Source organism: Apus apus, chromosome 3 (assembly GCF_020740795.1).
Source record: "Apus apus isolate bApuApu2 chromosome 3, bApuApu2.pri.cur, whole genome shotgun sequence".
Lineage (NCBI taxonomy): Eukaryota > Metazoa > Chordata > Aves > Apodiformes > Apodidae > Apus > Apus apus.
Window position 1 is genome coordinate 57005656 of NC_067284.1, and position 71327 is coordinate 57076982.

General features: G+C 46.9%; 2 protein-coding genes across 2 annotated transcripts; one reads left to right on the forward strand and one right to left on the reverse strand.

Moving 5' to 3' along the window:
- Positions 1–3243: 3243 nt before the first annotated feature.
- Positions 3244–4165, forward strand: LOC127382814 (placenta-specific gene 8 protein-like). The gene is made up of 3 exons (XM_051614912.1): positions 3244–3349; positions 3590–3714; positions 4058–4165. The coding sequence occupies exons 1-3, from the start codon at positions 3244–3246 to the stop codon at positions 4163–4165; spliced, it is 339 nt and encodes a 112-aa protein (XP_051470872.1).
- Positions 4166–45771: 41606 nt separating this feature from the next.
- On the reverse strand, positions 45772–48188 carry CST3 (cystatin C). The gene is made up of 3 exons (XM_051615301.1): positions 47932–48188; positions 47282–47395; positions 45772–46186 (listed from the first exon to the last, which is right to left on the reverse strand). The coding sequence occupies exons 1-3, from the start codon at positions 48163–48165 to the stop codon at positions 46109–46111; spliced, it is 426 nt and encodes a 141-aa protein (XP_051471261.1). The 5' UTR covers positions 48166–48188; the 3' UTR covers positions 45772–46108.
- Positions 48189–71327: the final 23139 nt, after the last annotated feature.

Consider the following 71327-nt stretch of genomic DNA (forward strand, 5'->3'; position numbering starts at 1 on the left):
AACAGCTCCTAAGCTGGCACCTGGTCTGTTAGTCAGAGGGAGCAGAGGTCGTTCACCAGGGAGCACCCAGAGCTTATAAAGGAGGAGAAGCAGGAAAAAGACATGTGTCTCCTGGGACAAGGGCAGCTCAGCAGGTATGTATGACTTGGCTTTGCTTTGGCAAGAGATGCAGTACAAAACTATGAGAACTGCTAGAGGTTGAAGGGGTACTGATGGGGAAGGGGAAGCAGTGGAAACAGAGGTGGGATTTTCTACCCGGAAAACTGCTTCAGAGCTAAACCAGAGCTTGCCAGGTGCTGCTGAGGGGCATCTCGACAGAAGTGGGCAGCGGAGATAAAGGATGGCAGCTTTTGTACTGTATTGTTCATTTGTGCACGTATACATGTGCCTATATATAACAAAATGCTGCTTTATGACCTTGATTATGACCTTGGTGAAATATGGCTGCATGCACCTCAGGATTCATTTTGTTCCCATCAGCCATTCCAATACCTCTGGCAGTGCCATGCAGCTGTAGGTTTGTGGGCACCCAGGGTGATGTGCTGGGCGTGCTGCATCCAGGCCATCTCTCTGGAAAGAAGCACACAAGGGAGGATTCTCCAGACTGCTGCCTGCTCCATACTACAACCTCCATACATGCAGGGACAGTGTGTGTGTGGCAATGAGCACTGCTCAGCTCGTTTTCACTGGGTGCTGCTATTAATACTGTTTGGCAGTGCGGGAGCACTTCTTTGACACGGGAGGCTGGTGGGCTCCTGCCCCTAAACCTCCTGCTGTTGCTCATGCTCCCATACTGTCCCTATCTGGAACCCCGTACTGTCCCTCCCTGCACGGCGTCCCTGCCACATGGCCCATCTCTAGTCTCCCCCCTCTTGCAGCTCCTGCTTCTTTTGAAACTATCCCATGCCTAGGCTCCCCACAGCGGCTGTCTCTTTGGTGTGCCATGAGATGGCAGGAATTCCCTGGAGCCTAGGGCATGAACAAGCAGGGACAGCCGGCCAGGGCAGGGGCGGGAGGTGTCCGGGAAGGGCTGATGGCTGCCATGGCCTCTGCTGCACCCTAGGGTGCTACAAAGGTCCCTGTCAACAGCCATGTGACTTGCCCAAGAGAGGGCACAGCAGCTTTTTTATGCTCAACAGCCCTGTTCAGTAGGAGCAGGAAAACACCTTTGTCTTTTAATCCCAGTGGAGGCCAGTGACTGATGCAATCCCAACAGCTGTCACTTTGCACTTCAAGGCTGCTTGTGTCCTAATAGGAACAGATGCCAGTGTCTCAGATAGGGTCAGCCACACTGCTGCTGCCTGCAGACAGCTGCAAAAAGTCATTAGCAAATCCCATGGGGACTTTTACAAGTTTTCTTCCCTCTTGCAGCATAATTCAATATCCCTTTTCCTCTCCATGTACTACCCCGGGAATGGACAAGGTCTGCCATATGACAACAGGCTGTGTCTGACAGCAGAGATGTGCTCATGCCAGTCTGTAAATGACAGGGTGCTGCAGGAGCTGCTGGCAGAGGCACTGACCCCCTCTGCTGCCTGTTGTTTCTCTCTGGTGTCAGCCATGGGTAATGCACTCAATGGCATCCTCTGAGTATTTGACATAGTAATATTTTTATTCCACTGTATTTCTGGAGACTTGTGTTTAATATTTAAATTCCTTGTAGATGTGTAATTCTAATGTGAAAAAGATCCCATTCCCTTTATAGTGTCTTAACAGAATGTACAGAGATTGGTGCCGTCATCCCCTGCTGCAAAGTGTGAATGTTTCCCCTGATTTTCTTTTTGGTCCTCACAGTGTCTTGAAACTCTGCTGCTCCCTTGTCCCTCAAGGGCAGGGAGGCGAGGGCAGGGAGGGGAGGGCTGCTTGGGGCATCCCCAGCTGCCACTCAGGCAGGCAGGACAAAGGCATCAAAGCTGGGCAGGGGCAGGTAGGACACAAAGTGTCCAAAGATACTCTGTTAAACATGATAACGGTATAATGCCCACCGCAGAAACACCTCAGGGCTGTGCAGGGAGGCAGAGTCTAGAGAGGAACTCCCTGGGGACCTGCCCCAGGACTCCTCCCGGGGCAAAGGAGCAGCAGCCCACACTTACGGGGTCCAAAGCTCAGGCTGCTTTCCTAGTGATTATTTCTTTGCTGAGGATGTGTGGCTGTGCATTGGGAGCAGGAGAGAGCCCTTGTAGTTGTAGCTCTAAGAGCTCAGGAGCCTTTGCATCTCATCCATTCCCACGCTGCTTAGCAGAGTAGTGCAGAGTAGGGCAGAGATTATGTCTACGGGATTTCCTATGGGAACATCCTCTTTTTTTCTTTTTTCTTTTTCTTTTTCTTTTTTTTTTTTAATTAAAGTCCCAAAGCTGAAGTGAGAATGGCAGAGGGTGGTGCCATGGGATGGCAGGGAGGGAAGGGATGGCATGTGGAGGTGAAGATGGAGGTGCAGGTGGAATCCTTATATAAGTCAGATGGGTTTGGGTATGGTGGTATCGAGCAGGAGCTTTGCTGCTCTCAGAGGCTGCAGCCCCTCCCTGGAGAAGGATGGGCAAGAGTGGGGCTCCAGGGGCCATGGTGGCCGCAGGGAGCTGAGGAAGAGGAGATAAGGATGAGGCACTGGAACAGACAGGCAAGTGGAGGAGGATTGGAAACTGGTGACTGGGCTTAGGGTGAAGGAAAGGGACAAGGTAAACCAACTGCTTTGAAACCTGCCAAGAAAGCAGGTGAAGAAGGAAAGGAAAGGGAGAGGCAAATAGGCTGAGGTGCTCAGGGAACAAAGCAAAGATTAAGGAGACTCTGAGAGCTTGGGAAAGCTATGGCCAAGCTGTAGTAGCTTTGGGACACTGGAAACATTAAAAAAAAAACCACTTTAAGCAGATAATTATGAAAGATGAAGTGGGGATGAGAAGACAGAATTGAAGTTTTGAAGCACTGAGGCTCTGAAACAGAAGGACCTCTGTTCTTACAGAGGCTTTTTATTTGTATAGGCAGGGGGATGAGGTGCTGCTGTTTTATGGGAGGGCTCTGATGCAAAGGACAGCAGCAGCTCCTGGCAGAGCTGTGCCTCCACTTTGCGATGGGGGTGGTAGTGCGCTGGCAGCGAGGACCCCTCAGAGACCTGTGCTGCCCTCTCCATCTTCAAATGCGGCACTCTGAGCAAGACACCCCCTTCAGAAGCTCCTGAGGCATCTTTCTCTGATGGCTTTTCCCTCCAGACCACAAACTGCCTGTTAGGGACTCGACCCCACACCAGCAATGGCCTCTCACCATGTGATCACGGTCCAGCCCCAGTTTTCGACTGCCCCGCCGGTAGGCCAGTGGCAGACAGGGCTGATGGACTGCTGCTCCGACTGCGGCATCTGTGAGTATACACGCACCCCTTGTTCCTGCTGTTGGCTCACAATGCATTTTCTGGTGTTTTTCCTGTTCCTTCTGTGGCATTGTCCCTGCTGCAAGCCCCACTTCTGTGGGTACCAGCAGTCGAGCAGCTCTTGCCTGAGGTCAAGAGCCATGGCTCCCGCAGCTGCTTCCCCAGGCAGCTTTTCCCCCTTTCCTCCTACTTTGAACCCCTCAGCCAAGTTTGTCTCTCGCTGTGCTGCAGGTCTTTGTGGAACCTTCTGCTTCTACTGCCTCTCCTGCCAAGTGGCTGGGGACATGGATGAGTGCTGCCTGTGTGGATCCAGCGTGGCCATGAGGACACTGTACCGCACCAAATACAACATCCCGGTCAGTGACCAACCAGAGGGCCTGCCCTGCTGGTAGCAACACCCACAAATTGGGTGCTGGGATGCAGGATGGGGAAGGAGAAAGGGGTGCCCAAGGGGAACAGCAGCAGCAGGAGTTGCATGGGCAGCCCTCCAAGCACGGAGCCAGGGACACATCTGCATCCTTGCCATGAGCTGGGGTAGTAATCCCATTGCCTGCTGCCTCATCCCAGTCCTCACTGGGCACGAGCAGCCATGTGTTGTGGGGCTGGGGGTGAGCTGCCCAGGGCTGTCGGCAATGAAAACCAGGAAGACAGAATCTGACGTGGGGTCGAGTTGTTCATACAATGTCCCTTGCTCCACAGGGCTCCATTATGGATGACTACATGGCTGCTGCGTGCTTGCCCCACTGCTCACTCTGCCAGCTGAAGAGAGACATCAATCGGAGGAAGGAGCTGGGCATATTCTGGTAAGCTGGGCATGTGCGCACACACACACAGACATGGTGTGTTGAGGCATGGCCCTGCTACCTGACACACTTCTCCTATCCCATTGCAGATACTGCTGTCCTCACAGTACCTTGTGAAGCTGCTGTGGGCAGGAGTCACTGTGGTCCTGGCCCTTGGGAAACGCACCACACTGGGTTTGCCTTGATGGTGGTTGATTCGCCCTTCCCTGGGTCAGCAATAAAAAGCAGAGTTTGCCTCCTGTCTGTGTGTTATCTATTTCTCTGTGTCCTGCAGCACCAGAAGACTGTATTGTATTTTCTGACTGCTGTGCAGTGAGAGCAATACTGAGGTTATGAGATAAAAGTTTTCTCTTGCAAACCCACCCTGGGATAAGACCAAACTACAAAAATCAGTGAGAAGATAAGATAAAATAAAACAAAACGAAAGCCAAGCCTGCTGCGGCCAGCTCACCTTCTCCTCTCTGGGCTCAAGAGCATGGAACCCATCCCTGCTTCTGCCTGGACTGTCCACAACACCAAGACACTCAGGGAGACAGCAGAGGAGTGATGGTGACAGTGTGGGGATCACAGTCCCATTTAGCTTTCTCCACACAAACCTTCTAGAAGCCCAAAGCATGGGAGTTGCTTCTCCATGGGGTGAGACCTCCGCAGCTGCAGGTGTGAGTGTTGGCTGTAATACACTGTGGTGGAAGAGTCAGAACAATCCTCGCTGGGACTGGGGGGGGCAGTGGTTTATCCATTACCTGGCAAAGAACATAGAAGAGGCAACTTGGGGGCTGGGGTTGCTCTGCAGCCACTAAGAGCTGGCTCAGATTGTTTTAAGCTTTGCTGCTTTTAAAATAAAAAAAAAGCTTTTTGCCCAGAGTGGGCAGTGGGCTGCTTGGCTCTTGCATGTCTGTTTCTGTCCTAGCACCTTCAAAACAGGAGTGGCTTTTATTAAGAAGTACTTTCTCCCCCAACCCTGTTTTCCCTGCTGCAACTGCTGTTGCTTTTTCCACAAGTAGCCACAGCACCATCACAACCTTGACATGAAGATGAGAGTGTCCTGCTGACAGTGCATACACAAGTGTTCGCACACACAACACTCGTGCACAGAGAAGCAGAAGGCAGATCTGGGAGCTGACGAGTGTGTGTGTGTCTCTGCTGCAGGGACAGAGGACATTGTGCTGGTCTATGCGTGGCCCACAGGCGTGCTGGGTCACCACTGCTTGCTCCTGGCCTCTGGTCTCAAATCTTCATTACCCTGCAGCCCACCTGGGACAGAGAAGGATCAGGGGGCCAGGTCTGAGTCTCCCTCCACAGCACAGGAACCTTCATGTTTTGGGGTGGCTGGTTCAGCGACAGCTACCTGCTGCTTCAGGGTCTCATAGATGAACCCTCTCCTATGACAGGTGGGCCCTGTGACCCCAGTATGGGGCTCCTGGCCCCATTTACCCTCCAGCCATGATGGCTGTTATGTGGTCCCAACAGATGTTCCTGCTTGGGGCCCTTCTCCCTCATGGCCCATCCTGGCAGGGTGGTGGCTTTGCCCATCCCTGCTCATGGGTTGTCCACTCCAGGGCTGTTTCTCCCTCAACACATGCAGGGATGGGGGACCACAGTTCTGACTCTTGCAGGGACCTGGGTATTCATAGGGATCTTGGCCATGCCATCAATGGTGGTGCAGCAAGGAGCCAGGAGCAGTCAGCTTTGAGCCTGGATGAGGGGCACCAGTGTTCACATTGTCTGAGAAGCATCAGGGGATGCAGCAGCTGCAGATGTTGTCCACTGAGTGTCCAAAACAGCATCTGCACAGGCCCACACCTAACTGCACCATCAAGGCTGCGCTGGGGACTGACAGGCTCTGGCTGCTGGCTGAGCAAGGGGTCTCAGGGTCACACCATGGGAGAGGTGCTCTGCCACAGGGATGGGAGGCTGCTGGAGCTGCATGCATGGCAATGCCCAGCAGGGAAAGACACACTGAAGCTGCATTTGGCTGTTGCTCCAAAAAACCCCACTGCGGGTGGTGGTGTTGGTTGTCAGGCTCACTCAGCCAGGGAGTGGTACAAGTGTTGTTGGAGCTGTGGTGGTTCTCTCTGGCTGGGATGGGGGCTATGTGGGGTGGAGGAAGGTTTGTTGGAGGTCTGTCTGTAGTGAGGGTTCATCTGTCTGGGAGATAACCTGCAGGGCAGCTCACCTTGGGTAGGTACCAGGTTACTTTTAAACCTTTTGGTGTAAACATGCTAAGTGGGTGTACGACAGTGCTTTCCAGAGCAGCTGTTGCTGGAAGCTTGCTGTTGTCATGGTTTCTGTGCTCACTGCCATTGCTGTCTGTGTGTCCTGGATCACAAGGAAGTCTGGGCTCCCTGCTCAGGTCAACAGGGGTGCCTGTGGTTCCCAGCTCAGCATTTACTCCTCTTGGCTAGTCCATTACAGGGTCACTTCTCTGGCTGCTCCTGCAGCTGGGCTGAGGGACTGCTGGAGGAGAGCTGGCTGGGCCAGGGGCTGCCCTCCTCTCACTGCACTGTACAAACACAGGCATGGGGCAGGCAGTGCCCAAGAGGAGGTCAGTGCTGTGTGGAGAGCTCCCACAGCCCCCTAGACCAAAGTCCCTCCCAGAAGGTTTGTGCCTTGCCATAGGGGGGCTGGGAGCTGCAAAGGGAGTTCAGAGAAGGTAGAGAAAGACCCAGTTGCACCCCACTGGTAGCCCCAGGGTTGCTTCCTGTGGTTTTGTGCTGCAATGACACGCAGCCTGCTTAGGAGAGGAGTTTGTGCAAGATGCTCTTTCTCACCTGCCCTTCTGGGAAGAAATGTGACTCCTCTGGCTGGCAAGGGGACAGGCATGTCCTGTGGAGTCTCTTGACCTGTGTGGGGCTGGGCCGTGCACCTGAGAGCTCTGTTTTTTCTGTCTTTCACAGGGAAGGAGGAGACTGGTCCTTCGTGCTGCCTCCTCACCTGTACCCTGTGCCTACTCGCAGCAAGCCTGCCCCAAGAGAGCTGGGGGTTCCCCACCTCACTTCTGCCCTCAGGAACTGGATTGGGAGAGACTCTCCACGAAGAGAGGGACACATGGCATGGATTCAATCCATGAGGGACCTAAAACCAACCTCCAGATATTGCTTTCAAGGCCCAAAACACAGCATTATGTCTGTTTTCAAGCAATAAAAATACAGGATTTACTCTTCATTTTTAGTCCCTGAAACAAAGCACTTAAGCTCAGGTTTTTTTGTTGGTTAGTTGTTTTTTTCCTGAGCTCAAAAACCACCCTGTGTCCCTGTGGAGTGTACCACCAGCAGGGGCAAGGCCATTTTATTTCAGACTTACTTCCCTAGCACCACCAGGCACCATCTGCCATGCTCCCCACACCCTCCAAGAGGCACAGCAGCCACAACCCGTGACAAGGAGCTGTGCTGGAGAAGCCCAGGAACTATGTCCCCATCCCCCTCCCCAATTTCTCCAGCAGTGCCCAGAACCCTTCAGCAGCAGGAGGGGCCTCCACCCACCTGAGTGGGTCCTGCCACCCGTTCTGCCCACCAGAGCCATCACTGCCCCAGCAGCCCAGCGAGCAGCTCAGGGTGGGGACAGGACACTGCTGCTGCTCCACCAGACATGGCCACAGCCCCACTGTGAGAGGGCTCACCACAGCACACACACACACACCCTTCCCTGCTGTTAGAAAACAACTCAGATATGCAGAATGACGTGGTTATTTTGTGTAAGATGCACCCTGTTTATATATACACAAGTTCAATTTGCAGTCAGAGAGGCACACAATTAGTACCACAGCACTGAGCAAGGACGTCCTGCAATAACCAGGCCTTGAAGAAGGCAATTAATCAAGAGGTTTACAGGGTGTGTCAATGTAAATCACCAGCTTGGCAGAGAAGACTTGAGGTCTGTACAGATAATTGGACCTAAGGAATGCAGGAGGTGATTAAGAACCAAAGTGGGGAAGACTTATGGCTAAACCAGTCTTGGACAGTTGGAGCTTTAGAACTTGCAATACTGTGTCCTCTAGGTGAACTGAGCTCATTATAATGTCACTATCATACTAAAAATCACACCTTCCAGTCAAAAAGACCTCTGCCCAGGTGAAGACCCTTCCCCTGAGCATGCATGATAGTAGACACAGTGATGTAACCATATTATAACTGTATGTAAATCACTAACCAATCACTGAAAGGATAGACTTGGAAGTTCACTCATGTTATAGTTTTGTGTATAAATATATCATGAAAACTCCCATTCGGTGTGCTTAATCTATGGGAGGGCACAAAGCACCCAGCCTTGTACAAACATGAAATAAATAACAATGTCTCCTTTCTTAATATGCCCTCTTTGACTGCTTTTCAGGAGCAATCTTAAAATGCGAACACTGGGACATGGCTCTGCTCTCGCCTCATTCTGTTCCTGCCCAGGAGTCCCAGCTGGTCAGCATGATCGCTGGAAGGGGATGTTTACTGAGCTCATCTCAGTGGGAAGAGGTGTTGAGTAGACCATACCAACCGCTGATGTCTTTAGCCTTGAGCACTAATTACAAGAAGTAGAAATGGTAATAGAAAGCACGACTACTTGAAGTTACTGTTAACTTACCTCATTAGCATGCTAAAATACACTTTCTTGGGCTCATTAAAGCCCCCCACCCTCTGAGCATGCACAGTAAGAAGCACTGCCACGTCAAGCGAGGGCAGAGGACTAGCTACCCAATCATGAAAGTAAACACTATTATCAGTATCCTTGGAGATAAGGCCATTTTGCATTCTTTGGTCTTATAAAAGAAACCCTGTGCTATGGGGAAGGTGTGCTAGCTTTGCGAACTATCGCCTGGCACCCATTTCCACGCAGAACTATAATAAAACAAGTATCTGGACACTGTTTGTATGGGGTTTTGCATTCTGGGTGAAGAATCCAGATTTGGGACAAGAGCAGGTCCCATTCGAGGGGCCTCCTACTGCCACATATTACAAACATTTACAGTTGCTATCCATCTATATTTTTATCTTGTATGCTGCTTTTATATTTCCGTATTTCAAAATCAGCTGCCCAGAACAAAAGGGCAGCACCTGATACCGTTAGGGGTGCGCTGGAAGGCGTGTCCAGCGCTCTCTGGCAACAGGAGAAGAGCACAGGGCAGGAACACCAGGCTGACTTCCGTAGCAAGTGGCTGCTGCAGCTGCTGGGAGGGGGAGGAATTTCCACCGGGAGCTGATGGGAGGGCTGCCTGCTTTTATTGCATGGCAGGGGTGCCTGAGGAGCAACATCCCGCTGTTGTTCCAAAATTGAGGTCCGTTACCTGGGGTGCAAGAAGCCAATCCACATACAGAAATATTTGCTTTAATACCAAGTTCTGCGCAGAAAAAGGAGCAGGATGGTACTCCACAAAGCAAGCTCATTGTCCCAAAACACAAGTGCTACTTTTATACCCAAAAACTTGAGAAAGAGCTTTATCTCTACCATTATGCTGTCACTCACACACATGACTGGTCAACTCATTCCTCACTTCCATTTAAAGTGGCAATGCTCAGGGCAGGGCTGCCAGAGCCAGGTTCCTGCCTGTGTCCAGGGCAGCCCTGCTCCCAGGCCTCCTGCTGACAGGGTGCCCGGCTTCCCTGGCAGGTGCTGGGGCTCAGGGACATTGGGGCTTGCCCAGTCTGGGAACTCAGCACCTGCAGCCTGGGTAAGTGGTGATGAAGCTGGCCAGCTGGACAATCTGTGCCATGGCCCTCTCCTGCACCTCTCCTGGATAGGAACTGGTGAAGTGCAGCAGGAGCTGGGAGGAGAAAAGCCGCTGATGTGGCATGAAGGTGGCAGGGCCAGGCTCAGTGCAGGGCAGTGCTTGGGATGGGGCATGTGTCCTTCTTGCCCCCTTGCAGCAGCCTGCTGCAGTCAGGCAGGTCACCACATCCTGCTCCTGCTGCTGCCTCTTCTGCCTTCCACTCATTTCCCCCCCCCAAAAAAACATCCCTCTGCCCCCACCCAAGGCTCCCAAGGCTTTGAGGTGACCACCTCCCTGGGGACCTGTGGTGGAGGCTCTGGGATACGGCTCGTGGTGAAGCCAGAGGAGGAAAGCCCCAGGGCTGGGCTCCCCTTGCCCAACAGGCAGGTCCATCTGGGAGGGGTGTTGGGCAAGATGGACAGAGGACAAGGCTGTAGGGGTGTGAGAGGGTAGGGGCTAAGGCAGGAGGAGAAGGGGCTCTGGCAGCAGTCAGAAGGCTGCTTCTGACTGGATAGGGGGGCACAAGGCAGGGAAGGAAGGATGTTCTCTGCCACCCCTCCTGCACCAGGAGTTGGGGAGGCACTATCAAGCCGGGGCTCATTGCCTGTGGGGATCCTGTACCAAGGACAGACCTGCAAGATGTTCTGCAGATCCAGGACACTGAGGTCACCAGTGCTGCATACCACCTCCTGCAGCATGTTGTCCATTGTGGCCAGGGTCTGCAAGGGGGACAGAGGCTTGGGAGCAGCCCTGGAAGCCTGAAGGCACATGGCTATGGCCCTGCAGTGCCAAGAAAGGTGCCTTGGGCTCAGGGAGCTCCCTGTGGTACACCCTGTCATGGTTTAATGCTGGGCTGGCAATTAAACGAATGCCAGATGTTCTCTGTTAATCCCTCTGCCCTCCCTGAAAGGAAAGGGAGGAGGTGGTCCTCAAACCAGGACAACCCCATGGCATACCTTGGTGCACAGGGAAGCCTCAGGGCCCACCTTGTTCTCCAGTGGATGCAAACAGAAGACGCTGTCTCTTGCAGGGACGGAGAGGTGCTCTTTGAACCCAGCAAAGAAGAGGCAGACCCCTGGGCTGGAGATCTGGACTGACCCCATGCCATGGGTAACATCTCAACGCTCATGACACTGACAATTGCCTCTGGAGGGAAAATGTGGTGGCACCCCCTGCCCTGCCCTGCTGTCTGCCTCCCTCTTGGATCAAGGACTGGGGATGCCCCCACCTGAGACCTGTGCTGCTGGGGCCACAGGGCACCAGAGAGGCCAGACTGGGGGCTGGGGTAGGTACCTCATGGAGGTGATGGCCAGCATGGCTTGCTGCTACACCGTGGTGTCCAGGTGGTCAGTGGGCTTGTCTTTCAGTAGTTCCTGGGAAGTACATCAAGGTGGGACAGGTCAGGATGGTGTAGCCTCCCTTGCCCAGCAAGAGCCTGTGGGGCTGGCAAAGCCCTGGTGCCCCCACCCCAGAGGCCCCAGGCTCCTCATTGGGACGGTCTGTGCCCATCACAGAGACACAGGCTGGCCAAGGGGCTTGCAAACGTCATGGAGTCCAAGTCCTGGTGCCAGCTGGACCACCCAGATGTCTTTGGAGCATCTTCAAGGACAAACACCTGGAGTAGTGTTCATCAGCACCACCACCCTGCCCTCCTGCCTGGCCAAGCCCTCTCCTGTTCCAGGGCTGTGCTGCTGCCCCTGCCTCTGCCTCAGCCTGCCTAGCCATCCCCTTACCTCAATGATCTCCACCATCTCTGCCTGGCAGATGTAAAGCAAGTTCCATGCAGGGGAGTATTTGCTGATGGTGCAGCACATGATGCAGAGAGAGTCCAGAAACATCAGTTTCTGGGCCTCTTGCTGCCAGCCAGAGAGGGGACAGATGGATAGAGAGCATCAAGGGGGACAGACAGACAGGGGCCCCTGTCCAGCACAGCCCCCAGCACCTTCTAAGCATGGGAGAGTGGTAGAAAGACCGGCCAGGAGACAAAGGCACAGCCTTGTAGAAGTGGCCATGGGTACCTCTGGTCCGTTCCTGAGGAAGGCTTGGACGCTATCCAGGATATCTTTCTCCCCGGGCACAGCCAAGGGAGAGTGGCACAGACCTGGCTGATGGAGCTCAGGCAAGGCTAGGAGACAGGCAGGGGCAAGGGTGCTGGAGGGCAGCACAGGGGGGGGCCCTGGCATGCCCGAATGAGGGATGCACTGGCACCAGGGGCAGGGAGAGTCCCTGTCCAAGGCTGCTGTGACAGGGCTGGGTTCCTGGCCACTGTGCCCTGAAGCCGCGATGCCAGCCTGGCTGGTGGGTGTGAGGCTGGGACAGGGCAGGGCATGGCAGAGTGGGCACCCCCAGTGCCCACACACTCACCTGCCCGCAGTGGTTGGACTTCACACTTCCCATAGTGTCATGGCCCAGAGCTGGGGGCCAGGGAAGCTCCATTCTCCAACCAGGCCTCCTCGGGCTGGCTGGGGGTTCGACTGCCCACCATCCTGCAGGGAGGGAGGGAAGCAAGTGTAGTGAAGGCAAGGGGTGAGGGGGACCCCTGGCACCCTGGACTGCCCTGCTAAGGGGACGAGGCAGGGATGGCCATGCTCAGGGGGCTCTTGGCTCCCACCCTGTCCCAACACCATCGTCCTAGACACTGTGGGGCAAGGCTGGGTGACACAGGGTGCCCCAAGGTCACCCCAAAAGCCCCCAGTTGCCCCTCTGGCCACCCCAGAGACCCCTCCTTGCCCCGAGGGGCCGGGACTGACTCCCTCTTCCTCCTCCTCTTGCTATGGGGCTGGGTCTCATCTGTCCCGGGGGCATCCCCTGTGCCGTGGGGAACCTCTCTGTCCCCAGTCCCCTCAATACCAGGTCCTGGTATGGCCAGAGCACACCGGGGTGCAGCCCCCAGTTCCTGAGCACTGCGAGGCTCTTTACTCTAACACAGGAATCCCGGGACAAGCCACGGGGTCCCCTCTACTTGCAGGTTTCTGCACACCGGGACACCGAGCACCGGACCGCGACTGCACGGTTGTCACCACGGGGCTGCGTTCCATCGAACCATGGCTGGAGTCTCGGAACCATGGAGCAGAGGGAGGGGGAGTCTGGAAAGCTGGACATTGTTCAAGAAGGAAGTCTTAAAGGCAAAGGAGGAGGCTGTTCCCATGTGCTGTAAGAGAAAGACAACCGGCCTGGCTGAAGAGGGAGTTTTTCCTGGGACTCACGAGGAAAAGGAGAGTTTACCACCTTTTGGAAGAAGGGGCAGGTAACTCAAGAAGAGCACAGGGATCTCGTTAGGTCATACAGAGAAAAAAATGAGCAGGGCAAAAGCCCAGCAAGAGCTCAGTCTGGCCTCTGTCGTAAGAGGCACTAAAAGTTTTTACAAATGCATTAACGGCGAAAAAAGAGTCAGGGAGAATCTCCATCCTCTGTTGGATGCAGGGGGGAACATTGCAGCCAAGGATAAAGGAAAAGGCTGAGGGACTTACTGCCTTCTTTGACTCAGTGCTTAATAGCTGGATCAGTGACCCTTAGGGTATTCAGCCCCCTGAGCTGGAAGACAGGAACAGAGAGCAGAATAAACCCCCATAATCCAGGAGGAAGCCATTAATGTCTTGTTACACCACCTGAACACTCACAAGTCCGTGGGGCCAGATGGAATCTATCCAAGAGTACTGAGGTAGCTGGTGGAGGAGCTTGCCAGGCCTCTCTCCATCATTTATCAACAGCCTTGGCTAACAGGAGGTCCAAGATGACTGGTGGCTGGCTAATGTGACACCCATCTACAAGAAGGGCTGGAAGGGGGACCCAGAAAGCTACAGGCCTGTCAGCCTCACCTCAGTACTGAGGAAAATCATGGAGAGGTTCATCTTGAGTTCTCCTAGAGAAGCTGGTGGCTCATAGCTTAGACAGGTGCACTATTCTCTGGGTTAAAAACTGGCTGTATGGCCAAGCCCAGAGAGTTCTGATGAATGGACCAGGGCTCAGTTCTGGGGCCAGTCTTGTTCAACATCTTATTAGTGATCTGGAAGAGGGGGTCGAGTAAGTTTGTAGACAACACCAAATTGGGCGGGAAGTGTTTATCTGCTCAAGGGTAGGAAGGCTCTGCAGAGGGACTTTGACAGGTTGGCTCAATGGGCCAAGGCCAATGGAATGCAGTTCAATAAGGTCAAGTGCTGGGTCCTGCACTGAGGTCACATCAACCCCAGGCAATGCTACAGGCCTGGGGAAGAATCACAGAAAGGTTTGAGTTGGAAGGGACCTTAAAGATCATCTAGTTCCAACCCCTCTGCATCGGTGAGGACACCTCCCAGTAGACCAGGTTGCTCAAGGCCCCACCCAGCCTGGCCTTGAACACTTCCAGGGATGGGGCATCCACAGCTGCCCTGGACAACATGTTCCAGTGACTCACCACCTCACACTAAACAATTTCCTCCTAATGTCTAAGAGTGGCTGGAAAGCTGCCCAGAGGAAAAGGACCTGCAGGTGCTGGCTGACAGCCAGCTAAACATGAGCCAGCAGTGTGCCCAGCTGGCCAAGAATGCCAACAGCATCCTGGTTTTCATCAGAAACAGCATGGCCAGCAGGAGTAGGGAAGTGATCACATCCCTGTACTCAGCACCGGTGGGGCTGCACCTTGGGTACTGTGCTCAGCTCTGGGCCCCTCACTACAAGAAGAACATTGAGGTGCTGGAGCATGTCCAGTGAAGTGCAACAAAGCTGGTGAAGGGTCTAAAGAACAAGTTTGTTTGTTTTTCTGAGTGGATGTTTTGACTCAGTGATCTTAGAGGTCTTTTCCAACCATTACAATTCTGTGACTGATTCTGTGATTCCAAGCTCACTACAAAAGGATTAAAGTAGAATTTTTGGGCCTGATTCATAGTGTGCTGATAACAGATTTTTGAGCAAATGGGCAATAGGTAACCATGATTTAGGAGAGCATCAGCATCTGAAGATTCATCCGTAATCTCTAAACTCTTCCTAAGGTTTCAGGAAGACTGAAACCTCAGGAAAAGTGGACATCTTTGTATCTTGGACTGTGGTTTAATGGCCTCACTAAGAGAAATCATTTTGAGTAGGGTGCTTCTGTCACAGTGCCAGATCCATTCTGTGACCTGTCCTAGATTCTGTGATGGTCCTGCTCTGGCAGGAGGGTTGGACTCAGTGATCTCCAGAGGTCTCTTCCAACCCCTAACATTCTGGGATTCTGTGTGATTCTGTGAATACTGGACCTTTGGGAACGATGCTGTGCATTAAAGGGATGTGTATTGAGATGCCAGACCTGCAGCCCTAGGTAGGGCACAGAATCACAGTCACAGAGTGGTCAGGGTTGGAAGGGACCTCTGAAGATCCTCTAGTCCAACCCCTGTGCTAGAGCAGGATCACCTAGAGCACATCACACAGGAACACATCCAGATGGGTTTTGAATGTCTCCAGAGAAGGAGACTCCACAACCTCTCTGGGCAGCCTGTTCCAGTGCTCTGCTACCCTCATAGGAAAGAAGTTTTTCCTTATGTTTAGCTTGAACCTCCTGTGCTCCAGCTCATGCCCATTGTCCCTTGTCCTGTCATTGGAAGCTGCTGAAAAGAGACTGAACCCATCCTCCTGACACCTGCCCTTTAGATATTTACAAGCATTTATGAGATCCCCCCTCAGTCTTCTCCAGGCTGAACAGGCCCAGCTCTCTCAGCCTTTGCTCACAGGGCAGATGCTCCATTCCCCTAATCATCTTTGTGGCCCCGTGCTGGAATCTTTCCAGTAATTCTTTATCCTTCATGAAATATGGAGCCCAGAGTTGGACACAGTATTCCAGGTGAGGCCACACCATGGCAGAGTAGAGCAGGAAGATAACTTCCCTTGACCTCCTGGCTACACTCTTCTTAAGGCACCCCAGGATGCCATTGGCCTCCTTGGCTGCAAGGGCACATTGTTGGCTCATGATCAGCCTGTTGCTCACCAGGACACTGAGGTCCTTTTCTCCAGAGCTGCTCTCCAGCAAGTCAGCCCCCAACCTGTACTGTTACATGCGATTGTTCCCCTTCAGATGCAATGCTTTCCACTTGACCTTGCTCAATTCCATTAAGTTACAGCATGTGCTGATAAACATTGCCCCAAATCATGTTGGTACAAAGAATTACCAAACCAGTGGTATTTGCTGTAAGAGTTGCCTCTGTGTGTCCAAGCATGCAATTTTCATCCTTCACTGGTGGATAGTCACCAAGTAGGTCTTTTATCTTTTGACAGAAGGAAAAATGGGAACATTCAGGATAGTTATCTCTGCATAGGTGAATTATACAAATTTAATCTGATTTAACTGAACAGCACAACTTTTACCAGGGACACAAATGGTGCAGATTGCAGCATTACACATATTAAAAAGCCTGGCTTGGTTTTCATCAGGATTAGTGGTGAGATTGTCAAAGACGTCTAAATAATTTAGCAGCACAAGTCATTAAGGATAAGAAAAGTCCTTCCAGCAAACCTGAGGCATTTCTGAAAATCCCGCTGAAGATTATTAAATCTAATGTCCCAACCAAAGGTGTGTTAGCTCTGCTGTGTCCTATGAAGAACATATTTTTTAAAATTGTGTGTTCCTGAAGTCTATTCATTCATGCTGTCAAGTCACCTCTCCTTGACTACCCAAAAGAAGTATTATTATTTTTTTAACAAAACATCTGCTTTCATAACCATGCACTGCTCCATAAACATGGTGACAAGCACATAAATGCTGGGTATGTCCACAAATGATGTAATTAGTCAGGATACATTTTCTAATGTATGAACATGCAGTAATGTTAAAATAAGTGTACTCTAAACCATCCCATCAACCACTGTAAGTCATGGGACAATTGACATATTTTTCTTGGCCTGCCTAGAACACAGATGGAAGAGCAAGAGTACTGAAGAAGAGATGCTAGACCCAGGATCTCCATCCGCTCCTCTTTCAGGGTTCCTAATTTAGAGGCAACAAGGCACCATCCTCTTGCTGTCAGAATGATGGGGTTTCAGGCAGAGTAGCTGTGAAATTTTCTGGCTGTTGACAACTGAATGTCTCATATAGCTAATTGACTTTTGCTGTGTTATTGGGTGCTGCTCTGTTCCCTGCTGGTGCTGATACAGGAAAAGCTCCAGGAAGAATCAATCAGCTGCTTAGCAGAGCATGAAAGTATTGTTAGTGGGGCCTCAGGGATGTGGAGGAAAATAACCTGAGAAAATAATTGCTGCAAAGGAAGCAATTCTGCCTACTGCTAAAACAGCCCTAGTAATAGAGAGGAGTCTTGCTCTATTCAGGTGCAGCTAAATACCTTCTGGGGGAACTGATATTTCCAGGTGTCTCGCAGCAGCAGTAATAGATGGAAGAAGCAATCTGTGCCTACAGAATTATTTCCTTCCTGCCTGCTTTGGCAAGGCATAAATATGTTCCCTGTTCACTGAGGTATAGTTCTCCCATCAACACAGGGACACCTTCAATTCCACGGCAACATTCTTTTACTCTTCCACCTGCCTAATGCTGCAGGAAGCAGACTCAGCCAGCAGCCTCAACCTGTGGGTGTCTGCTCCAGCAGCAGTCCCAGGCCACTGCAAGCTCTCCATGTCTGCAGTCCCCTCATCACATCAGAGATTTGGGGTGTTGCCTGTTCTAAAGATGATGATTGTCTTTCTCCTGTACCACCTCCCTCCACTAAGCTGAAGTGCTGCTTATCCAGCAGAGGACAGGAGCAAATGGTCACCAGCCTAGTGCCTCCTCAAAGCACTGCAAGAAGAGGGAAAGCTGTCAGATGCATCCTTCAAGACCCTCACCCCCTTCTCTCTGTCCCATTCTCCAGCCTCTCCACCTCCTTCAGCAAATCCTGCCTACACCCACATAGTATCTGTGACTATAAATAGCTCCCCCATGGGAAGATGGGATATGACCCTTGGCAATGTCCAAGGAAGAAGCAGTGCCCCTGGCAGTGACAGCTTCTTCCCTCAGCCTGTTGTCTATGGCCTGGAAAGACCATCTGGCTTATGGCCTCTTCATGGCGAGGGGTAACATCTCCCTCCCTGTAGCCACTAGCCTAGTGGGTGATTCCTGCTAGTGGGATGTTTGGTTCATTTCAGCCAAGCCAAAGAGACAAAAAAACAACAAAAAGAATCCTGTGCTGGAGTATTGTCAGGGAGGAAAATCAGTGGTGATGGGGTAGCTACCTGTGCAAATTTTGCAGAGTTTGCAGGCAGACTCCCCCGTACTTAGCAGCACCAGAGGGGCCAATGGACTATTTTTTTTTTGCTGACTCAGCCAGTTGATAAATCCAGTGGCAGCCAAATCTCATTAAACAGCAGAGTCCTTTATAAATAAGTAATGCGAAAGAGATAAGGCTGGATTCTCAGCTGATAAAGCTGCATTGATCTTCAGTTTTCAGGGAGCTGGTCTGCACTGCCAATGGTTGCTTGTCACTGCATGAGGGGGTGAGGCATCCCTACCCAGCAGCTGGAGTTCTGCATCTTCGCCTTGGAATTGCTTTTCAATCAGCAATGTGTGTCCTTTTCTGCAAAATCCCTGAAACCTCTGTGTTTTTAAAAAGGTAAATAAACATGATCTCTGAATCTCACATTACAGAGTGCTTTCTAACAGCAAAGAAGGTTTGAATGCCTTGCAACAGCCATCACCACTGGCTTTTAAAAGAGAATTTGCTGGAATGGATAAGAGCTGATGGTGCCTGGAGGCAGGTGGGCAATGAGTGACCTCCTGGATCCCCGCCAACTCTGTTTTCTGTGATTTATCTGCTGCTGGTAGTCAGTGCCAATTATAAATGGTCACCTGCGTGACAGTGATCTACCTGAGCACGAAAGGGACAGGCAGGAGAAAAAGGCAAAGAAAGAAAAGTCATGGTTAAATTGCTACAAGGCCTTTCTTTGCCCTCCTCTGCAAGTGTGGGCACAGAAGGGTTTGCCAGGAAAAGTCCTGCCAGTTGTGTTCTTGGGAGATGAATGAACATGGGAAGCAATAAACCACAGCCCTGAAGGAGGACTCAAATCCTAGGTAGACCTAGTCTCCTTGAGATGCTCCTCTGTCCCCACCGACTGCCGAGGTAGCCCACAGCTCTCCCTATCTGAACGTAGCACACGTAGCTCCGTGTCCCACTTGCAGGACTCAGAGAGGCGCAACTCTGAGGGGGTTAAAACCCCCACAAGCTGCTGGTTTCTGTCCCAGGCCGGTTTGTTCCCGTCTTTCCAGGAACACCATCAGTGAGCTGCAGTGACTGAAGAAGTGTGAGCACCCTCTTGCCCAGAGACCCTTCTTTCCCATGGAACACAGGTGGCAGCTGAATTAATTTCCTACAGCAAGTCCCCTGGTAACTGCTCCTGCCTTTCAGCCTCCTGACTTCTCATATTTAAAGTGTGTTTTCAGGCTGGTGATGAAAAGAAACTAGATCACCTTTGACCACTCCATCACAGCACAAGCCAGCAGGAGCATGTTCATCTTTGGACAGCCCCGTTGTGTTTTCAGTCCTGGGGAAGAATGAGAAAGTAAGTTTGCTGCAGCAGTAGTCCCAACCCATGCAAAGGGCAGGGACTTCTGGTCCCAGAGGCAGGGTCTCCTCCTCTGCATTTCCCATTTCTGAGTACAGGCCAATTGTAATCTATGAAAAGGGCAAGAACCACCAGTTGCCCAAATTACAGGCTTTACAATCAAGCCAGAGCACATTTATTTATTTGTTTGTTTGTTTGTTTATAATTCCACACCTGGGCTTACTGGTTTTCTGGTGAAGGTTAAATTATATCTCTACCTGGGGATGGGTTTTCAAATTGTTGAAAGATGTCAATAGAATACTGAGAAGCAAAATCCTTCTTTCTCTTCTACCTTTTTATTTCAGCATTTCCAAGTCTCAGTGTATGCCTTCCTCATGCAACTGTGTGAAATCCTTCCATTGCCTCCCAGGATTAAATCAGCTGCTTTTTCTAAAAGAACATCTAGATTGTCTGTACAATTTGTTCCGAAGTCATGATGCAATGAGTCAGGTTTTGTTGCTTGTCCTCTTCCCCACTGATGCACTGATTGATCATCCCATTTCTAAACTTATTTCTTGCTTCAAATGAAATGAAATAACATGGGAAATATGCTGGGATCTATAGATTGTTCATAATTAATTTGATACAAATATTTCATAGTTCTGAAACTCAGTCGTTTGAGCAGATGGTAGAGTATTTCTCAGTACTCATCTAGAATCTGCTTTCCCACCCCGTAAAAATTTGCCCATATCCAGAGCCTTTACTCTTAAACTTTCAGCAGACAGACACAAAACCTTCAGGAAGTGAATTAGCTGGGTTGTGGTTTTTTTTCATCTAGACTGTCTTTTGAGACTCAAATTTCTTATTAAATGGTTTGGTGCTTTTGCCAAGATCTACTTTCCAAAGAAATGTTGTTCATTTTCTCTGTTCTTTTGATGGAGTTCGTTGTTTTGAGGGGAAGGGAGAACCATTTTACATTAGGATTAGAAAATAAGTAATTTTGACAATGGTTTCCCATTTCAAATGATGAGACAATGGAGTCTGACTTATGTGGGAAATGAGATGTATTCTCCAAACAACTGCTCCCATGTCCCACACTGCCAGTTTCACCAAATAATTATATTTCCATATCCTACGACAAAAAAAAAAATATCTCAGTTTTACAATCTCCTTTTTGACAATTTTCATTATGACAGTTTGCATTACAAAATTAATAACAACAATAACAACAATAATAACAATAACAACAACAACAATAATAATAATAATACTTTCTCTGGGCAAGGTAAGCAATAAATTTCTGAGCAGTCCCTAAGCAACACAGCTGACATGCAAGAAAGTAATGTGAAAACCTCCTGTGACAGGCAGGAGTTACTGTTAGCTCCATGGGCCTCCAGGTAGGAAGCTGCCACCTTCTTGCTCTTTAAGTCAAACAGAGAAATGATATCTTTCTGGATGAACACAGTCCCCATTTACATTTGTAAGGTTACAACAATCTATTAAAAAGAATAATATATGTGTATTGCAAGAGAACATCGTGTATATATATATATATATATATATGTAATAAGTTTTGAAATGTTTCTGGGAGTTGAGAGTGGTCATACTGGGAAAAGCAGCAGAAGGGCCCTTGTGACAGAAAGAGCAGCAGAGCAGTAGTGTGTTTCTAGTATGTAAGGCCAGAGCAGACGGTTGGACTGTCACCATGGTCCAATCCCCTGCACAACACTGGCTGAGATATCTCACCCAATTACCTTTCTCCTCAGCCCACAATCTGTCTTGATAAAGACTGCGATGCCCAGCATGCCCCAGCCCTCAGGATGAACATGAAGATACTGAGAAGAGTCTATTGTTTCACTAATGGTTCACTCCAGCTGGAGACCCACATCCCATACCACCACCAGTTGTGAGGAGAAGCCATGGGGACCTCACTCATGCAACAGACACTGCGATGGGCTTCCTGAGGTCATTCTTAGCCACAGTTAAATACCTCTCTTCAGTTATTTTATTCTCTATATATTATACATATTATATATAATATATATTAATTTATTTTTTTTTTAATATTTGGTATTTGTGTCTAAAATTAGACCTTGTTGTAGCCAAGAAACAAACATAAAGCAAGAGTTTGGGCTCCTCCTTGGTGTGTATTGATAGAGGGTGTGAGAGGAGCATGTCCAGAGGCTTGTGCCAAGCTGTGGTCAGCTTGCTTATACTCATGTAAAAGATTGTCTGTCTTTGCTGTTCATTTGTTTCTTTTGCAGGGGACAGGAGTGTGGTGCTGAACTCCTAAACATTTCATAAAGAGAGGTGGTTGCCTGAGGAGAAGACACAGAAAACTGAATTACTGCACCCACGGACCGAGAAGCTTCTGCCTATCATTAAACCTTAGGGATACTGTCAGGGAGAGAGACAGTATGTGTAAAATCCATGGGAAATCTGTCTTCATAAGCCCAGCAGCTCACAGTTTTGCTTCAGTTTTTCTTACTTTTTACAATTTACAAGGACATTTATAAACACATCTGAGTTTAAGAACTAAATTAGTGAATTTCACCCAAGCCAACACATCTGGAGCCAAAAAGGGATGATGAGAATAAAGGTCATCAAGAGCACCCATATCTGTGAAAATTCAATAGATATTTCAGAGCTCAACTCTGCACTTTGTGTGCTGTGCCTGACGATTGCTGAAGTGAGTCCAAAAATTAGTCTGCAAATTACTAACTGGTTCTAAAGAAAAAGTACAGGAAAAAATGTGTAGGAATAGCTGAGATAGGGTACAGGGGCTTTCAGTTGCACCAGAACTAAGCACTAGGAATTCCACCATCCCACCTCCACAAGTCCCCTGACTTGGGCACAGAAGAAAGGCAGGAGAGACTCAGCAGATAAGTCCTATGTAACAACCATCATGCAGAGAGCACAGGTTCCCATTATGTTGGTAGCCAAAGTTGCTTATATCCCACTTTGTCTGTTGGCTTTGAAACTAATCAATGTTTCTGGAGAGTGTGAGAGTGTAATCAGGATTCTCAGTGTCAGGGTGTATACCTGCCTGTGGAACTTATCCACAATAGGAAGACTTTGCCTCCAATACCATGGCGGGGAGGGGGCGGGAAAGCAAAAATTGCCATTCTCCCTAGGGTAAAGTTTAAAAAGAAATGCAGGACAGCCAGCTTCCTCTCCTATTTTCTAGTACTTCTGAGAAATAGGAAAATAGGGTAATTTGTATGTTTAAAATCCTCAGTGTATACTAACACTTGTTCTGTCTGACTCTATTTATGTATTTAATGCCAATTATTGGGAGCAAGAGAAGCAGTACCAATCTACTGGTATGGCTATTGGTAGTACCTACACACAGCATCAAATGCATCAAATTTTCAAAATGCATTTATTGATATTTGTCACAAATCAGTTATGTTGCATAATGACTGTCTGCCAGTATGTCTGCACATGTACAAAGTAAATAATCTTGGGGGCTGGGTTTGTTGTTTTTTTTTTCCCAAATCAACACTTCAATCTTTCATAAGCAGCTGGAACACGATTATTAGTGACCTATGGAGGTGAGAAAAGTCTCACTGGATTCACAGGGGGTTGGGCTCAGAAGGGAACTGCAGGAAGTTTAAATACTAAATTAAATGGAGCTTAAGAAATGCATGCACTTCTCATAGAGTGCAAGAAATAAAATAAAATAAAATAAAATAAAATAAAATAAAATAAAATAAAATAAAATAAAATAAAATAAAATAAAATAAAATAAAATAAAATAAAATAAAATCTCTTCTTGACCAAACTTAGGGAAAGCAGGAATATATGAATCATTGATTGAGATAACCTTTTGCCATATTTCTTCATCTTAGAAAATCTTGTATTATCTAAAATGCACCAAACAAATAATCATAGAACCATAGAGCAGTCCAGGTTGGATTGATCTTGAAAGACCATCTGGTCCAACCTTTTGTTGTAAAAGCAGCGTAGATGAGATCACCTACCATCCTGTCTAATTGTATCTTGAAAACCTCTGGCAATGGGTACCCTACAAAGTCCCTGGGGAGGTTGTTCCAGTGAATGATTGTTCTTGCTGTAAAAAATTCCTTTCTTATGTTGAGATGTCTTCCTCTCCTTTATCACTGAGCCATTTGAAGTTCAGTTATATCGAATAGGCTTTGCCCCCAACTTTAATTTAGACCCTTCTGCCTCAGTTCCTCACCACATGAAATTAAATTTCTTCCCAGAACAACTGTAAAAAATCCAGAAACCAAACTCATCCTGTTGGAGCTGTATCTGGTTGCACAGCCCTCTCTATTATAATACTATAACAGATTAAGGAATAGTGGATCATTTGCCTACTCTGTGTCCACCTGTCAAAGATCATGAAACAGTTCAGCAGCTGGACCAAGTTAAAAGGCATGGTCTGCTGCTGTCTGTGCCTTCCCATGAACTCTTGTCCTCTGCCTGAAGAAGCATCATTGAAACAGAACGGACAAAGAGACCTCAAACATGTCAGAGATCAGTGATGTAGAGAGGAAAAAGTAGGGAAACCCAACAGAGCAGCAAGGGTGTATGCCAAAGCAAACCCATGTCACTAGGAGAGCTGAGGAGTTCAACTCTAACCAAGCCTGCAGCAGATTTGCAACAGGGAGTTTCTGACCGTATATTCCTCCAGCCATCAAGATTGTCTGGGACTGAAGCACTTGCCCTAGGAGGAAACACTGAAGGAGGTGGGTTTGTTCAACCTGGTGAAGGGTACCTAAGGAAGGTGAACCTTCAACCTGGTGAAGGATGGCTGAAGGGTTCCTAACAACATGCACCCAGAACCTACAAGGAGGCTATTGAGGAGGCAGCGCCCAACTTCATGCTGGTCCATGGAGGAAACAGAAGTTGAAATAATAGGTTCTATCTGAATTTCAGGGAAAATACTTTACTATAAGGCTAGTCAGGCAGTGTAACAGGTTGCCCAGTGAGGTGATTCCAGATAGGAACGCTCCTGAAAGTCACAGCATTTATTGCTTATTTCCCTCTATTAAAGTAATAATGGTTGTGATTGATGAGTTGATGGGTTGATGGATTCTGCTCATAAAATGAGACAGCTTTTGCTAAGTATTTGCATCTCAGGCGTCCCATCATCCTATACATCATTCAGAGTGTTACGACCGGCAGCAAAGGCAATCTGTATCAGCCAAAGTGCCTGACTTGCATGAAGCCATGAAGCTGAAAATGATAGACAATAATACCTGTTCTACTGTCACAAAACCCAAGAGAAGAGATAGGAAAAGGGGAGAGAGAGAGATAAGCCATATCCCCAGAGGAGAGGACCTGCGTTTCTGCTTTATTTGTGTCCATCCTTCACCTCCTTCTCCAGCCTTGAGGCTTTCCTGATGAGCTCTCCAGGAGGAAAAGTTCAGTTTCAAGCATTGTTGTTACTGCCCCATTTCCCCCTGGAAAGGAGACAGACATGGACATTTCTTGTTTGGCTTCTGGAGCTCTCCTTGCAGCAAGATCAACAGAAGCCACATCACACCTCATTTACTAGTGCTGTGGGAGGAATGCACCTTGGCAGCACCCATGGAAATGAGGGGTGCAAAAAGCCAAAGCAGCATTCAGCTGCAAACACCACACAGGAATGAAAACTGCAGGGGTGGATGGGAGGACAGGAGGGGAGAGACATGAGGAAGCAACAGGGGAGGGGCAAGGAAAAGTGCAAAGGCATGATGCAGTCAGTTGGCTGTGGGAGGAAAAGCAGAGGAAGTTCAGGGCTGTATGGAGAGCTGCAAGAGCAGAACAACTCATGCCTTCATTTACAGAATCACAGAATCCTTCTGGTTGGAAAAGACCTTTACGATCATCTAGTCCAACTGTAACCTAAATCTACCAACCTTTAACCTAACTATTAACCTAACTCTGCCAAGTCCAGTGCTTAAACCATGTTTCTAGGCACCACATCTATACGTCTCTTAAACACCTCCAGTGATGGAGATTCAACCACCTCCCTGGGCGGCCTATTCCAATGTTTATTACCCTTTCAGTGAATAAATTTTTTCTAATATCCAATCTAAACCTCCCCTGGCACAACTCGACTCCATTTCCTCTTGTCCTGTCACTTGTTACTTGGGAGAAGAGACCAACCCCCACCTTGCTACAACCTCCTTTCAGGTAGTTGTAGAGAGCAATGACATCTCCCCTCAGCCTCCTCTTCTCCAAACTAAACAACCCCAGTTCCCTCAGATGCTTCTCATAAGACTTGTGCTCTAGGCCCTTCACCAGCTCTGTTGCCCTTCCCTGAATTCACTCCAGCACCTCAATGTCTTTCTGGTATTGAGGTGCCCAAAACTCAACACAGTACCCAAGGTGCAGTCTCACCAGTGCTGAGTACAGGGGGACACTTTCCTAGTCCTCCTGGCCACACTATTTGTGATACAAGCCAGGATGCCATTGGTCTTCTTGGCCACCTGGGCACACTGCTGGCTGTCAGCCAGCACCTGCAGGTACTTTCCCTCTGGGCAGCTTTCGAGCCACTCCTCCCCAAGCCTGTAGCACTGCCTGGGGTTGTTGTGAACCAAGTGTAGAACCCAGCACTTGGCCGTGTTGAACCTCATACAAATGGCCTCAGCCCGTTCATCCAGCCTGTCCAGATCCCTCTGCAGAGCTTTCCTACCCTCAGACAGATCAACAGCCCCACTCAGCTTAGTGTCATCTGCAAACTTACTAAGGGTGCACTCAAACCCCTCATCCAGATCACTGATAAAGATATTAAAAACAACTGGCCTCAGCACTGAGCCCTGGGGAACACCACTTGTGACCAGCTGCCAACTGGATTTCACTCCATTCACCACAATTCTTTGGGCCTGGCTATCCAGCCAGTTTTTTACCCAGCAAAGTGTACAGCAGTCTAAGTCATATTTAGCCAGTTTCTCCAGCAGAATGCTGTGTGAAATGTTCTCAAAGGCTTTACTAAGGTCCAGGTAAACAACATCCACAGCCCTTCCTTCATCCACTAAATGGGTCCCCCTGTCATAGAAGGAGATTAGGTTCATCAAGCAGGACATGCCTTTCATAAACCCATGCTGGCTGGGCCTGATCACTTGGTTGTCCTGTGTGTGCTGCATAATGGCACTCAAGATAATTTGTTCCTTAACCTTCCCCAGTGCCCTTCCTGTAGATGGGGGGTCACATTTGCCAATCTCCAGTCCCTGTGCACACTCACATCCGTGGTCCTGCTTATTAGGAGGCTGGGTGATATAATTTGCAGTGCAAATGTAATTCATTAGATCTAGGAAGAAAAAAGGACACATAATAAATTTGATGGAAATAATGGAGTTTTGAAGGTCTGACATGAATCACAAATTACATGAAATTTGTTCAACAGAAATGGGTAGCTCAGAGTAGTTAAGATGTTTCATTTAATCTTTTCTTTGTGCACATGCTTCCATTATATTCTTCCTGAAAGGAGACCTTCATTTCATTCTCCTCCTTTTAAAGGAATAATAGAGTTAAATGACCTGAAATTTAGATGAAACTTTTTTATCACAAGCCAGGTGTTGCAAAATGAGAGAAGCAGGATTTTCTTTCCTTACAGCTGTTAATTATATCTCTGAACATGGGTACTTTATCAAACTCAGATATCCTTCAACTGAAGATACCCTTAGCACCACAGGGCTCTATGGGCCAAACTGAGCCAAGCCAGCAGAGTTCTTACAAATGACAAAAGCTAGTCATTATTAAGAGAAAGCCAAAGACTCTGACATATAACAGTCCCCTGAACAGGCAAACAGCACACTGCACCTTCTGCACCGTGTGGCCTCAAGGAACAGTTCACCATGGCTGCAACGTTGATGAAAATAGTTTTTCACCAGAAAGGAAGGACAGATGGGGAGATACTTTTCACCAAAGAGGGAAGTGATAGGACAAAGGGTAATTATTTTAAACTGAAGGAGGGGAGATTTAGGTTAGATATTAGGAAGAAATTCTTCACCATGAGGGTAGTAAGGTGCTGGATTAGGTTACCCAGGGAGGTTGTGGAAGCCCCCTCCCAGGAGGTGTTCAAGGCAAAGTTGGATGAGGCTTTGTGCAGCCTGGTCTAGTGTGGGGTGTCCCTGCTCATAGCAGGGAGGTTGGAACCTGATGATCTTTAAGGTCCCTTCCAACCTTAACTGCTCTAGGATTCTATGAACTACAACTCTCCGCACAAGCATCTGTAAGATTTCCACCAACTGTTAGCATGCCTGGCTTTTCAGGGAGAAGCAGGAAAACTTCTAAGCCAAGAGATCGAGTGATCCAATCCCCTGAACATTTAACTTATCTGATTAAACAGTTGAGGCGGAGGGTCTGAATGTTTACTTATCCTTTGATGAAGCAGCCAATTAAGTATGTGATGCTTCTGCAGGCTGTTGGGGAGGTGTCACTCCCAGCCTGCCTTGGTTGCTGATATTTGGTGGCAACAAAAGGAATTAATAACGCGTTCTTTGAAAAGCAAGGCAGAAAATTATAGTCAGCTGAGGAGTGAATGATCTGCTGGCAGCAGCCTGTCCTGCCTACCTATCTGCACAGGGCTGCAAAAAAAGGGGGGTAGAGTGATGCTCATTTTGCTGTAAGGGGATAGCCAGCCCCACCAAGCAGTGGAAATACAGCAGAAGATCACAGCTCTTAGCTTTCCCTAATTTTCCTCCTGCTCTTTCGTCCCTGACACAGCCAGGCTCGTGGCCCTTGTTGCCACTGTCCCTGCAGCCTTTGCTAGGCTGCAGCCTTAAATCCCAAAGCCCCAGCGCAGCCCCTGGCTGAGCTCCAGATTTCATAGAACGGCTTAGGTTGAAAGGCACCTTAAAGATCATCTAGTTCCAGCCCCCCTGCAGGGGCAGGGACACCTCCCACTAGAACAGGTTGCTCAGAGCCCCATGGAAACTGCCCCTGAACACTTCCAGGGATGGGGCTTCCACAGCCTCCCTGGGCAACCTGTGCCAGTGCCTCACCACCCTCATAGTAAATAATTTCTTCCTGATGTCTGATCTAAATTTCACCTCTTTCAGTTTTAATCCATTACCCCTTGTCTTCTTGCTACAAACCCTTGTAAACAGTCCCTCCCCAGCTTTCTTGTAGGCCCCCTTAGATATTATTGGTAGGCCTCTATATGGTTTCCCTGGAGCCTTCTCTTCTCCAGGCTGAACAACCCCAACTCTCTCTTCATAGCAGAGGTGCTCCAGCCCTTTGATCATCTTTGTGGCCTTCTCTGGACTTGCTCCAGGATCTCCATGTCCCTCTTATGCTGGGGGCACCAGAACTGGACACAGTGCTCCAGATGGGGTCTCACCAGAGAAGAGTAGAGGGGGAGCATCACCTCCCTCAACCTGCTGGCCACGCTTTTTTTGGTGCAGCCCAGGACATGGTTGGATTTCTGGGCTGTAAGTGCACATTGTTGGCTCATGCTGAACTTCTCATCAACCCCTTGACTTGAGGGTGACATCCAGAAGGACAAGGAACTACTGGAAAGAGTCCAGCTCAGGGACACTAAGATGATTACGGAAATGGAGCATCTGCCCTGTGAGGAAAGGTTGAGAGAGCTGGGTCTGTTCAGCTTAGAGAAAAGAGGCTGGGGTTTGAATCTCATTAATGCTTGTAAATATCTAAAGGGTGGGTGTCAGTGCAATGGAGTCAGACTCTTCTCAGTGGTGTCCAGTGACAGAACAAGGGGCAATGATCACAAACTGGCACACAGTAGATTTAACCTGAAGATGAGAAAATCCTTCTTTATTCTGAGGGTAAAAGAGCACTGGAACAAATTGCCCAGGCAGGTTGTGGAGTCTCCATCCCTGGAGACACTGAAAACCTACCTGGGCATGTTCCTGTGTAATCTGCTCTAGGGGATCCTGCTCTAGCGGGGGGGTTGGACTAGATTATCTCCAGCAGTCCCTTCCAAACCCAACCATTCTGTGATTCTGTAAAGTCTTTCTCCTCTAGGCTGTTTTCGATCCATTCTCCACCCAGCCTGTATTTATGCATGGGTTTGCCCTGACCCAAGAGCAGAACCTTGTACTTGGTCTTGGTGAACTTCATGTAGTTTGCATGAGCCCACCTCTCAAGCTTGTCAAGGTCCCACTGGATGACATCCCTGCCTTCCAGCATGTCGACCTCACCACACAGCTTGGTGTCATCAGCAGACTTGCTGAGGGATCCCACTGTCCATGTCACTGAGAAAAATGTTAAATAGCACCAGTCCAAGTACCAGCCCTTGGGGAACACCACTTGCCACAGGTCTCCATCTGGACATCGAGCCATTGATCACCACTCTTTGAGTGCAACCATCCAGCCAGTTCCTTACCCTATGAGTTCTCAATCCATCAAATTCATATTGTTCTAATTTTGATACCAGGATGTTGTGCTGGACAGTGCCAAAAGCCTTGCAGACCTGCACCTCAGGCCAAGGTCTTGCAACATCTGAGCCATATTCATCCCATTGTCACCCTGCACACTTGTGCATTGCTCTGCCTCAGAACATTTTGTGTTTGTGCATTTTGCATACATTTTCTGTATATCTGCCCTTCTCAGACATGGGTGTGCCTTGGCAGCACCAGCCAGGCTATCAGAAACACCCAACACCCCTTGATGGGGCTGCCAAGAATACATGACCCAAAACACCCACACACACAGGAAAGCCTTTATGGTCAAGCCTTGCTTTGCTGTTATATAGCCCTTCCAATAACATCTCCTGGATGGAGGTAACACCCACCCAAATTATACTATCATCCCAGTCAGGATCAGGAAGAAGGTGACTCCTCACCAGCTCTTATTGCTTCCTCACTATTCAAACCTCTTTAGAGCAGTTTCTCAGAAGCACAGACCTACTTTAGGTAATGAATTGCACAATCTCATGTGACAAGCAGATGTTGGTACCTAATTCAATGGAAAACTTTGAAACAAAACAAAGCTGCAATACAAAAATCAATTTACATTCTTGCATCACTTTATGGGAAAATAAGTCCCTGCTCTGCCTGAAATTAATCTTTTCCTTTAAAGGGAATGAATAAAGCCTGTCTTCTAATATTTTTTTAATTTACTGAGAACTGGGAAAGCTTGAACAAGAAAATAAGGCAAGCATCTCAGTAATTTATAGTCAGATATTCACTGAAAATTGTCCAGGCACCAGCAGCACTACCTAATAAAAACGATGCTAAAATTTCAGTTCTACAGGTGCGTTCACTTCAGGGAAACTTAATATCATTATATTTCAGTGTTTCTTTCCAGAACTTCATACCTAATTGTAGCATTTTGTACATCAACACGGAAGTGCATAAGCAGAAGAACACTGATGCTGTCTGTATGGCACAATTAATTTTTCCAAGTAGTAAACTGACCCATGTGTCATGAGGGTCAGATTGAGAGAGTCAGAAAATGTTCCTCTGCAAAAAAATGAAATTTGCTTGGAATATTATGAGGCTCTTTATTCTGTGAGTGCCAAAACAAGTTAAAAAATATCCCATACTGAGAAAATTGCCCCAACAAATAAGAGCTCAGCTCCCAGGTAACCACAGCAGTGAATGCGTATAGCTACTCAAAGGGCTTTGGGGTTTGTTGGTTTTGTGTTTTTTTGGGGGGTGGAGCTCCTCACTATTACCACCATTTTACAGACTGGGGAAGCTGAGGCACAGGAAGATGAGGCAACTTGCCTGAGATCACCCAAAAAGCCAGCAACAGAACCAGAAAGTAAAACTCAGTCTCTTAAGATCTAGCCCTGGGTCCTGGGACATGTCCCCTGGGAAGGAATCTCCCTGTAGCCTTCCTACTATCCACTGCTGTGAAAAGCCCAAACCCTTCTAGAGGGCCTCTATGTAGTATTGGGTATCTGCTTTTAGGTCCCCTGCACCATCTGGGAGGACTGGCTGATTCACCTGAAGGTTGTGTGGCCATTCAGCAAGATGTGGACAGGCTGGAGAGCTGGGCAAAGAGGAACCTAATGAGATTCAACAAGAGCAAGTGCAGAGTCCTGCACCTGGTGCGGAACAACAAAATGCAGCAGTACAGGCTAGGAGGTGATCTGCTAGAGAGCAGCTCCTTGGAGAGGGAACTTGGAGTCCTGGTAGACAAGTTCTCCATGGGACAACAATGTGCCCTTGTGGCCAAGAAGGCCAATGGTATCTTGGGGTGCACTAAGAGGAGTGTTTCCAGCAGATCGAGGGAGGTTCTGCTTCCCCTCTACTCGGACCTAGTGAGACCCTGCCTGGAGCACTGTGTCCAGTTCTGGGCTCCCCAGGTCAGGAGGGACAGGGATCTACTTGAGAGAGTCCAACAGAGGGCTGTGAGGATGATTAAGGGACTGGAACACCTGCCTTACAAGGAAAGGCTGAGAGACCTGGAGCTTTTCAGTCTAGAGAGAAGACTGAGGGGGCATCTAATTAATGTCTATAAATACATGAGGGCTGGGCATCAAGAAGGCAGGGACAACCTCTTTTCACTTGTGCCCTGTGATGGGACGAGGGACAATGGATTCAAACTTGAGCATGAGAAGTTCCATCTCAACATGAGGAAGAACTTCTTTACTGTGAGGGTTACAGAGCTCTGGAACAGGCTCCACAGAGAAGTTCTGGAGTCTCTTTCTCTGGAGACTTTCAAGACCTTCTGGATGCCTTTCTGAGTGATCTGCCCTAGTTTTGGTCTTGCTCTGGCAGGGGCATTGGACTTGATGAACTTTGGAGGTCCCTTCCAACCCCTAATATTCTGTGATTCTGTGATCCCTTCTCCAAGCTGATCCTCACAAGACAAGTGCTCCAGCTCAAACACCTTGCTGATAGGCATGACCCAGGGCCATATCATAGCACCACAGAAACTTGCAGAAGACAAAAAGTCTTCCACTGTGCAAAAGGGGTGGGCCAGAATTTGTCCCGCTCCATGAACATCACCGTGCATGCAATCCATTTTCTCCTGATTCCCCCACCACCCCACCATCCCAGTTACTCTGCCGCAGCCAGATTAATGCGGAATGAGTTTCCCTGTAGAATCAGCCATTGATCTTTCCTTAGCAGCCCTCCAGCTCCTGCCAAAACACTCTGTTCATGTCTGCAGGGCTGGAAGGTTGGAGGAATTTTACTCCAGCTCCAGCGCAGCCCAGTAAATGTGATTTGTGCCGTTGCCAGTAAAAGGCCATGAGCCTTCAACTGCCCTGACAGTGCAAGATCTCAGGGCATGCCTTGGCCCAAGCTAATTTTGCCTTCTTTTAGCTGTGATTCTAGGCGTGATGTCCCAGTCCAAAAACACAGTGGTCAAAGAGCAGTCACTACTGGAGTGCAACTTTGTGGACAGGGTAAACGACCTGTAGGTAGAGATAACAAAGAAAAAACTGTGAATGTGGAGAACAAAGAAAAGAAAGACCAAGAAAACAGATAATGTTAAAGAAATTAAGGAGCAGGTCCAGAGGAGAGCAACAAGGCTGGTGAAAGGACTAGAGGGAAAATCTTACAGGGATAGGCTGAGGGAGCTGGGGTTGTTTAGCCTGGAGAAGAGGAGACTCAGGGGGGACCTTATCACTTTGTACAACTGCCTGAAGGGAGGTTGTAGTCAGGTGGGGGCTGGGCTCTTTTTCCAGGCAACCAGCAACAAGACAAGAGGGCATGGCCTGAAGCTGCACCAGGGGAGGTTTAGGTTGGATATTAGGAAGTACTTCCTCATGGAGAGGGTGATTAGACATTGGAATGGACTTTCCAGGGAAGTGGTGGAGGCACCGTCCCTGGATGTGTTCAAGGAAAGGCTGGATGTGGCACTTAGTGCCATGGTCTAGCCAATGTGGTGGTGTTGGTCATAGGCTGGGCTTGATGATCTTAAAGGTCTTTTCCAGCCTTGGTAATTCTGTGATTCTGTGAAATACATAAAAGCAAATCCAAGAGGACCTAAAACCAAGGAAGAATGGACCTCCGCCACTACTTTTGGACTTCTCCATGCCCAGATCTCAGGATAACTACTGTGAACACCCAGTTTCTCCATGTGACTCCAATTGAAGTCCCAGTCAACAGACCCAGAGGTGGAAGGGTGAACGTGACACCTACAAAAAGGGATAGTGAGAAGCTTTTGCAAGTAATGTTAACCATTTCATTGATAAGGCTTTTCTGTCTGAAAACAGGTAAAGCCTATTAAAACAAGTGGAAGTATAATAAAAATAAAAATGAAAATGAAAATAAAAATAAAGATAAAAAATAAAAATTAAAAAATAACAATAAAAATAAATAATAATAATAATAACTTGTTGTGACATTTTTATTAGTAGATTCTTATGAAGGACTAGAAATAACCTCAATTCAGGCACCACTGCCTTGTGCATCCTTACAGGAGCAGTGGCAGGCAGGGAGAAAAAATGGCACTGCTGCCTCCATTCTAACTTCTGCCAAATTTTTGTAAATCTTCCCAAAACCCCACTACCTCTTTTTCCACCCCTCACAGTACAATGGCAGGGTCTGAGCTTTAGTTACCCGTGATGGCTAAGAGCATCCCAGTTTGCAATAGCAAAACCTCACATAAGATACCATCCAAAATCCCCCTCCAGACACAGTGTTATTTTAATACACAGAGGGTTTCTGCCTTGGAAGCCACTGGTACCTGTGTTGGGGTCTGCTGTACAAGGTGAAGAGAGCTTAAGAGAATCAAGTAATCAGAAGACATCCGTAGACATTCTTAATACTCAGAATGATTTGGGTTTGGTGCATTCTGGGGGGCTTGCCCACTTTTTATGGTACTTTGTAATAATAAAAATAGAACATATCAGTAAAACTAGTAATAAAAATGGAACATATCAGCAAAACTGACCTATGATAATATTGGACTCATTAAGAGCAAAATACATTATTAAAGCCAAGTTACTTATGAGATCAACCCAAATTAGTGAATTAAGTGTTGTCTCAGGTCTCAAAATCCTCCAAAAAAATGGCAGCTGGTAATCAAATCCAAAAGGGGACAACTTCCTCCATTTCCTGCTCTGGTCTTGGTCTTCAGATGGGTGTGAGAAGATTCTTTCCCTCTGCTCTGACGATGGCCTCAGTACAGTGTTTGGCCTTGACCACGTGTTGAGCCATTTGGGTCTTAAGCAAGAGAAGGCATCCATATCAGGCACAAAACAAACTCAGTTACTAAGCACTGAAAACAAAAGGTTTCCTTCAATCTCACTGTATTTTTTTCTCCTTAAATCAAAGAGTACCTAAAACAATCATTGGTGTGTCTACTCTTCTTGAAGCTTTCTTCCCAAAACCAGGAACTTCGGGTTAAGATGCAGCTGATGACAGGACATCCCTCAATACAAAGTTTCAGTAGCTGTTCAAGTAGCTATTTTGCTTTGAGGCAATTAAGTGATATAGCCTTCTACTGTCCCAAGCAGGTGTCGAAGAGAGCAGGACCTTCTGGCAGAGTACTCTGGGGACTCCAAAAATGCAAGTACTTTTCCCAAATGACCATGGGAGAGCTCAGAGGGGATGTCCTGGCTCCTCCAGACACTGCCCTGGTAGTACCACAGCCAGCACTGTGTTGTGCTACCAAGAGCCCCTTGTCCCTTACTCAACATCTTGTGTTCACTCATATACTACCTTATTAAACCTTGGTTGGCTGTTAGCAGAAAATTATGAATTTAGTCATGCCTGACCTGGACACACCTAGGATCATTCCCAGGACTCTAAGCCAAGCAGTCCCAGTCGATTTCTGTACCTTCACAAATTTTTCCATTTGATAGAAGACAGTCTGCAGTTTTCCCAGTCTCCCCTCAGACAGGGCTCTGTCATTCTCACAGGGAAGAAATAAGCTCTTAACTGATGGCACAATATCCCAGGAGCAAGAAAGCAAGCAGCAAGCAAATAAAAAATGATCCTGATTTTAATTTCTTCTGCAAGATGATCCCAATTATACCGTATATCACATCATTTGCATTGCCATAACACAGCCTTTTATATCACTCTAGTTGCGAGCCATTTAATTTCAGCCTACCTTTAAAAAAAGGCTTGTAGAAAATGAGACACTTGCTTTATGCTGATGCAGTTGAGAGCTAATTTCAATTCTGAAGCAAACAAGACATATGCAAGTTAATAGCCCAAGGGGTTCAGGAGTAAGGCTCGTGTTATTTTGTTTTAATAATCCATGGGACAATCCCAGATATTTACATAAACTAAGTCCTCCAGATCTCATCAAATTCTCAGGCCATCATTTCCTAGGGGGAAGGACATTTACTGCTAATTTCTGAAGTGTGCATATGGCTTTTGCTGGCTTTGTATGTGGTCCTGAAACATATTTGGGGAGCACAATAACAGTTTCCCACCTGGTGCTTATTTGCCTGGATTAAATGCCACTGACATCAGCAAAGGTGGTGCAAGTGTCTGCAGAGTCAATGGTTTACTCCCCCCACTGCAGTGTCTGTGTGTAGAAGAAGCTGGTATTCAGTAGCTCCAGCATTTACAAGCAATGCAGTGACATGTGTCAGCAGCTGTTCTTGCGAAAAATATGCAGAGTCCTCCAAAAGTGTAATAGACTGCATTTCAATTAGGCCAGAGATCTGAAGAATCACTGAATTAATTTAATCCATCATTAATATATTATAACTCCTGCCATTTATTGATCGTGCTGGAGATGCATCCAGCTTCTGCCTCTTTTCCTAAGGCAACATATTGAAAAGCAGCCAGCTGTTTCACCAACAGAAGGGAATATTTTCTTACGCAAGAATCTAGTTTTCCTGAGGAGCTAACCACAATCAGCTACCAGACATCCCATTTCGGTGAAGCCACTGAGGCGAGGAACACCAGAGCAGAGGAGGAGAGCAGAGGGAACACCTGTGTACTCTGTGACCAGGTGAATGATTTGCTCAGCCCGGTGGCTGAGCTGAAAGAGGAGGCGGAAAGATTACGGAGTATCTGGGATTGTGAAAGAGAAATAGATTGGTGGAGTAATACCCTACCATCCTTGAGACAAAGCCTGAAGGAGGAGGCTTCACGAGAAGTAGAGGATCCTCTGCCTTCCTGTCACCTGGCAGAGGGAGGGGACCTGAGAGAAGAGGGGAACTGGAAGCGGGTCCCTGCTCGAGGCAACAGGCGAACCCGCTCCCGGCTTCCCTCACCTTCACGTGTGCCCTTACAGAACAGGTATGTGGCCCTGGATCAGGAAAACCAGGGAACTGAGGTTACAGACAAAGGTCCATCCAGGGAGTTGCCAAGGCAGTCTGCCCCATGCGTTAGGACTGCCTCTGCTAAGAGCAAAAGGAAGGTAATTGTTGTGGTAGATTCTCTTTTGAGGGGAGCTGAGGGCCCTATCTGCTGGCCAGACCCAACCCTCAGGGAGGTCTGCTGCCTCCCTGAGACCCGGGTCAGCGATGTTACTGAGAAACTCCCAGGGCTGGTGCAGCCCTCTGATCACTACCCACTAGTGCTCATGCAGGTGGGCACTGAGGAGGTTGCCCAGGCAGGTCCCAGGGCAATGAAAAGGGATTTCAGAGAACTAGGCTGAATGCTTGTGGGATCAGGAGCACAGGTGGTCTTTTCCTCAGTTCCTTCAGTGGCAGGAAAAGCTGAAAGGACTAGGAAAACATGATTAATGTATGGCTTAGAGGCTGGTGCCGTCAGATGAACTTCGGGTTTTTCAATCATGGAGATGTTTACAGGGCACCAGGTATGCTAGCAGACCATGGCATTAGAGCTATCAACAAGGGAGAAAAGGATTCTTGGCCAGGAGTTAGCAGGGCTCATTGAGAGAGCTTTAAACTAGGCTTGAAGGGGGTAGGGGACAAAACCTGGATGATTTGATTTCCAGGACACTGGGCCTGCTGGCATTGGATGGGAAGACCCTGCCCCGCAGGTGACAAAGGGTCCTAGGGCAGGAGTTAGCAGGGCTCATTCACAGAGCTTTAAACTAGGTTTGAAGTAAGAGGGGGTTGTACCTGGGTTTGAACTAGTGGGGCATTGTTCTAGTATTAATGAAGACCAGAAGGCCTCCCGCCTCCCAAGGGTGCCACCAGTGTGCTCAGCTCACTCCCTGAAATGCCTGCACACCAGTGCACACAGCAGGGGGAATAAACAGGAGGAGTTACAGGTCTGTGTGTGCTCTAAAGGTTATGAACTGGTGGCAATTACAGAGACATGGTGAGACAGCTCACATGACTGGACTGCGGTCATGGATGGCTATGTCCTTTTTAGGAAAGACAGGTCAGTGAAGCGAGGCGGTGGAGTTGCTCTTTATGTGAGAGAGCAACTAGAATGTAGTGAGTTCTGTCCAGGAGCTGATGAGGTAGCAGGTAGTAAAGGATCCATGGTTGAGGATGCACTTATTTCACTATCCCAGTTGTCACGCTTACTGCCACAGCCTCAGGACCTGTGCTTGCAGAGGCATGATCAAAGCTCTGCAACTATTTTCATCACACATGGGCTATATTTCTATTGCAAAATTAACAGAAACCACAAAGCAAAAAATAAGAATAATTTTTTTAAAATAGCCAAATCCATGTACAATCAACAGCCCAGCACCAAAAAACTGAGTGCACAGGCCCCTCTGACATGGAGCAGCAGGATGGTGCAGGACAAGGCATCTCCTTGCAGTATGTCCCACTTCTCTGATCCAGCCACAGCATCAGTGTACCACCAACAGCTCATGGCACACAGCTCTTTGCCCCGAGCAGGCTCCAGATGCTGTCACACCATAGGTGCCACTGAAGGCTCTGGAAGACTTTTGGTAGAACAGGGAGGCCCTGTGTTTGCTCCTGGAATGCTCCAGTAGTCTTAATCCATGCCAGCAGGAGTGTGCTGGCTGCACTGACATTTGATGTCCTTCAGATGAGCCATGCCTCTGAACTGGCAAGCCTGGCTGATTGTGTCTGCTTGGACATAGATGGGGAGAGGTTTCCTCCTTGCTCCAGTCCAAGCAGATGAACAAGAATGTGCTCACAACACAACATGCATTTTTGAGGGCTGCTAAACCCCAGATCACAAACGCAGAACATACTTTGGGGCATATATCGCATTAGCTGCAGAGGACAAGCATTTCATTCAGTGTTCCTCAAAAGACAGGGAGAAAGAAGCACTGAAGACTCAAGAGGTATCTTAATCTCAAGGAACATGATAAATTCTCTTCCCGACAGAAGGGCAGAAACACTTGGTTTTGTTCTTTATATTTACACAAACTGCTTAATTATCTTTGGGAGTAGGACAAGAAGATTCTGGTGCCCTCAGCACAAGAAAGACATGAACCTGCTGCAGAGGGTCCAGAGAAGGGCTACCAAGATGATCAAAGGCCTGGAGAACCTCTGCTATGAAGACAGGCTGAGAGAGTTGGGGCTGTTCAGCCTAGAGAAGGGAAGGCTCCAAGAAGACCTTATAGTGGCCTTCCAGTACTTGAAAGGTGCCTACAGGAAAACTGGGGAGGGGCTTTTCATGAGAGAAGGTAGTGATAGGGTAAGGGGTAATGCTTTTAAACTGAGAGAGGGGAGATTTAGGTTAGATATTAGGAAGAAATTATTTGCTATAAGGGTGGTGAGGAACTGGAATGGGTTTATCAGGGAGGTTGTTGATGCCCCATCCCTGGAGGTTTTTAAGGCCAGGTTGGATGAGGTTTTGTGCAACCTGGTCTAGTGGTAGGGGTCTCTGCCCATAGCAGGGGGGGTGGAACTTGATGATCTTTAAGGTCCCTTCCAACTTTAATGATTCTATGATAAGATGGGGCAAAATTAGAATAATTTTCTTTGGTTTAAGGACCACCTGCAAACAAGATGCTGAGGGGTATCTGTTGGCAATGAAAATATCTAGGCAATGAGCTGAAAAATGTGTACTGATCCTGTAGGAGATAAACTGTTTGGAACATCCAGGATTTTGAGGGTCTGGCTGAGGTACTGTCTTATGCAAAGAGGAACACCAGGCAGGTTGTATCCGACCTTCCTCCCAGGGACACCTAGAAGGAAGTGGCCACGTTCCTGCTGGGATAAGAGACAGGGTTGTGGTATACGCCTGGTTCTACTTTGCTTGTGCTATGTATAAGAAACCAGCATTCCTTGCATCCCCAGCCCAGTTCTGCATCCCCTATAAGATGCTGACCCCCTGTGGAAAGCTTTCAAGTTACACATACGAGGCTGTAAGACCCGAGAGCGTTAGCTCAGCACTGGGGAAAAGCAAATTTTACTTCGCCCCAGGTATCTGGGACCACTTTTCCCTACAGGAATTAATTAATCCATTCCTTTCAGTTGTCCAGCTCCTCCCTGCTAACCATGCCATCTCCGTTTTCTGATGAAGTGCCTCATCAGAGGCACAGGAGCTGCAAGCTTTGGGCTTTAGGCCCATTAAAGGTGGTAATTAAGGGATCAAAATGAGATTTTTCTGAGAGCTCTTGATTTGTGCCAGATTGCTGAAAGGGTATATGTGCTCTTTTGCTTTAATATCTGAACTCCACTGCTTCTTGCTTTCCCAGCACAAGCATCTGCAGGAAGCATTTGCTATATTTGGAAGACAATAGGTTTAAATGGCACAGAGCAAAAGTCTGCTGCCAGTTCTTCAACTTCCTATCAAACTGAAATCCCAGAGCCAGTTTTGTTGAAAAGGTTCAGAGCAAGCCAGCTGGACAAAAATCGTGTCAGCACTGTGGAAACATTAGCTTTTGTTATTCTCTCAACATTTCACAGAAGAAATAATTTTCACTGAGCTATCTGGGGTGTGAAGGAGACAGACAAAACGTCATATTGAATATGAAAAACATTTCCAACTTTGTTATCTGGCTAACACAGAAAGCAGCAAATAGAACTATGATTCAGGGAGTAAAAATATATAACTAAAAATCTGTACTCATCTTAACAAGTCCCATGAGTTTTAACAAGGGAAGGTCAGGGTAATTAGACAACCTACCCAGACAAGCCATGCTCAGAGGTCCAAAGCTAATTTCATTTTATAGGCTACCGCTCTTTTCCAAGGGAACCTGTTCCTGAACAGCTCCCGAATGTCCCTTCTGGGACCAGCCCTGTAACCTCCAAGTTCCCACAACTGCACCTCTGCATGACCAAAGCTCAGTTCGTCCAGCTTCACCTGCAAGTTGTAACATGTCATGCTAAGAACATCCTTTTGAATGGCTTTGGTGCCCCCTCTCCTCCAGAGAAGAGGTGCTCACAACAAGCGTGGCTGTGCTTGCAAACCAAAGTCAAGCCCAAACTTTCCTGCAGCCTCTTCCTCATCAGCATGGATGGCTTCATCCAGCTAATTCCAGGCTCACTAGCCACAACTGCCTCTTGATGCTTCTGTGCAGGAAAAAATCCCTGTCCTTCGGGCCTTTGGTACACAGACGTAGCTTCTTGGGAGGGGTCCTGGCACAGGTCATCTTGCACCAGGACCACAACAGTTACCAGCAACTGAAAGCAGATGCTCACCAGCCCTGCAGCCATCACAGCTGCCGTGTGACAAAGGGTGGCATTCCATTTTCCTCTCTGTCACACAGTAATCCACAGCCTGGCAGAACTCATCACTGCAGCAGTTCAATCAGGAGATGGCAGAGGGTAGAGCATGTTCAGAGAGAAGTGGTCCATGCTTCCTTCATCACTAGCAAGGGCAGGATGTCTGTGCACAGGATGCCTTTGAGGATGACAGTACTAACCCCACAGTTAAGGGTGGGTGGTGTTACTGGGAACGTGGGGGGTTCAGGCTTCACTGATGTCAATACCACACATTTAAGCCACTCTTAGCCACTTCTGGCACTCCAGAGAAGTCAGGGCTTCCCTTCATAGCCCCACAATGAGGGCAGAGAAACCACTGCTCAGACTTAACACAGGATGAGGGAGAGGAAACCACTCTTTTCTTGCTAACTTTTACATTCAAGATATAAACTCAATTCCATGGCCAGGCCTGAGTGTCAGTTTCTTCTGCAATGTGGGCAGCATCCTTTGTGGTACCTGTACTCCATGGGAGGACAGGGAGGATCCTGCTGGGTTTGGCTTGCCTATGGGATCACCTTGCAGCTCACTACATGCACACTAACTTCAGAAGAGTCCCTCAGGGAGAAAATTTCACTCCTTAGGACACATATTTGTTCCTATCTGCTCACATGATACTTTTTTTTCCAACTCTAGACTTTATTTTAAGCTCCTTTTGCTTTTTTTCCCTGTCATTCTCCAGGTTAAGAGGGGAAGATTAACTGATGTTGCCACACAGTTTCCCCTACATAGTTTTGCTTTGACAGTAGACCTGTTTGCAAGGTGAGTGGCAAGAGCCACCTCCAGCACTACCTGCCTCCAGACATAGGCAAGAAGGTAAGTACAGGGAGGAGATGCCTTTGCTTGCTAGCCTTACCCCAGCTAGAGCCAGATCACCCCGCTGTGCATAAAAGAAGAGTGATGGTGTAACACAAGGTATGATGTTCCTCAGCTGACGGGGAAGAGCAGACAGTGCCTTCCAGTACGACACAATACAACAAGGGTATCCTGAGTCACTGGTGGCTTTTTTTCCAGATGGAAACAGAGAAAGGTTTCCCTGACGTCAGTCCTATGCACATACATACCCACGTAAGCCTCCAGCAAGGTCAGAAATAGCACCCAGCACACACCCCAACACTCATGCACTGACTTATCATGGAGATGAGAAACTAAGCTTCCCCTTTTCCTCCCTCTTGCAAAATCCTACAGTAGGAGCCTACCAGCTGACAGAGGTTGAGCAATGCCATGTAAGTGACAACACAGAAGAGAGGCTTTAGCAAGTGTCCTCTTGAGCCTTTGGGGTCCTGCCCCAGGGTCCACAGTCACAATGAGCTCTGCCCCATGTCAGAGGGGGACAGCAGGGAGATGCTCACAAGGGATTTGCATTGTGGAGCCTGCAGGTTGGCTGCCCCTCTCGCTCAAGTCAGGTGGATACCAAGAGTCCTAATCCTCCTTGCCAAGCCTGGGGCTATGGTGCCTGAGGAGGGAAACCCAGCCCTTGCCCTCATACTTCCTCACCAAAGCTGGGCAACAAGAGTTGTGGAGGGACCTATCATTGTCAGCAGTGACTTAACTTAGGACACTTTCCTGCTTAACTCTACAGAAATTATCTCCAGTTCACTGTGGCAACCCACAAGGAAAGGGATCTGAAGTCTTACCTCTCTGGTATCGTCAGCAAGAGATAAAGCACCAAATGGGATGTGGGTTTGATCAGTAAATTCAATCTCCTGAGGGATCCACGCTACAGTGATTCTAAGGTATTGCATGCTAGCTATGAATACAAACAACCTAGCATCTTCAAACACTCACTAAGAGGTCTCCATGCCTTAGGCTAAGCAATATTGTATGGCCTGAGCACATGCACATTAGCAACAGCACTGGGCAGCCCTGCTCTATGGCTGCAGAGTGACCTGGATCCTCACACAGTCATTTGCTTTCATAATTGCAGAAAATTTAGGCTGTGTGCAGAAAGAAGTGTCCATAGCTGACAGGGCTGCTGATATAGCTTCAGAAAGAGCCTGCAGGGCCACATCCCAAGAAACAGTACGAGGAGGGAATGAGCCAGGAGCAAGGGAGTACTTGAGTGCTGGCCATGCCCTCACCAACAGGGCACAGTCCGATGGGGTCTCACCATGGCCAGCAGAGCCGAGAACGGGACAGGGTCCATACACAGAGTGAATAAACAGCAACCAGGATCCCTCCAGGGAGCCTGGTCTGGAGAAAAAGGGGCTGGAGACAAAGCTGCAAGGCAGGTCCAAGGTCCATGCATCAGCCAGGGCTGGAGATAAGGACACACAGCTCAGATGGGGACAGGGGACCCAGGCCTGAGCTTAAATGAGGTCTTGAGCCATGGGCAGAGCAGGTGTGTGAGGGTTCTAGCTAAGGTAAAAAAGCCAGAGGTAACCTGTACCCCATTTCTCAACACTGTGGGCTCTTCAATTCTTATGGTAAAGCCACTTTTATCACAGACTCACACACATATAAGATGCCCTTCAAAAAAGACAGCTAGGCTGCATGCTGCCAGCCTGGTCAAGTAGAATCAATACTTCTGCTTGTTCACGCTAAGGAGGATGCAGCCCTGTTGTCTTCAGCTGAGCATGCCACAGTTGTGGCACACCAGTAATGCCCACAGGCTCCAAAAACATCATGACTTTCACAGCTCTGTCTCAGATGTGCTTTGCAGTGCTGGGAGCTACAAGTCTTTGTGAGTACAGGTCTACAGATGGAGGCACTGCTAAGGAGAGCTACATTTCTCAGCTGGCTGGCCCTAAATCTCTCACTGAGTCAGGCAAAAGCTTTGGGTTCATGAGCTGTAGCAGCAGCAAAGCTCTGACCCCTCTAAGTTTAAGGAAGCATGACCTCAGAATTGATCCATCAGATGTGAGCAAAGCATAACAAAAGACAACATGAAATAACATTTCCCTGGTCACACATTCACATGTTACCAACTTTTCAAAAAGTCAGGCAGCAAATGCAGCTAAAAATGAAGGCTCAGTGTTTAGCTGACCAAGCTACCACCAGCCAGCCAAGCAGAAAGACCTGCCAAGCGAAGTGATCTTGCCAGGGAAACTTCCACTAATGCTCCTAGCCTGCTGCAAATGCAAAGTAACACAGCCCACAGTGGAAGGTGCTCAAATTAGGTCAGCCTTCTTTGGCATTTGCTCTGAGTGCAAAGCACGTAGGGACAATCACCAAGGCTGACACTCAGCAGCTTGTGAGGATGGAGTAATCTGTGCCATTTGTTCATGCCCTTAGTGATGGGCATTTCAACATGAAAATGCAATACTTTTGAATTTAGGAGCTCCTAACACCCAAACTCTCATTTTCCCTGGCATGGCCACTTCCTTTCCCACATGCTGTTTAGAGATGCTGGGTAATAATAATAAATGTCCTGGATGGATATGCTTGGCATAGGGACACCAGCCCACCCCCCCTGACGATGTGAATCAAGATCTGGCCTTGTGTTCACCACAAGTTCATCAAACCCCAGCAATGACAGGAGGTGGCACAGAAGATGCATTCCTATGAAGCTGCATTTCCCACCAGAAGCTTATTCTCAGGTTACTCACTCTTGTTTTGCTCTCCTTCATTAGACTCAAGCACACCCATGCCCAAAGATGAGGTTGTGTTAGCTCTCATCAAGACACCATTTTTTTTAGGCAAAGAATAACTTCTCACTTCAAGATGCTTTCTCCAGCCATCAGATCGCTTCTGCAGCTCTTCTCTGCACCCCTCCCACCTTCCTTTCAACACAGGACCACCAGATCTGGACACAGGACTCTTTAAGCTTAAGGATTAACAAAGTATGGCAGAACACTGGACTTACTTTATCCCTTGGTGATATTTACACCAAAGGGAGCATGTTAAGCACAGAGAAGCAAAGACACAAGACACAGAAATGCACTATTAGAACTATACAAAACATGAAACATCCCTGTTGTTCACCTCAGCACCTTCATCCTCTCCCCAGACTCCCTTCTCTTGACCTGGCACCTTCCCCTATTATCTGAGGATGAAATTTCTTTCAAGGGGATCCTGGTCCTTCCTCCAGCAATGAAAACCAAGTCTCCTTATATGCACAATCCCAAGCTCGGCTCACTTGCCTTCCTTGTCTCTTTTCCTTGGGTTCTGGGACACCACAAGACACTGAAAAGCTACTGGTTTTTTTTCTGCATCTGGAGCAGTCTTCCCCTGTGATGCTGCCATCAACCCCAAATTTGGTGTCATACTTACTGAAAGTAGCAGCAATGTACTCAACTAAGTGAAAGACCCTACCAGGCTTGAACATGCACTTGGCTGTATGAGGCAGCTTCTGGAGAGCATCGATACTTGCAGAACAAAACCAGATTTTGTGGACAATACCCATTTGCTATAAAAACTACCCTGACATGGCTGACAACATTTCTTTCTTACCACTTTTCCACTTGATGCCCCGGGTGCATTTCTATATTCATCTCTGCTTGTAAACAGAAGCTGTGACAAGTCAGGCATACATGCCAAAGCAGCTGTTCCTCCAGCTCCACCAGTCATGGTTTAGGTTATAAATTAAGTGAGCCATGCTACTGCTTGGACTAGCAGGAAATCCCTGGGGCTTTCAGCTCAGAAAAAGGCTAGGATTGTTACAACATGCAAAGATCAGATACCATATGAAGTAAGGGTTCCTAGAACACCTCAAAGGCAGTGCAGGAAGACACCAGAGTGGCTAATTCACACACAGTACAGCTGCACAAGTATATGCAGCCTTGCAACAGAACAGTACAGCAGTGAGGACCTGAAGCAATCACAGCACAGCTTTGGTTATCTTCCCAAAACTGCTGCATACTGCAGTGTTTTCAAAAGCAGAGTGATTCTCTAGTGAAAATAGCTAAGGACTTCCACCACTTACACAAAACCAGAGGCCAGGTTAAGGGACAGGAAGGCAGGGTTTATCCCCTCCCACACACACACCCCGTGATCAGGACCCCACACTCCTTCCCACCTCATTCTTCAGCCACAATAAAGTAGGTCACAAATAAAAGGAAACCCTCCTCCCAGACAGCAGAAGATCAAAGAAAACCACGCATCACAACAATTATTAATTATTTTTTTATGTTTACAGTAGTCACTTAACAGGGATACAAACTCGTTTTTTTTAATCAGAATTCTGATGCTGGAGTTACTTTATTGGGAAAGCTGTAAGAAGACCAGAACAGCTGCTCTAAAATCTAATTACAAAGAAGAAAAAGTTGAGATCATACTGTACTTTAAAAGAAAGTTACATAGTTTAACTTGCATAGCACTAGCATACATGAGTAGCTGAGTTAACAGGCATTGATAAAGCCCATCTCAATTTGTGTTATTGCCTTTTTTTTTTTTTCCTTTTAAATCTGAGCAACTGCTTGCTGGTCTCTGCTGGAACCAAGGTACATTTACTGGCAGCGACTGGTCAGTAGTTTAATTTGGTTCAGCCAAGGAATAGTGTACACTACAAATTCACAAGTGGTGTGCTAAGGAGAGAAAGAAAAAAAACAGTTATCAGATTAAGAGCATAAAGTAGTGTCACTGATCATTGTTCTAAACTGATTTATTATCCCATGTGATCCAGAACGTACGCCACCTCCACGGCTCTCCAGAGAGGTACTCTGGAACACCACTCATGTTAGCACCTGCTCAGGATGAATCATTTCTCTCAAACACTAACAGAGAAGCTGCCAGCACTTCTGAAAAACAAGTTACCTGCTTTGCCCATCCACACGCAGCATGGGTAATACTCCAACAAAAGCTCTTCAGAACACACCTGCACAGCTAAGCTGTGTGTGCATGTATCAAACCACTGCAGCTGTTGTAATGGTACACACAAACTTTTTGGCTATGTGCTTAATGGATCATTTGTGTGCAGTTACACTTCTCATGCATGCAGGCAGAAAGGGCATGTACACAGAGCTAAGCCTATCACTGTGACTGATACAAGTAATGAAGCATTATGGAAGAACTAGACTCGGGCCAGATCAAGAGAGACATATTTGATGCTCTCATCTGAAAACCTGAAGTGCTCCTTAAAGACCACTGCTATTAGACAAAACTTCAGTGTAATAGCTTGGTGGGCAGAGAGAACAGGGATAATCTGCCTCTTGTGATCAGTGCTTAGCTCAAAGCACTATTCACAATAACCTAAGCTCCCCAAGAAAGCATGTCAAGTCAAGCAGGTTTATATCACCACAGGGGACAAGAGGAGCAGAGAACAGTATACAAGCTCAGGACACTGGACTGATAGCCAGGAAACTTGCAGGCTTGGCAGTTTTCTCCATATATCCTTGTGACCCAGACCACGAGCACTTTTTAAGAGGATTGAGGATTGTACGCCAAGCACTATAGCCTAGATCTCCACTTATGAAATAGGCTAAAAGGCCCTGCCTTCTCTGTGACCATCATCTGGCAAGACAGGTTCTACAAGGGCAGTATCTTCTTAAGCACGAAAGCATGAGGTCTCTCATCTCAACTGGGGCAGAGAGGGGACACTGCCCAGACCTCTCTGCACTAAACCTGCCAAAGGGAAGGGGGCTGGAAATCCAGGGAGCAGCACACTGTGCTCTGCAGCCTACCTTAGCCATCTGTGGCTCATCATGGAAAGCACAGCTCTGGAGATCAGTTGCTGGCTTGGGGCAAGTTGTCCGGCCGATCTCAACTTCAATCGTATACTTGAGTCCAGACACCAGCTGCAACAAGGCAAGCAGGCAGACACACCTTTATTAGAAACACATACAGAAGGGCTCTCTGATGAAAAGAAGCCTAGCAGAAAGGCAGACAGGCTTCCCGTGACACGGTGGGAACCAGATTCCAGAAGTACAGAGGGAACTGTGTGTGACCAACGCACTTGGAACCCTTTCAAAAACAGGAAAGAAACAGCAAGTAAACAAGTCTCACAACGCAGCTTCCTTCGTCAGTAAACGGGAGATAAGTGTTGACCCACCAGCAGCGTCGGGAAGTCACTAGCTTCCCCAAATAACACACTCAAAACAAAACACGTTCAGATTTAAAAGACCCAAGCTAGAAAAAAAAAAAAACTTCTGTTCACCTCCCGTGGCGGGGGGGGTAGGGGGGGAAAGCATTAAAAATAAAATCGTAACAACCTCTCAAGAGGCCTGGTCTTTCTCCAGAGACACCCCCCAGGCCCGACCCCCGGGCGGGTGCCGCGGCCGCCCCGCACACCCCCCAGCCCCGCCGCGCCGCGCCGCGGGGCCCCGGCACCCACCTGCCTCTTGGCGCTGATCACCCGCACCACCCGGCTGGAGTACATGTCGTTGCTGGCCTTGTTGTACTCCGCCATGGCGAACTGCAGGGCCCGCTGCAGCCCCTCGTCGTTCTCGGGGTTCTCGATGGCCACCGCCGCCCCCAGCAGCCGCGAGCGCTCCTCGCCGCCCCGCACGGCCCCCGCCAGCGCCAGCGCCGCGGCCAGCACCGCCACGCACAGCCCGCTCCCCGCCATGCCTGCGCCCTGCGCCCTCCCCGCCGCACGACGGCTTTTCAAGGTCGGCGGGGCGGGCCGGGGCCCCGAACACACCTCCCGCTCCCGCCCCATCCCGCCCTCAGCGGCGGCGGGGCCGCGGGTGCCCTCAGACGGGCTTTCTGGTGCCGCTCGGTGCTGCACGTTCTTCTGTTCAGAAGGGCCGGTGCCGTGAGGTGGGGAGCGTTTCGGTGACCCCCGGAATCTTGCGGGGAAAAGGGCTGTGCTCTAAGGCCGTGCTGCTTGTGGAGACAGACCCGTGTCCCGCAGGGAGGGGACAGGCGGCAGGTGAGGACCTGGCAGGGACATTATGCTGCCTCCTGGCCCCCCACGGCGGGGAGAAGATGGTTTTTCATACGTGGATCCGGGAAGCTGGAGATTTTCTAGGCTCTGCCTCCTCGTGGGTTATTCTAGCACTTATTACCCTCTACTGCTGGCGGAAAATTAAAACCACAGAGCATTTTAAGCTACCAATGTGGCTCCCCAGCACAAAACATCGTGTGTCATTTCCTATATCTGCCTCCACGGCATTGTTACCTCATCTACACTAATTGCCCCACTGGATGTCAGAGGCATCTGCAGCAGGGGTGGCTTCCCAGACAGATCACTTCCAGTCCTCTCGTAACCACAAGCCTATCTTCCCCCATCCAGTCAGGAATCCTAAACTTGGAAAGACAAGACCTAATATAGAATGAGGGAGCTTGCTCCAGTGAGATTTAAGGCCTTGTGGAGTGGCCCTAAGAGAAGGTGATGTTTTTTGCCTGAATATCTGTGACAGACCTCATAATGACCTGACAAGAAAGGCTTCTTGCATGCTAGCAACATCCAGCATGAGAGTAATCATTGGAAAAATCCCCACAGTTGTCATCAAGCTGTGCAATTAATTCAACAGTAACAGGGTACTGGGGTACTTTTTACAGTTAGAGAAGGGCATGAGCCCAAAGCAGCATAGAGGGGACTGGGATGTGGGTCCTGGGACACGAGTCAGAGCTGCTAGTGGCTGCAGGAGTCTGTCCCCATTTAACTTTTCCCTAATTGGCCTTGTATCCAGACTGGATCAGTTTAAAACTCAAAGTTAAAGCTTGCCTAATATTTTCAGAGGTGAGGACACTCTTTTGAGCTGTCAGTAACTGCTGCCAATGGGAACAGCTGGCTCTGGCCTAAACCAGTCACTCCAATGTACCTGCCAGGTCTCTTCCCATGCCCCTGTGCTGGCCCTGCCAGCTCAGGCTTCCACCAAGCAGTACCCCAGCTCCCAGCTTAGCCCTCATAGGTCACCTCATAGGAGGTAAGGTATTCAGTGTGGCTTAAAGTCACACTGGCAGGCAACAAGTCAGCTCTCGGCACAGCCCTGGTGATCTCATGGTTACTTCTGCAAGTGGACATCACACGTGGTACGTGACAACACTGCTGCATGCCCTCTTGCCTCTGCTTCAACACTACAGCATGCCCACTGAGCTGGCCCTGTCCTGCGTCCAGCCCTCACCCAGGGCTTCATTTCCTTCTCATATGCCTGTCACTGGCACAATGAATAATTGATGCTACAAAGCCACTCCAGCAGAGAAGACTGCAGAAGCAGAGGAAACCTGCTGTAGTGACACCTTTTGGGAAGAAAAGCTTCATCTCCCCCCTGATGCAGGTAATCATTCACACAGTATGGAAGAGTCTCCACGAGGAAAAGGAAAATCTCTCCAAGACAGGGACCATCTTGCTCCCAGAGAAGCAACAGCCCAGGCACAGATGTGAAAAATTTTATGTCTTGAGTTTTATGAAGCAAAGCCTTCCGCCTGGGTTCCTCCTCCTCTCCCTGAGAAGTGCCCCATGTACTGGCTCCTCACAGGTGGGGTATTCTCTCTATGGAGTTTCAAACAAAAGCTTCTTCCTCATCAAACCACTGCCCATAGCTTCCCCAAGCTGTAGCCAAGGCAAAGGAACATTTTCCAATGAATATCTCCCAACCCTTTCCAACATGCTGCAGAGAGGCTTTCCAGAAACACCCTCTGCCCTCCTGCTCAAAAAGCCAAAGTTTACTTTCAGTTGCAGAGAGAGGCAGAGGTCTCAAAGACTACAGCCCGCTGGCCACAAGAACTGCATGGCAGCAGAGAGCAGTCCCCTTGCCAGCAGCAGTGCCCAGTCTGCTGCACCCTGCTTTTAAAACACACACACGTGGACACACACAAACACACAAAAGTGCACTGGGCACTTCGACATTCTATCACTGTGATACTTAAGGTCCCCTGATGATCCCCACTTAGCATTTGCTCCCCAGGTACAGGTCAATCCAAGCAAAGGAGTATGCTGGATTTGCAGCTCAGAAGTAAGCTTGGCGCCTTCCTTAACCAGGAACTTCCTTAGCCTTCCTTAGCCAGGACTTAGCCAGGTGGTAGGGGTCCTGAGCACTGATGGTCCTCGAGCGTCAATATCAAATTTCCCTGCTTTCTCCCTTGGTTCTTCTGTGTTTCTGCTCCCTTCTACAGAAACCAGAGACACATCTAGAGAATTGGTGGATGCCTGACAGCTTTTTTAAATGGCCAAAAGGAGTTGCACATGGGTGAATGTCATGTTGTCTTCTTCCTTGGTCAGCAGCACTTCACTCAGTTGAACACACGTAACAGCAGAAAGCAGAGCTGGCCTATGCTCAGCAGGGTCAGACCCTGGAGTTTCTCTGGTGCCAGGACTTCTCTTTGTTTTTTTGTAACAGATGCAACCAACGTTTATTCTCCAAAAGGGTAGCTGAGAGTCCTTCTTTCTTTAATGTAGTTCATGCCTCGCTCTGCTGTGCTGAATGGCTAAAAACTTGCCCTTTGGAATGCCTGGCTATTGCCAGTCTAAACCTCACAAAATCAGGACTTGAACCAAAGTAATTTTGGGAAAGAAAGTCTTGGCAAAAAAAAAAAAAGAGATGCTTTACAATTTATGAATAAAGGGGACCTGGTTCATTAAATAAAACTGCCTTTTTTCCTTTTGTTTCTAAAGGGTTCAACCATTTTTCTCCATCAGAGGTGCTTTTTAAAAATATAAATGAAACAGAAATTCTGAAATAACCAGTTGACCAAAGGAGCTGATAATTTAAGGAATATACCAAGCAGCGGGAGACTAGCGATAACATTGCAAAAGTCTGTATCAGTATAACCAGAAAAACAGAGTTTTAGTGTCTTCTTACATGGTTGGTTCAACAGCATATATGTAATATCCAAGATACTTTCATCTACCTTCTTGTCTATGTTTCGGTATCACTCAGGGCTGGTGAACTTTTAATTACCAGGCATACTCGTTTCTCCAGAAAACTGCTACTTCCTTGCCCTTGCTGTTGACATCCCTCATCTCTTAACAACCAATGGAACAATTATAGATGCCTTTACTCAGTAGGTAACTGAAAAGCCTTGGAATACTGTGACATGTCTTTCAAAGTACAATTAGACAAGGATGTTTGAGAAAGCAGCTAGTCCTTTAATCAAGAACAAGTGTCTCCACAGAGCTGAACTCTGAATGACCCTCCAGAGAGAGTAATTACTGTGATAGGGTCAGGAACAATTGGAAAAGCATGACTGAACATTAAACATCTGGCTTCAGTTTCTCTGAACCGAGGGACAGCAGGCCAAATCTATGCTGGGGTTAGTGTTTTGCATCCCACCAAGTGAATCTAGAGCAGCAGGATGCTGACATTGTTGCCCCTTCTCCTCCCACCATGGTGCCCCACTAACACAAGGTGATAGAAGGGAGGCATTTCATAAAAAGATCACTGTCAAAGGCTGAAAGCAAGATAGCCAGCAGTCTATAAGATGAGGCTGAAGGTGATTCAATAGCAAAGGGAAAGCTATTTCAGTCCTGTTGAAGAGTGCCCTCTGCTTATGGAAATGAACCCATACCAACTTATATTCAGTGATGGTGGCAGAAGGAGGGAGCCTCTGCCTTTCTTCAACACTCATGGCCACTTCTGTCTACTCCCTGCTCTGGAATGAAGGAGAGGAATGGAGGCTATGCCATGACTTGTCCACACCAGGAAAATCAAGGCACTATCTCTGCTTTCAGCTTCAAAAGGGGGGAGTCTCTGAAAACTACGCAGCTGATTTGAAAGTCCCTAGGGAACCAGGACCATGGCCTCTTCAGTGTGTACACACACCTGCATGCGCTGGCAAACTATGGCCACAAGCAGCCAGTGGTGGCTTTTCTGGGTAGACTGCAAGGTGATTCTTCAGCTGAAAAATGCTGTGTTCCAGAACAGGCTTCAAAAGCACCAAAGAACAGCTCTGAACATATTTCAGTCCTGACAGTACAAGCAGGTTAGTAAAGACCGTCCCTCCAGTCCTCCAAGACACAACAATCATGTTTACTTTGCTCTTCAGAGCTCCTCTGCTAGGAGCTAATGGTTTTCTACTCTAAATGAACTTAGCACTTAAGCCTGAGTACACCTTTCAGGCAATTCAGTGGGAACAAAGCTATGAGGAAACATAGGTGGTCAGTCTCAGTGTTGAGCTCTTTTGAAAGCACAGCCCTAGATTTCTTGAGAACCGGGGCGGAGGGAGGGGGCGGAAATACAAAAACAACAGAACAACACCAAAAAACAGGAAGCAAGTGCAAATAGCACTGAGCCTTATTCAGTCACTGGGAGTCACTTTTTAGAATTAATTGCCAACAGCTCTCTGGACTGATCTCAATAAGGTAAATCATTATAATCTTGCAGAGAATGATTCCTATGAGATGGAGCTGAGCTGAAGGGAGCTACCCAGCTCTCTCTGCTGAGTCCTATATTGCTTATATCACTTGAGGGATGACAGCATCTCTCTATTTGAATCCCTTCCCTTTACACAAACGCAGAAGATAATCTGCCTCTAAGAAATGGGTATTCACATACAAATATCTGCTTTAGTACTTACTGGTGTTAATTTGCCTTTGTGCCACAAGGGAAGTGATTATTGCTTTAAAAGTAAGCAGTAAGTAAAGCAATCACCAGCAGAAAAGCTGCATTTCAAATAAGTGCAAGCAATTAGTTATGGTCAGATTGTGTGACTGAAGCAATAAAACCATAGCATTAATAGTGAATGCTGATTTATGTGAAGTAATGGTGCACTTGGGATGTTAGCAAAAAAACACCCTATCCCAGCATCCTTTTTTACTCTGATAAATATAAATGCTGGCACAGCAATAGCAAATATTTAAAATTATTGCCAGACATTTTATGCAATCTGATGTCTTTGACTGCTGCATTAGCTTGTGTGTACTAAGAATCATTTGACCATTCTCTTTTCTTCTGTATTGTTCTTCTTACACATTTGTTCGTCTCAGCCTGCAGGAGAAATAACCTTTGCTTAATATTTGTATTCATTAGCTCTTACTAGATGTTTTTTATAATTCCCCAGGAATTGTTTTGTTCAGAGCTAACAAGAAAATTACTTCTGTCCTCGGTCTCCAATCCAGTCAGAAGCACAAAGCACATGTTTAAGCTTAGCTTCTGAAGAAGACCAGCGACATCACACAGCTAAAATAGAGCCTAAAATTCAGTGTATGTTTGTGTGCTGTGCTAAAAAATCGCTCTACAGCAGCCTGCTGGGATATTACCCATTCCTGTGTCTTCCAGCAGCAAGCTCCAAGGTCAGAGTGAAACGGTCACATGTTTCAACAGAAGTTTGCTTAGTGGGGAAGAAAAGCCAGGCCATAAAGTATCTCTTAAGTTTGGGCCATAGTCTGCACACAGCAGAGAAACAAAGCGTAGTGGACAAGCCTGCAAAGATTTGAGCTTATGCTCTGAGGTTTCACAGGTCCCAGAAAGCCCAGAGGGCAGTTTCCTTTATAGGAGCATGGTGTCTGTGCAGAGTTCCCCCAAGCTCCCCAGGAGAACGTGGTTCACTAGTCACACCACTTTTGTCCTCTGTATAAATCAAAACATTCCTGTCCTCACTTGTCAACAGCTCATAGCCCTAAGTTCACTACTGCTAGGTTCAAGGGCTTTAGGACATAGCACAAATGTGGGTGTTCACTAAGCACGGTGAGCTTAACTACACACGTACATATTTACAGTGAAGGCTCTTTGTGGGGAGCAAAACTACAAATTCCTGATGCTTGCAAGAACTCACAATTACAAGGCCATCTGGAACCTCAAGTTTTTGTTGGTTGAAGTGAGCTCCTCTGCTATTCTCCCAGCAGAGCCAAGCCAGATAGATGCCAGATAGATGCCAGGCTGCTTTGGGTTGCATGGCACTGCACAGACAGACACCTTAGTCACAACTATTTTTTTTTTTATTTTTGCTTTGTTTTGGGGTTTTTTTGTGTGGGGGTGGTGTTTTGGTTTGTTGGGTTTTTTTAAGAGAGAACTGTTGTGCTGTCAAGTAATTGCACAGATTTCTTGTTGGAGGATAAACCAATGGGGAACAGCCTGGATGTATTCACAGTCCCCATATATGCACAACCTCTGTGCTAGGTTTTGAAGCGGTAGTGGTTTCTGTCTGCTCAGCATTTCAGAGCAGCAAATTCTGCCTGGTTAAAGCTTTTTTTTTTTTTTTTTTTTTTTTTGTATGGGGAAGGAAAAGTCTGGTCTATTAAACATCTGAGTGCAGAGAACAGCCTGTTCTCAAGGGGTTGACTTGTCAGCGTGATTCCTGGCTACGTCTCATTAAAAAGGACTTAAGCTCTTTTCTATATTGTGCTTGTTGGATTTGAAGCTTTGAGAAGGGGCATGATCATTTACTATGTTTAACTGCAAGAGAGAAATCCTTAGGAAGTCAAGGTAGCTTGCAAACAAAAGCAGACCCATACCAGATAAACCGGGATATTTGACTGCTGGAATTTTCCCCTCAAGTGGGAAGTGAAATTGTGAACAACACCAAAATTCACCCAGCCAGCCGTTCAAACACTCCTCACTGCTCTACACTTGAACATTCAGTAAAAAGACCATCCCACTCCAAAATATTAAAGGTAGAAGAGTACGTAGTGCTATACATCAATAAGAGTCATAATAAGAATCTATTATTATTAATAAAGAGCAACTTCCCACAGTTAATTACAGAATTACCAAGGCTGGAAAAGACCTTTAAGATCATCAAGTCCAGCCTATGACCAACACCACCACATTGGCTAGACCATAGCACTAAGTGCCACATCCAGCCTTTCCTTAGGCCATGCTGCATCCCACATTTATAGCTAGCCATCCTTCAGGTTTCAGTAAGCTCTAACACACAAGCTTTCAGAACAGAATTTTTACTCCAAGAATATAGCTGCTTGTGAGTGAGCAAGACTGCTTCAGATCCAATGGCTGGCAGTCAGTTCACTCCAAAAGTTTCAGTCATACAAGCAGGGAGAGAGAAAGCCAGATCACAGCACCCAATGCAGCTGATGAGACAGAGATGTAAAATGCCACCAGCAAAAACAGTAGAGAGGAATCTTAGAAGTGAGCATGGAATAGCAAAAAATGGGTCTCGGCACCTAGGAGCTATTCACAAACAAAAACTTGCACATTTCCCAGCAATCTGCCTAACATATTGCTGTAAAAAAAGGGACTAAACACACTTGGGTGGCTATTTTACAAGGATTAATTTAGGCAGGAAGAATTAAACTGTATGAACATTAAATTGTGTGTTGACAGCACCAAGCTGTGTGTGGTGTGGTCAACATGCTGGAAAAGGAAGCCATCCAGAGGGACCTTGACAGGATGGAGAGGTGGATCTGTGAAAACTGCATGAAGTTCAACAAGGCCAAATGCAAGGTCATAGAATCATAGAATCCTAGGGGTTGGAAGGGACCTCGAAAGATCATCTAGTCCAACCCCCCTGCCAGAGCAGTCCTGCACCTGGGCTGGGGCATTCCCAAGCACAATTACAGGCTGGACAAAGAAGGACTTTGGGGTGTTGATGAAAAGCTCAACATGAGCTGACAATGTGCACTTGCAGTCCAGCATGCTAACCATGTGCTGGGCTGCATCAAAAGATGCATGGCCAGCAGGTGATTCTGCCCCTCTACTCTGCTCTTGTGAGATCCCATCTGGAGTACTGTGTCCACTTCTAAAGCCCAAACATAAGAAGGACATGGAGATGTTGGAGAGAGTCCAAAGGAGGGTTACATGGACGATCAGAAGGCTGTAGCACCTCTCCTACAAAGACAGGCTGAGAGAGAAGGGGTTCAGCTGGGAAAAGAGAAGGTTCCAGGGAGACCTTATAGCAGCCTTCCAGTACCTGGAGGGGCCTACAGGAAAGCTGGGGATGGACTTTTTAACAGGCCAGGTAGTGATAGACAATGGGTAATGGTTTCAAACTGACAGAGGGTAGATTTATATTAGATATTAGGAAGAAGTTCTTCGCTATGAGGGTGGTGAGGCACTGGAATAGGTTTCCCAGGGAAGCTGTGGATGCCTCATCTCTAAAAGTGTTCAAGGCCAGGTTGGATAGGACTTTGAGCAACCTGGTCTAATGGGAGGTGTCCCTGCCAATGCAGGGGGGTTGGAACTAGATGATCTTTAAGATCCCTTCCAACCCAAACCACTCTATGATTCTATAAAAATATCCCTTCTCAGATTGCCAGCTGGATAATGATTAGGCTTTTATGAACATGACAGCAGGGCAAGGACAAAGAAGCTTCAGTTTCATTGCAGTTTATGGAGGAGGAGCTGCCCGGATCAGGCCTCTCACTTAAAATCTTAAGAGCTCAGCCATAATGTGTTGGTGGACCCCAGTTCTACTCCTGCTGGATATTTTGGCTTCCTCACAAACCTCAGTGCACAGACTTTACAAAGTCTCAGTTCTTTGTTCAGCAAATGCCTTCCACTAAAATAATTAAGATCAGGATTAAGGAGCTTTGGCATCGCTTTCAAGGAAACGTGCAGAGAACTGCTGCAGGGTCCCCTCTGCCCCCTATTGTCTCTGGCATGCTGCTGGTTTTATGAGTATGAAGTCTTTCACAAGCATTTGGTAACAAATTAGGTAACATTTTCTTCATTCTCTACCACTCAAAACCATATTTCTCAAACATGAAATCTTGCTTTTACAAGTCTAGCTATCAAATATGTTCATATTTGCAGAAAATCCTTTAAATAAATGTCCTTCAGCCTCTAGCCAAAGTCTCTTGCCATCTGTACAGGCACAGAGAATCCTGCAAAATGCAGTCAGCCAGACCATGCTGAAAAACTAGTTAAAAGAGAGCTCACTGAAGGAAAAAAAAAAAAAAAAAAATAGTAAAAAGAAAATTGGCTTCATCCTGGCTCAAACCAGGACATCCAGTCAGACAGTTATATGGACAGCTCTGTGTCATTTGGACTGAAAGATAAAATCCCCAGTTGAATTCAACAGTAAGATTCTTAGGATCAAGCTCATAAAGGCATGGACAATAGAAATGGCACATATTCCGAAGTTTGCTTCCACAGTATGAAAATTAACATGGGGGGCATGTCTTCTTTTGGAAAAGAAAATATTTAAGTGTGGGAGATTTTCTCATCTGCTCTCAACTTTGGCAATTCATAACCTGTATGCAGAGCTATTCTCTGGGCACAGAGTTTGGCTGCACTTCCCAGAAAAATCACTGTTATTGCAGTTCCTTGCATGTTATCTAAGTACCTCCACTCCAGGCCTGTTATCTGCATTTGTCTAAAGATAATTACCTTTCGCACAGCTCAAGCTGGTTCCTGCAGGGTTGGAAAGCCAACCCCACAAGGCTCTAATCTCTGTATGGCATTCAGGATGGAAACCAGGGCCTGCAAGAAGGGCAACAGTTTTTGCTGTCACTAAGCAACGAGATAGCAAACGTCAGATGTTGAAAACTGACTAATCAGGCTCCCTAAAGCTAGGAGATTACCTCTTAAATATCTCAAAAAACAATACAATCTAAATGCTTTTGAAAAACAGTTTTTAATTTTTTAAAATACAGCAATCATAAATCAGGGTTAGATTTCCCAGGTTTCCCCTGTCAAACTGGCAGGCAGAACCAAATGCAGTATAAAGAATAACAGGGTTTGCATATGTTCACATGAGTACAAGGGCTGGAACTTGGAAAAAAAAAAAAAAATCTGCAAATTTCTGTGAGATCTTTGAGAGGAAACCAAATCCATAAAGGTTAGCATGGCTGTGATGATACATCACTGCACTAGCCCAGCAACAACATGTAGCACTCATTTACTAGGGAAAAGATGTCTTACTAGATTAAGAATAAAACAATAAAACCACTTAGATATGAACACACATGTGTCTCCCCACTGCCAGATGAAGGCACCTGCTAGGGCCCTAGTTTCCATAATCACAATATCCAGTAAACAAATAACTATCCAATAAACAAAAAACTATCCAATAAACAAATAACTACCTGCATAACAGAGCAGCAAGGGGAATAAAAATAGGCATAAGCCTATATTCTTGAGATATCACTGTTTTTAAAAGCTACATTCCAACTCAGATGTTTGAACAGTTACTTTCTGATAAGGCAGGCAGTCTCATTTGGAGAACATACTGATACTATGCGTTCAACCCTTCCTCTTTTCAAATACCAGGGATTTCTAAAAACAGCAGGGATGGAATAAAGAGAAGTTAGGCAGCTGGATAAGGAATTAATTAACCACAATGACAGTTAATATTTTCTTTCCAGTTATTCTGAATCATTTCATGTCAGGTCAAAATATTCCTCCAGGCACTTGGACACTGGCCGTTAAACCCCAGCTGAACTGTTTTTCACTTAGTACAAAATCACTCAACAACAAAAAGATCTATTTACCACAGCTGCACTTCACTACAAAAAACAGAGAGCAACTATGTATGCCTTGAGGCAGACATTATAAGTACGCCATGCCCAGTTCAGCATCAAGAGGGGTTATTTACCTTGAAGTTCCACTGCGCTGAGCAAAGCAAGCCCAAACTCACTGCACCGAGTCTCTACACAGCAAGAAGCCTTGAAGGTTTACTCCATTTCTGGGCTTGAAAACGCAGAACCAACCAAAATAATGTCACTCTGCTGGGTGGGGTAATGCTTTCTTGATGCAAACAACAGGAGCAGGAGTAAGGCCTTAGCTATCCTTAACCTTCAAAGATGAGGACATGTCTCCCAAAGCCTTTGTTGGCTTCCCAAGGAAAAATTTAATTCTTCTCCAAAATGATTCATCTACACTACTCCCAAAGCCACCTTCTCTTTGCTTTCAAATTCCAGGATAAACCTTTGCTTTGATGAGAAGCAAAATAAAGCAGTGGACAGGAAGATAGTGCATTAAAGCCCTCTCTTTCTGCTGCATGCCACTGTGTCCTTCTGCCTAGATCATGCTGTTTATGTCACACAGTAATTTGAAGCCCTGAGTCCCTCTGCTATGCTGGTACAGCATCTGAAGACACAAGCAAGGAGTTCAGTGCTTAGACACCACAATACCACAAAAATAATTTGGAGTTCACTGGACTGAAGTCAGCTAGCACTAGGTGAGGACCTGTCCTGTATCATCTTTCTTGAACATCAGGTCTTTCCTGGAGAAGCAAACTCTGGATTTGGGGAGCTGTCAAATGGCTATTAATTGAACTTCTAGTACAACAGATGGCTTGCAAAACCAGCACAAGCAAGGTTATTGTTCAAGACACACAACATAGTTGAATACATCGAGTGAGATTTGAATCAAGGCCCAGAATCAGGAGAGGGAGATTGAAAACATGCCTGAATACCTTGCATTTAATTGCATTCTTATTATTTATTTCTCTCTTCCCTCAGCATATTTCCTTTCAATCATAGGGGGAAAGCCCCTTCAGGAGATCATTGCTAATGAAGAAAAAGGCATATTCCTTGTACTTCTGATTGATTAACATTAATGACTCATTGTATGCCACACAGTAATCCACTCTCCCACATAATTAACAATGTCCCTTTTAATAATGCGAGGAATGCAGGCTCTCTTCCCCCCACCGCAAAGGATTTTGGCTGTAAAAGGGTCCAATATTTCAAGGTCACCCCTGACGGCTCAGTTTTGGGCATAAACCACCCCTTTTGCTCATACAAACGTGCACAAGGAAAAGGGGTGGTTCTAACTTAGATCAAAACCAGGACATCCTCTCCCCACTGCCAGATGAAGGCACCTGCTAGGGTCCTAGCTTCCAAAATCACAAGAGAATCTAAAACAGTCTCACCTTTCCTATTGTGAAGACTATTTTTCAGGCTGCTTTAGGAAAGACAAAGAAGGTTGGAGACCTCTTACCATGATAAGGATTATAGCAGGAAAGATGCAGAGAACATCTACCTAGTACCTTAGTTTCCTGAAACCCAGGGGCTCTAGCATCCGCTTTTACAAGTCCATTAAGAGACAATTTAGACTGCTTAGAAACCCACACCTGCTTTATCATTAGCAACACTGGGGGCGTTCTAAGGGAATTTCCATAGCTAACATGGGAGAAGGAACATTATGTCAAGGGCAGGTGGAAAAATACAAGTGATCAGTGAAGTAAACCAAGGGGTTGCCATTAAGACAGTCTATGTAATTGGGCATCCCCTAGCAGGGGGTATGAGGAAGAGCGAGCACAGAGAGTTCTCATTGTGAGAGGAGTGGTAGCAGGGGAAGCACAGCCCTTTGCGTGAGGCAGAAGTTGGGGTTTGCACGGAATCCACAGAGCAGAGGAGGCTGAGAGAGCAGCCATGAGAAAAAGGAAACGTGAGGGACCTCTAAGCTTCTACTGTTCCTCTCCTGGCAATCAGGCAGGGTCTGGAGATGTATCCAGCTCTGATCCCTTGCTCTTCTCCCTTTCCTGCCTGGGCCTAATCAGCTCAGTCACAACATGTGACTCATTGCTGGGGTGAGATGAGTTGAAGCCTGTGGCAAGTGGGGGCAATCTCACTGAAGTCCTCTCTGACCCTGACTCCACATGAAAGCCACTTTCTCCAAAACTCTCTCTCCCATGCTCACCAAGAGAATAACAGCCTAACCAGTCCCCACAAAAAGCCATCCACTTTTGTGACGCCTGTGCTGTTGGGACTTCAGTGGTAAAAGCATCCTGCCACTCTGGGAGTCATTCAGTCACCAAACAGTTAAGATTATAGACTCTGGAAAGACCAAAAAACAAACAAGCAGAAGCAAACCAACAGTTGGTCTCAAGATCAGAGAACAGTCCCTGGCCATGTGGGGATCTGGGGGCATGCCCCATAAGATAACAGTGGTCAGCTAACTCTCAACTTCCTGAGACAATCCTCAGCTCAGAGATCTCCCAGTATAAGAGAATGGAGAGAACAGGAAGAAAAAAGTGAGATGATTTACCTAGGTAGGGCTCTTAGGCAGCCATTAGCAGGGTTGAGACCTGGGACCTGACTGCTGAATCCCAGCCTCATGTATTTTTTTCCTCTTGGGCATACCATCTTGATAAACAAGTAGCACTTGTTTCTGCAGTTGCTGCTCCTAGACTGGAGACATCTCTTCTCATGTGTTTTTTAGAAGAACCTCACTGCTTTTTCATTGACATCCACACTGCCAGCCATACACAATTAAACAAAAGAAATAAAAGGCTTTAGCTGTAATTAGAGTTTTGTCTATTTTGTCAAAAAGTGATCCTGTGAAGACTGACACAGCTGAAGCCCTGCCCTGGTCACCAACCACACCAGTTCTCTCAGTGGGAGTTTTAAAAAGGAAAAAATAATTGCAGCTGTATTAATACATTGAGTGCTCAGAGGCAAGCAATGCCAGTGATTATTCAGCCAAATGACATCAAAAAGCACAGCACTGACAGTGATAACTTCCAAGAGGGCATAAAGTTATTCTGAAGAGTTACCCTGCAAATGATAACAAGGCCCTTCAAGAACATTGTCCAAATCTAACCACAGGTTCTTATGAGAGTCTGCAAAACCTGCCAAGCCACTGAAATAAATTAGTACCTACCACAACCTCTGTGCTTCATATGTAGGAGTACTGCACTTTCAGTAGACAGAAAGGGGGCACAGGTGTGTACAGAACCACACATTTCATCCCCTTTACTCGTACACCTACTCAACACAAGCTGCCAAGTGCCTCCTTAAATAAGCTTTTATCATACATTTGCCATACAGACTTTGCCAAAGGCAGAGGCCTTGCCTGGAATTTCCCCAGACACTGACAGGTCACACCTAGACAGTGTCTGAGACAAAACTGAGGAAGGAAGCAGAGGCAATTCTTCTTCATCTGGGGAGTATCTCCTTGACTCTTCTGGATGTTTCAGAGATATACCTCAAAAAATACATGTGCACTGGGGGCTATCAAGAGCTATAAAAGTTAGGGAGCCATCTGCTCTTTCCAAGCTTCCTTCCCATCTGGCCTGACACATCTCCTGACCCAAAGTTCAGTACTGTTACTGCATTGCTTCTTGACTCCATCCATTTCAGCCATCGAGTTCACAGATGTCCCAGCATGCATACAAAAGTAGATTCCTTTCCTTCCAAGCCTACACTTTCTATACATGACCGCAAAGAGATTTATTGGAAGTAAGGCATGGAAATAGATTTCTAACACTTACGTTCCCCTCACTTTTTTCTTTTCTGCTGCAAATCAAACTATCTGCCTGTTTTTCTCAGGCTCATCAGACTTCAGAAGATGCAGAACAATCTTCATATCCACCGATGCATACCGAAGGACAACAGTAATACCCTGGAATGCAAAAATCATTGCAGTATATCTCAATTAGCAGAGGACAGAATGTCCTGGATTCACCTTCCCTCTACTACTTTCTGCCTCTGCCCAGTTTCACAAGGGCTGTGCACCAACTCTGTACCAGGTCACATACAGTCTCCGGGTCTGTGTGTACCAAAAAATGCAGTTTTCCAGATCATCAGCCTCCTGATATTGCAGTGTCATAGTTACTCCCCACCTGCTGTCTCTAGGACAAAGTTAGCACCCAACTCCAAAAGCCTGGAGCTTCCCAGAGCACATCAATAAGTAAGCCTACCAGCTAGAACTCATTGATTAGGCCCAGGGCACACATGGGCTACCTCTAAGCTTAATGAACTGAAGAGGTGCTTGTATGGATAGAATAGGGAGGTGCACAGGACAGGTGGAAGGAATGGTGGTGGAAATGTCATGAAGAAAATGGCAACATCTTAGCCATGTATGTACTTTGTAGGACAGGATGGCATCTCATGTCCCTAGGAAAGAAAGGGATCATAGAATCATGTAGGTTGGAAAAGACCTTTAAGATCATCAAGCCCAACCTTTAACCCTACTCTACCATGTCCACTCTAAACCATATCCCCACACACCACATCTATACGAGTTTTTAACACATCCGGGGATGGTGACTTAACCACCTCTCTGGACAGCCTGTTCCAATGCCTGACAACCCTTTCAGAGAAAAAAAAAATCCTGATGTCCAGCCTAAACCTCCCCTGGTATAGCTTTAGGTCGTTCCCGTTGTTGAAAGCTATGAGGTCTCCCCTTGGGATATAACCTTCCCTCCGTTTGCACAAAACAAAACTTGCAAAAACTATGTCTTACATAAACAATCCAGACAAGGAATGGGAACATAACTGTAAACTTTCCCAGTCTTATACTGGGAAAAATACATCATGACTTTTCACCTGAGCATCTTTGCAGTAAAGACACCCTGCCAAACCATTCAGTAACTCCGCAAAAATATTCCACAGCTCTTACTGCATTCCTAGGTCAGACAAACTTTCCCCCAACTCATTAGGACAGAGATATAGTTTCCCAAAGAACGATTGCTCACAAACCCAAAAATTCTAGGAATGCAGAGAGAGGAGGGCAGCACTATGAGGCAATCACTCAAGCAAGGGCTTGAAGCATAAACATGCATACAAATAAACGAGATGGATGCTCATGAGTTCATGTGTTTCAGCATGCAACGAAACAACAGATCCAGATTCCCTAAAAGCACTGCAGGAATAGATACATCTAGATTATCCTGTTCAGATGTGGAGCAGTTTGTCAGGAGAGAGGACAGACTCCAGGCCACTGGACAGACAAACAGCTATTACAAAGTTTTACTCAGGTTAACTCCGCATATATACAGGGAAAAGGACCAAATGGACACTCAGGGTCTCTTCCACCTCTGATATCTAGAAGTTGTATTTTATCTGTTCTGTCCTAGCCATATTCTAACAAGAAACTGATCATTTTAGTAGATCACTTAAACTCCAATGCTGAAACGTTTCTTACTATACCACACAACAGAGCTTTGCTCTATGTTGACACTCACAACTTTATTGGCAAAAATGTTTACAGGATCAGCCAATTTCCAGCAAATATTACAGAACATGACCAAAATGCAGATCTTCTGCATGGTCTTACAGAGCAAACCCAATCTAATAGAAAAATAAAACCAAACTCCTTACAGAGAACAAATATCCCACAGGAGATGTTTCTCAGATGACAGTATGCCAACCAACTGCTCCCAAACAAACCCAGCAACTAGGCACAGGCATTACTGGCAAGTATCAAAAAACTCTACTGAGAACATCACAGAAACCTTGCAACCACACCCCAGCTGGGCATGGAGATGGAAGAAGAAATAAGTACTGAAGGCATCAGAGCTGTGAGAAACCACTTCTCTCAGATCTACAACAACTCACAGATGTAGGCTCTGATGGTCAAACTACCACATCCTTCAGAGTTTGAGGAAAGGCTGAGAAAACCTGTAAAGAAAAATAAAAATGGGGATTTTTCACTTGTTTTGCCACTGCATTTTGCTCCAGCAGGCATGCAAAGTTCCACTGGCCTTGTTCTAAGGTCATGCTTTCTGCAAAATCCTCACTTAGGAATTTTAAGTAGCAGTTCAGAACTGATTGTTTTGAGTGGGTAACCAGTTTCTCTGGAGACCAGTAGTGCCACAGTATCTTCACAGACCTAGCCATACCACCTCTAACTTTCTATGTCCCTCTCTGCCTGCTTAAGTGCTTCTAATCACTATATGCCATCCAACAGCTTCCTCTGAAATGTGTGTACACAGCACTTATTAAAGACTGGCAAACACAGATAAGTCAGTCCATGCTATGAGGCATGACTTGATGTGTGGCTCAAAGGAATGCCTCTCCCCACTTCTCTTTCCTCCCAGCTATGCCACTCTTGCTTTTCTTTACTCCCCTAAATGTAGACACATGGGAAACAATCTGCCTTCCACAATCTAGAAGAGAAACCATACCCTTTCCAAAACAGTCCAGTACAGCTTTAGAGCAGGATGACAGCCTCTGGAAAAGAGCTGCTAGCTATAATGGCTCCAAAGAAACTATTTCATCTGCAGCTGGGCTATGCAGAGATACACTAACTTCACACCATCATGTCTTCCTTCCTTCCTTCCTTCCTTCCTTCCTTCCTTCCTTCCTTCCTTCCTTCCTTCCTTCCTTCCTTCCTTCCTTCCTTCCTTCCTTCCTTCCTTCCTTCCTTCCTTCCTTCCTTCCTTCCTTCCTTCCTTCCTTCCATCCATCCATCCATCCATCCATCCATCCATCCACAGCTGCCATGCATACCTCAGGATCCTCTTCAGATGGGCTGTCAGCCTTGGACAGGGCTATATGCTGGTTCCTCACCTTCCCTGGACCAGGACTTCCCCAACACACACTCCTGCCATGAGCTTCCCATGTAGGTCATACTCATCCCACTGCTGTTCCTTGGAAATCCAATAACCAGTGCCTTGCAGATCCTTTATTTTTATTCTGCAAATAAGGAATACAGTTAATGACATAAAACCTGGAGTCAGTCAGGTCAGAAAGGGAAGTCTTCTGCAAGACAAAGGGCAGGAGTAAGGCCTGGGATATAACTGGATTTCTGTTCTCATTGCTGGCTGCTATCTTGAGCTTCATCATGCTGGAAGGACTAAGCTCAGGCTAGCTGATATAGATGGGACTGTGCCCAATCCAGCCAGCTCCTAAAAAGCAAGATTTTAGGGCCTGCAGAAAATGTATTCATACCTCCATCTTCCAACTTTCAGAAAGCACCAATCTGGACCAAGCTTGAATTTATCTGCTAGCTCCAGGAGTGGAGAACAACCTGCTCTGCAGACTGCAGGATGGATGAAGATACACAATCATCATTCCCAGGTCACACAAGTAGGGGATAGGAGAGAGAAGGATGTTCTTGTTTGTCATCCTCCAACTTCTCTCACACCACCCAACAACTTCACCAGTTCTCTGGCCACAAAATTTGCCATTACAGATCTCCAGGGCCAGTTCTGCCAGTCAAACCATGACAGCCAGAAGAACTGAAATTCCCTCTCCATTAATTAGTGTAGTGTGCATGTCTTTCACTAAAATTTCATTCATCTCCTTTGGAAAAATAAAACAAGCCAACACCTTCTCCAGTCTCAAGAAGATGAGCTTAAATGTGACTTTGAGTGGCTGCACTGAGCCACTGAGCAATGTCACATGCTCAACCAATAAAGGCAATATCCAGGTGCAACAACAACCACCACCCAAGGTGGAATTTTCCAGCACCAGCTCAAAACTTCCAGAAAGCTGGAAAGCAAGTAACAGGATGAAGAAGCCAAAATGAGGAAAAGAGGAAAACACCAAATCCAAGGTCAACATCAAAACTAAACCAACTGGAAATCTCTAGACAGAAACACTACAGTCAAGAGGAAAAGGAGCATGAACCAAAAGAGATTGTCACTGTTTAACACTGGGCTGGCTGTTAAACAGACAATAGATGCCTCTGTTAACTCTCTTCCCTTCCCAGAATGGAAAGGGAAAAAAAGGGAGAGAGACATATGGGTTGGAAAAAAAATTAAAGCTGCTTTAATGAAACAATAACAATGAAAAGGCATAATAACAAAAATAATTAAATATATATTAAAAAAATATAAAACCAATACTGAGCTCTCCCGATGAGGATCCCATCACCACCAATGCTGCACGGCAGGCACTGGGAAAGTCTCAGGCTGTGGCAGACAGGAACTGGATTCAGGAATGCACAAAGGCAGAAAAATGGACAGAGCCCTCCTCAGTCGCTGGCCATGAAAGAAGAGTTTGGCCCTTCTGATCCCTCAGCTTTATACTGAGCATGACGTGATTGGGGTGGAATACTTTGTTGGGCGGTTTGGGGTCACCTGCCCTGTCCACTCCTCCCCATAGGTGCAACCCTATTATGGCCTTTCCTTTTTGCCACTCCAACGTGGCACATAAGAAATTTAACAGTGACCTTGGTTTCTATAGGAACAAGTACAAGCAAGAGCCTTTCTGCATAATGTTTGTAAGAGTAATATTAATGAGTAGTTAATAGTAATTGTAATATTGCCTTAGTAATAACTATAAACACCAAGTGTTATAAATTCTAGGAGCATACACTGTCTGAAAAATATGCTGTTAATTTCAGGAAGTGCAGCCACTTAGAAGAGACTTAACTGAAGAGTAAAACTGCTGAATGGAAAATTGGTTCTGTCCTGGCTCAAACCAGGACAGAGAATCAGGATGAAATTCTCAACTTGGAACAAAACAAAATGGGGCCTTGCGCAACATGATCTAGTGGGAGGTGTCCCTGCCCTTGCAGGAGGGTTGGAACTAGATGGTCTTTAAGGTCCCTTCCAACCCTAGCCATTCTATGACTCTATGAAAATTAGTTGAGAAATAAAAAGGAGACAAACTGAGACTCAAGAAATGCTCAAGAAAGTTTTGAGAAAGAGGTGTTCTCATGAGAGAAATACTTTACAAGTGCTTCATTTTGAAGTAACATTTACTTTTCATAAAAGTCAGCATTGCCTGGCCAAAAAGATACTAAACTCTGATTCCAATATCATATGTGTCCTCATGCCAGCAGTCAGGTCCCTGAAGTCAGATATTGATACATTTCCAAACTGCAGAATTTCTAAGCCAATCCAAGGCTGCTTATTTGCCATTTGGATGTTAAAGCTATGAACCGAGTTTTCCATTGTGCTTGGTTTTGATTTCAACATCGTATCTGGAACACCCAGCTCATGTTTTCACGTTTTTCTAAGCACCCACGAGGGCTAGAAACTTAGGTTTTTAAATGAGGTTTAGGTTTTTAAAATGAGAAAATGGAGATTCTTACGCAATATCTTCCTTCCAGAAGCTGGGATTTTAAGAAAAAAAAAAATATATACAACATCCTGAGACTGCTGACAAAACTGTAATTCTTGGTAACCACTGCAATATGCCACTAAAAAAGCTGTCCATTGACCCTCCATACATAATTATCTTATTTGTACAATTCAGCCTCTCTTCCAAAGAGTTTACTGCAGTGTTTACTGAACCAGTGTACTAAAAAGAACTATTTGTAACTTCTGAGAATTTCCATTAAAGCATGACAGGGATGGCTCAACAAGAAAATATCATTGATGCTATACCTGTCACAGACAAATAAACAACATCTGTGCTTGAATGTGATCAAGACATTGTTTTATGGAGAGGCAGTACTCCTAGGAACATCATAAATCCACATGGTGCCCGTGAGTGCCAGATTGTATGTTCATATCTCAAAGTAAAGTCAAACAAGTGAAAATCACAAGTAGACACAGAGCCCCTTAAGGATTTCATCATCAGCTTAGAAGACTCCTGTGCTGCATTTGTTTTGGCACATAAATGAAATATCTAAGCCTCCTGAAAATGCAAGTGTTGAAGCATGTAAATAAATGATGAAGCAAGTTCTCCCACTCTAGAAGAGCCCTGGCTCTTTTTTACCTGTGGATATTCACACACAGGTGCATGCTAGCATATGCTGATCTTCCAATATGGATGCCCCCAAACTCACACTAACTTTTGAAACATTTTCTCTGATCTGCACCAGGTTTACCACTGCAGGTGGCTCTTCTGAAGCAACCTTATAGGTCAGACAGCCTTCCAGGATACATATCTCCATCCATGGTTTTGGTGCTTTGATGTCGATGTGTTGCAGCTCTGATACAACAGCTGGATTCCTCCAAGCCAAGAAGCTGTTCTGATGATCACTGAAGATACACATGATTTAGATATAAGTTTGTAGTGACAATCTGCATAGCAAAAATGCTGCAGTCAAAATGCAACCTATTTCAGCTAAAAGTGGAACTCACTTTGCAGCTGCTGTAGCATTGGAGCCAATTTTCATTCATGCTAAAGATCCTTCACACTGCTCAGGAGAAAGACAGGACACTTCATATGGCACCAGCATTAATTCACACCCATTTAAAATCTCTGCATGCTAGAGTTAGAGAGAGGCTCTGTGCCCAAAGCAGGAAGCTCAGCAGGAGAGAGTGCTTTACAGATGAGCCCTCAGTCTTCGAGCCAGCTGTACAGTTCTGCTGGTTGCCTCTCAGCAAGACAGAGCTCAATGCCTATGTCAGAGAGCACAGGCAGAGCTTCTGGCTTGCCTTGGCAATTCTTCCTACCCCAGCACTCCCAAGAATGAAACCAATTCCCAGGGGGCCTCTTGCAAACTACCTAGAGCTGCTGTAGTCTCTTGTTGCAAACAGGGACATAGATGACTGATCTGTACTTAGGACTGGTACAAGCTTCCGTTTCTTGCTTGGGTCAATCTTGTTTGATGGAATGCTACTGCCCAGTGCAGCCAAAGAAGACATGACAGAGAAGGTGCAGAACAGGCTTGTATAAAGTTTCAGGTCTGCTAATTCCAGCCAGTGTCAGAAGGAAGCCATGCTGGGGGGGAGGGGGAAATAAAAGGAAAAGCGCCAGAGATATGTCCTAAACTTCCTGGGGTAAAATTATGTGGTAGCTACCTTGATTTTGAAGGACTTCCTTCTTCTCTTTCCCAGCACTATTTGACTCAGTTTCCAACAGACACTGCACACAATCTTTGTGGACCCATCATGGCAAATATCCCACGCTTAAGAAGAGGGGACTTGCCAGGCAGGTCTCTGGAGGTGTGTTTCCACTCTCCTCTCTGTGCTGCAGAAACTTCTGCTGAAGAGATCCTTTGCTCTGAGAGGCCAGCTGAGAACATGGATGGAAGTCACACCATTCTTGAGGCTGCTTTTAAGAACCCTCAAGAAAGGACATACATTTCTTTCCCAAGTAACCTAGACCACTGGTTTGCTATCCTTACCCTTGGAAACATCCGAACACTGATGTCCCTTGCTATGATCTAAGACTGAAGCACCTTGTCTTCAGCTAGAATGAACACGAAGAACACACTACTCTTCCACAGCTGACCTCCCACAACACTGTGCTGTGGCACAGTGTGCTGCTCAAGAAAACAGGATGCCTGATGATTCTGCACCATTTTCTCAAAGAGAGAGCTTGGCCTTGAACAGGATTGCGTCTTGGCCACAGCTACAACCAAGCATGGTCCTCATCCTCTCCAGAGAACAAGGCAAGAAGAGGAAGGAGCTGGTCTTTGGGGCACAGTTGCATGGCTAACACACACTAGTCAAAAGCTTTAGAGGTAAGGGCTTTTTAAAATATCAGGCTACTGCTGCTTTTTTGAGGTGTGGACTTCAGGTACTGCTAGCTGATAGGTCCTTTGTTGATGTGGCTCTAAAGCAGGATAAGAGAGACTAGATCTGATGAGATGTGACAACCGCTTTGACCTTTAGTGCCTTATGCTCCCCAACTGTCAGTTCTTTTAGGATTTCAATCAGGTGCAGAGCACCACAGAAAAAGGATGTCTACACAAAAATGGAAGAGACTGAGCAAATTGAGAGCAGTTGCAAGCAAGGGGCCTGTCAATCTCTGTTGAAGCCAGGAGCTGCAACTACTTGCTTGAAGATTCATCTCTGCCAAGATGCCAAGGGGGTGGCCACAAAGAGAAGAACTGTTATTTGACTGACATCTCACAGGCTCCAGATGAGCCAGGGCTTCCTCAGGCTTTCAGCACAGGTAAGGGGTGGAGAGGAGAGGCACAGAAGAAAGGCAAGACACCACAGAGTCCCCCAAAATGGGGAGTGCAGTCATTTTTCCAACGAGTTCAGACCGTTCATCCAGGATTAATTTTTCAGTTATCACTTTCACATATTCAGTGAACTAAACCAATTACTCACCTTTTCCTCCAAGTGTGGAAGGCTTGTCTTCTCAGCAAAGCAGAAATGTGGGAGGATGGAATACATGTTTGTGAAAGTGCCAGGTAAGAGCAGGGAAAGGAACCAGGCATTGGAAGGGAAATGAGTGGATGGAAAATACCAGGATTACATTGTTTGAGGTAGTTAATGCTTCAACGCTGTAATTTAACAGGAAAAGTCATATCACTACTGATTACAAACTCAAATTAGTACAAAACTAAACCTATTGCATGTGCCAACACTGTTTCTAGAGCCTAAGTCACAGATGCAAGCAGAAGTGCCACATTCTTTTCTAGG

Excerpts from the sequence above, each read along its gene's own strand:
- CST3 (XM_051615301.1), bottom strand. The coding sequence starts at position 48,165 with ATGGCGGGGAGCGGGCTGTGCGTGGCGGTGCTGGCCGCGGCGCTGGCG. Across the intron at positions 47,396-47,931 it reads TGATCAGCGCCAAGAGGCAG|CTGGTGTCTGGACTCAAGTA; the intron begins GTGGGTGCCGGG and ends GCCTTGTTGCAG. Across the intron at positions 46,187-47,281 it reads ATGAGCCACAGATGGCTAAG|CACACCACTTGTGAATTTGT; the intron begins GTAGGCTGCAGA and ends TTCTCTCCTTAG.
- LOC127382814 (XM_051614912.1), top strand. The coding sequence starts at position 3,244 with ATGGCCTCTCACCATGTGATCACGGTCCAGCCCCAGTTTTCGACTGCC. Across the intron at positions 3,350-3,589 it reads CTGCTCCGACTGCGGCATCT|GTCTTTGTGGAACCTTCTGC; the intron begins GTGAGTATACAC and ends GCTGTGCTGCAG. Across the intron at positions 3,715-4,057 it reads GCACCAAATACAACATCCCG|GGCTCCATTATGGATGACTA; the intron begins GTCAGTGACCAA and ends CTTGCTCCACAG.